The 57,084-nt window shown below is 39.2% G+C and overlaps 7 protein-coding genes and 2 long non-coding RNA genes across 22 annotated transcripts; 6 read left to right on the forward strand and 3 right to left on the reverse strand.

Annotated features, from left to right (window-relative positions):
• The first annotated feature begins 810 nt into the window (after window positions 1–810).
• Window positions 811–3,648, forward strand: LOC115726504 (5' exonuclease Apollo). The gene is made up of 4 exons (XM_030656407.2): window positions 811–1,081; window positions 1,169–1,274; window positions 1,649–1,860; window positions 2,342–3,648. Exons 1-4 carry the CDS (start codon window positions 893–895, stop codon window positions 3,500–3,502), a joined length of 1,668 nt encoding a protein of 555 aa, XP_030512267.1. The 5' UTR covers window positions 811–892; the 3' UTR covers window positions 3,503–3,648.
• A 1,063-nt stretch (window positions 3,649–4,711) lies between these two features.
• Window positions 4,712–7,373, forward strand: LOC115726503 (ABC transporter I family member 10). The gene is made up of 6 exons (XM_030656406.2): window positions 4,712–4,893; window positions 5,065–5,236; window positions 5,315–5,401; window positions 6,364–6,489; window positions 6,562–6,684; window positions 6,935–7,373. The coding sequence occupies exons 1-6, from the start codon at window positions 4,823–4,825 to the stop codon at window positions 7,142–7,144; spliced, it is 789 nt and encodes a 262-aa protein (XP_030512266.1). The 5' UTR covers window positions 4,712–4,822; the 3' UTR covers window positions 7,145–7,373.
• A 1,296-nt stretch (window positions 7,374–8,669) lies between these two features.
• On the forward strand, window positions 8,670–16,975 carry LOC115726501 (GDP-mannose transporter GONST1). Of its 11 annotated transcripts, none has more exons than XM_048282136.1 (11): window positions 9,627–9,755; window positions 9,897–9,966; window positions 10,120–10,279; window positions 10,684–10,915; window positions 11,034–11,173; window positions 12,044–12,173; window positions 12,639–12,737; window positions 13,282–13,436; window positions 14,713–14,829; window positions 16,275–16,372; window positions 16,451–16,975. In XM_048282136.1, exons 4-11 carry the CDS (start codon window positions 10,697–10,699, stop codon window positions 16,501–16,503), a joined length of 1,011 nt encoding a protein of 336 aa, XP_048138093.1. In that variant the 5' UTR covers window positions 9,627–9,755; window positions 9,897–9,966; window positions 10,120–10,279; window positions 10,684–10,696; the 3' UTR covers window positions 16,504–16,975. The 11 variants fall into 11 exon arrangements, with proteins under 11 accessions (XP_030512265.1, XP_048138093.1, XP_048138077.1 ...); XM_048282130.1 differs by having other exon boundaries at window positions 9,634–9,772; window positions 9,882–9,966; XM_048282126.1 differs by having other exon boundaries at window positions 9,634–9,772; window positions 10,120–10,302.
• Window positions 16,976–17,578: 603 nt separating this feature from the next.
• On the reverse strand, window positions 17,579–23,212 carry LOC115726500 (protein DA1-related 1-like). Of its 4 annotated transcripts, none has more exons than XM_030656397.2 (12): window positions 23,080–23,212; window positions 22,552–22,707; window positions 22,225–22,330; window positions 21,084–21,279; window positions 20,215–20,335; window positions 20,024–20,107; window positions 19,260–19,376; window positions 18,920–19,132; window positions 18,758–18,820; window positions 18,523–18,641; window positions 18,384–18,442; window positions 17,579–18,209 (listed from the first exon to the last, which is right to left on the reverse strand). In XM_030656397.2, exons 2-12 carry the CDS (start codon window positions 22,651–22,653, stop codon window positions 17,887–17,889), a joined length of 1,503 nt encoding a protein of 500 aa, XP_030512257.1. In that variant the 5' UTR covers window positions 22,654–22,707; window positions 23,080–23,212; the 3' UTR covers window positions 17,579–17,886. The 4 variants fall into 4 exon arrangements, with proteins under 4 accessions (XP_030512257.1, XP_030512259.2, XP_048136378.1 ...); XM_030656399.2 differs by lacking the exon at window positions 23,080–23,212 and adding an exon at window positions 22,958–23,077 and having other exon boundaries at window positions 22,240–22,330; XM_048280421.1 differs by lacking the exon at window positions 23,080–23,212 and adding an exon at window positions 22,866–23,072.
• Window positions 23,213–29,172: 5,960 nt separating this feature from the next.
• LOC115757331 lies at window positions 29,173–30,015 on the forward strand. The gene has a single exon (XM_030697517.2). It carries the CDS (start codon window positions 29,173–29,175, stop codon window positions 30,013–30,015), a length of 843 nt encoding a protein of 280 aa, XP_030553377.2.
• A 3,521-nt stretch (window positions 30,016–33,536) lies between these two features.
• LOC115729240 lies at window positions 33,537–35,389 on the reverse strand. The gene is made up of 3 exons (XR_007198701.1): window positions 35,184–35,389; window positions 34,187–34,342; window positions 33,537–33,589 (listed from the first exon to the last, which is right to left on the reverse strand). It is a non-coding gene; the product is annotated as an uncharacterized LOC115729240 (long non-coding RNA).
• Window positions 35,390–35,404: 15 nt separating this feature from the next.
• Window positions 35,405–37,537, reverse strand: LOC125315438. Its single transcript, XR_007198702.1, has 3 exons — window positions 37,473–37,537; window positions 35,947–36,384; window positions 35,405–35,686 (listed from the first exon to the last, which is right to left on the reverse strand). It is a non-coding gene; the product is annotated as an uncharacterized LOC125315438 (long non-coding RNA).
• Window positions 37,538–47,335: 9,798 nt separating this feature from the next.
• LOC115733547 lies at window positions 47,336–48,310 on the forward strand. Its single transcript, XM_030664199.2, has one exon. It carries the CDS (start codon window positions 47,336–47,338, stop codon window positions 48,308–48,310), a length of 975 nt encoding a protein of 324 aa, XP_030520059.2.
• Window positions 48,311–53,560: 5,250 nt separating this feature from the next.
• Window positions 53,561–54,535, forward strand: LOC115733600. The gene has a single exon (XM_030664242.2). It carries the CDS (start codon window positions 53,561–53,563, stop codon window positions 54,533–54,535), a length of 975 nt encoding a protein of 324 aa, XP_030520102.2.
• Window positions 54,536–57,084: the final 2,549 nt, after the last annotated feature.

The raw sequence follows: 57,084 nt of genomic DNA on the forward strand, positions 1-57,084 counted from the left end.
TCGGAAGTAAAATGCCCGTCGGACGCAGGATAGAGTCGAAACTCGAATACAGAATTTGGGGCTGATTGCATTCGGACTGCAAATGGCTAGAAATTTTAGATGACCTCGTTGGAGTTTTGGGTTTGCATTAGAAGTTGGAACTGGGGCAAAGAATTCAACCCAGGTCTCAGCAGATTTTTTTTAAGCTTTGGTGAATTGTACAGCAGCGGAATGCAATGTCCACTCTGCTCAGCTGAGTTTCGTACAGTTTCATCTTCTTTGCATGGCTTCGCCATGACATCTACGTCGGTCTAATCATCGGCCTGACCGCAGACTGTTTTCCCAGGCCCGCTTGAGCGTCAAGCACCTGAAGTTAAATGTTGGTGGGCTTGGACGGAGGCGATTGTATGTGAAGCCCCTCCAACTTGGTTGGGCTCGAGTCAAGCTCGTCCAGCTTGAAAATCTTACATAATTATATTATTCATGGGCGTGCCTGAATGACATTACCTGTTAAGAACCGCCTTGCATGGTCCTGTCCATTGATCACTTCTTTTGTCTATGTTCATTCCCTTTCGACACGTTGCGCGTGTGCCTCCTGTACTATAGTAACCCACGAAGCATGAATAAGATAAATATCTTTACACCTTGAGAAAATTCGATCGGTAAATGAATGTTTATAAACTCGATTTATCGATTTATTTGATAATTCATCCTATATCGCGATAAAAGAAATAGTTATTAAATAGCTCAATTATTAATTGAGTGGAAATTGAAAAAAGAAGATATTCCTATTTCAACTTTCCCACCAATTTTCCTGGAGCTTTCCCTCGCTATCTCTCGGCGGGCAATCTCATTCAAATAGGAAGACGATCGGCAGAATCTCCATTACAGAATCGAAACTTGAAGCGAGAGAATGCCGGTGGAGATGCCCAAGGGCTTGCCGTTCTCGGTGGACACATGGACTCCCTCTTCCCTGTGGAAGCGTCACCGTTTCCTCACCCACGCTCACCGTGACCATTCCGTCGGGATCGCCTCCCCCTCCTCTCGCCCCATCTACTCCACCCGCCTCACCAAAGCCCTCGTCCTCCATCACTTCCCCCAGGTTCGTTCCCGAAATCCCTCGTGTAATCGATGTCGGTTGATTGCTGATTAGGGTTTTGTTGTCCCCGGGGGGTGTTTTCTGGTGCAGCTTGACGGTTCCTTGTTCGTCGAAATCGAGGCGGGGCAGTCCTTGGTGGTCGACGATCCGGATGGGCCTTTTGCCGTTACTGCTTTCGATGCCAATCACTGCCCCGGTACGTAATTCAGTTGCGGTTATGTTGTTGTTTATAATTTAGAACTGGGCCGCGAGTGCATGATCTTATGGCGGCGGAGGGGATTTTATGTGAACAATTTTATGAATCTCATTTTTCTGTCGATTGCCTTAGTTTTCTAGAGAAAGATGCGATAATCGCTTCCTTTATTTCATGTGTACCAGGTCAAAAGAATTGTCACGCAGAAATATTGCTTATTTCACCTCGTCTCGATGTTTTGACTTTCATCCATAATCTTTTCGTGTTCATCATTGCGTAGGACTAGGAAAGAGCTTTTTCGTTTTTCTGGTTTGGTGGATTTTAGGGATGCTATTGACATATGATCCATAGCCTGGTATTGGTCTTTTGAATGCCAGGAGCTGTAATGTTCTTGTTTGAGGGCGCCTTTGGTAACATTTTGCACACGGGAGATTGCAGATTGACTCCCAAATGCGTACTGAACTTACCGGACAAGTACATTGGGGGAAAAGGCAAGGAGCCGCAGCGTCCACTTGATTTTCTTTACTTGGATTGCACATTCGGAAAATACCGCCAAAGCATGCCAAGCAAGCATTCAGCGATACGACAGGTACAAATCAAATTAGCTGCAGTGTAGCCTCTCAGCCTCATTCCCTTGATTGAATTGCATAGCATAGTCACATCTCCATCCACATGTTTTGTGTTCATAGGGCTGGCATAGGGTCGTGAGGACGGCTTCATTTGTAGCAATAAAGATTGCTCAATTTGAGTGGGCTGCTGAGGCTTATTTATTCAAGCTAGATGGTTGGTCTACATCCTCTCATGCCAAAGCTTCAGTCAACCAACAAGCATTCTACTTTTCGACCTGCTGTACTATCATATTCTCATTATCATTGGCATAGTGATCTTCATTGCCCTGAACTCCAGTTTTGCTCATGTGTTGGCTTTTTGGATTTATCTTGATATGGGCTGCTACTTAGTAACTCACTTTGTCTTTGTGAAGTTTTGTTTGTCAAAAATGGGGAGGGATTTGAATCTCTTGGTTTAAAGTCGTGGAAAAATAACAGAAAGTATGTACATTGTTTATGCAGGTGATTGATTGTATATGGAAGCACCCTGATGCTCCAGTTGTCTACCTGACCTGCGATCTACTCGGCCAGGAGGAGATACTGGCTGAGGTATCACGGATTTTTGGGTCCAAGATCTATGTTGATAAAGCTGCCCATCCAGACTGTTTTCGTTCTCTGGCACTCACATTCCCAGAAATCCTCTCAGAAGACCCATCTTCTCGTTTCCATTTATTTGATGCCTTCCCTAGATTGTCCGAAAGGGCTAAAGCAAAACTTGACGAGGCTCGAATTAGTTTGCAGCCCGAACCCCTAATAATTCGGCCTTCATCACAATGGTATGCATGTGAAGAGGAGTATTCGCTGGCATCAATTAGACTAAGACAAAGATTCGATGAAGCAGTTAGGGACGAGTTTGGTGTTTGGCATGTCTGTTATTCTATGCACTCATCAAGGGATGAATTGGAGTGGGCCTTGCAGACTCTTGCCCCTAAGAGGGTGGTGTCAACAACACCAAACTGTTGGGCTATGGAACTGGATTATGTCAGGAGAAATTGTTTTGGCACTAATATAGCCTCAGAGGACCCTATCTGGAATCTTCTAGGCATCAACGCCAAAATTCCCAGCGACATTGACATCCCTTCTGAGTGCATGAAGTTGCCACCTTCATTATCTGAGCAAGCTCATAGTTTTGTGGACTGTGGAGGAAAATCAGCAAAACCATCCACAAATGGGAGTGAAGTTTCAGATTTATCTCCTCCGAGTAAACGGCCTTCGCTGACACTATTTGGTAGGGCCAGAATTGGTTTTGAAGGCTCTGTCCATATGCAGGAAGAGAAGAAAATTGCTTCCAGAAATGACGAGCCATTGCACATTATTTGCACCACTATTCAGCAAACTCAGCCTGAACTGTCATGCCGAGAAGATAGATATACTTTGGAGCATTGTGAGGAATCAAATGAAGATAAAGTCGAGGAAGATTTTGCTGAAGCAGTGCAGACTGATTGCAAGACTGATTCTTTTTCGTCTCTTGGGTCATCAAACAATTTCAATGAGAGTATGAGGAAGTTGTACAGATCAAAGAATGTTTCGGTGCCTCGACCTCTACCCTCCTTGATGAAATTAAATGCCAGTAGACGTGCTATTAGGAGCCTTAAAGATAAGCCGGCTTGCGTTGGCCTCTAACATGTTGGGGAGTTTTGATGAGACGGCGAATGTCTAAATGTGGACAAGAGAGCAAATGTCAGAAGAGATGCTCTGAAAGTTTGATCGTCAGTGAAGATTACAGGAATACTAGGCGTATTGAGAAAGAAATGGGCAACTTTTCCTTCAGGCACGGTTTGATATTCAATTATTTTGATCCGGTTTCTCAAACTTTCAGCTATCAAGCATTTCATTGTCAAGGGGGCAAACCATTTTTTTTTACATTCCATTCTTTCATTTAAGTGCAGATGATTGATTGTAGGATCATTGCCACAGTGGCGAGTACAGAGATGCATATTCATTTGTAATTCTTTTATAGGACATCCACATCAATCCACTGCATGAGAATATGTAAATTGAAGGAACATTGCCAGAGTGGCAAATGCGGAGATACATATTCGTTTGTTATTCTTTTATAGGACATCCATGTAAATCCATTGCATTGGCATATGTAATTGGAACACAATATTGGTGCTTATCATAAATTTTACTCCTCCGAAGCTTCTGTGTTTGCAAATCGGCTCTGAAGGATAAGGGCAAGTGGAGATCATGTAGATCTTCTTGGAATGGCCCTTCCCCTTCGAATTGTAGTTTGTGCTTAATGCCATAGATGCTCGAAAAGGGTAAAGAAGTCGAAGATCATGTAGATGTCACGAGCAGGAAGAAGTAAAAAATTACCAGTAGAGGTCTTTTGAATTGCGAAATTTTCTTCAGAAGTCGAATTCTAAAACATGTAAACAAAGTGCATTCACACAGCGCAATGAGAAGGACAACAAAGTGAATTCTACTACTGAAGAAGAAAAAAGAACCGAAAAGTTACTATCCAATTGAGGAAAATTACTTTAGTATCACATTTCCGTGATTCGTATAGTGACGTGGGTCAGAGATGTGAGAGATGTAGGCTCGAGTTAGTTTGCAGAACACAAGTAATTTTACCGTATTCACTAATTTGGGAAGAAAATATTCTGGCAAGTCAAGTCGGGAACTATTTATTTTAAAATAATTCCTCATCAAATTTTCTAGTTACTTAAGTTGTGGATCACATTAAAGCAATCCATTTTTATTGAATGGGTATTTTACTGATGATTCGAAAAATTTTAACACAAAAATGAGTTGGGGGCGAAAAGCAGCGAGAGACTAGACTTGTAATAATACCTTCTACCAGCGATAATGGAATAGACGTTTTCCGACGCGGGAGACCGTGTATGATGACTTGAGGCCTAGCGTTTGCTCGTCGGAGCTGGAAGCAAACATTTTGGGTCCAGTTCATAGCGAGTAAAGGGACTCCGCCATCAAAATGCAATGAATCTCCTCGCTCCTCTTCACTCTTCGCCCACTCATTCTTCCCTTGTCCGCTCAAATCCACTCTCCAGGTTCACACTTCTCTCTCTCTCTCTCAATGCAAAAGGCACCCGCATCACATGGGTAAATTTCTCAGCTTGGCATTTCTTCAAACAAATCATGTGCTGCGGATTCTTTTGCTTTTAGTCAAGTGGGTGTCTGTCTCGCAAGTCATGTGTGTGTTTTTCTCCGTGTTCTTGAAGGGTCAATGCTTGTGACGACATCGCCATTGAAGCTCGGAACGTGAACTTCTCTATTCCGACGAGGCAGGGGGCGTCGGCGCCCATTCTCAAGGACTGCTCCATAAGCATTCCTTCGGGGCAACTCTGGATGCTTCTTGGTCCTAATGGTTGTGGAAAGTCAACTCTTTTGAAGGTGCTTTCACTCTTTTTTTGTCTAATTGTCTGATAGTGTTATTCTTCATGCACCTAATGGGTTTAATTGTTTGTTCAGATTCTTGCTGGTATTTTGACTCCAACTAAAGGGAAGGTGTATGTCAGACGGCCCAGAAGTTTTGTTCTCCAAAATCCTGACCATCAGGTTAGCTCTTTCATTCTCAACACGTTTAAAAACTCGACAGGGTTCCGTTTGTAGCTTTATCCCGCTTTTAGTTCTGGGCTGTTGGACGCTTTTGATTGGGGAATCTTGTGTATATATGCTGGTTCTTGTAACTGTAGGGATGCTTTGTTCTTTCATATATATGGACATCGTAAGACCGGATGCCTAGCATTATTTTCTGGTTGTTGACAAGTGGACGCTGGCTAATGTATGAGAGAATTTCGGTTGGTTAGGGGTAATTCGAAGGTCGTGTTGAAGAGTTGTTTTGCATGATATCTGAGCAGGGGTGATTTGCGAATTTTGGTTGTAGACAGACTTATATGTTGGCATGGAAATGACATGAAAGTTCTGATGTGTATCTCAGGCTTAAAGGCTTGCCTCTGTAAACTATTGGCTTTGTGCACAAGTAAATGTTAAATTTGAAGTCAGAGTTGCCAACCATGTTGGTCAGTTTGTACTGAGTTTAGAGAGCACATATGTACTTCACTTCAATACTTATGTTACTAGTCGTAGTATTTTCTACCTGCCTGCTTTATATTAGTCATGATTGGCCGTCTGTGGTACTTCTGGATGAGATCTACTGGACCAAGCCAAAACCTCAAGGACCCTTAACTCTTGAAGTAAATTTTCCTTCTGAAGCTGGTAGAAATGTAGCAACTCCTTGCAGTAATTGTATGGCATGGCCTACATTCCTAGGGATGGAGCAGGTTGTGTTAAATTGGGTTCACTGCAAATTGTAAATGGTATCGATCTTGGCTAGCACCTGTTATATTGTGAACATACGTTGAGAATGCATGTGTTGCGTGCATATATGCATAGTAAGGAGGGATGAGGGTTTCATCTTAGGTTATCTTCGGGATCATCTGCTAGTCCAAAATATGCTCTGTCTGATGATACCAATAACATATGAAATACTCTGATTACCAGTGTTTTGCATGTTTCAGGTTATAATGCCGACTGTGGAAGCAGATGTTGCATTTGGCCTTGGCAAGTCCAACCTTACCCAAGAGGAAATAAGGTCCAAGGTGTTTCAAGCTTTGGATGCTGTGGGCATGTCTGACTACATGCAAGTAGGTGATAGACACTTTAAGTATATTCTGATGTTTAAGTCATAGTAGAGTTTCATGATGCTCACCTTGCAGAGACCAATTCAAACCCTCAGTGGTGGTCAAAAACAGAGGATAGCCATTGCGGGGGCCTTGGCTGAAGCATGTAAAGTTCTGTTATTAGATGAGCTCACGACATTCTTAGATGAAATGGATCAGGTATTATCCCATAGGCTTGAGTAATTGCAAAATCGAATTCTTTTTAACTAAGAAGTATGTTCTAAAATAGATCTTTTTTTCTTTTTGGTTTGGTTTAGGCTTGTTATTACATCGGGCCAAAAAGAAAAAAATTGTATTCAGTTTTATGTGTTTGAATGGGATATGTGAACTTCTTAACAGTTTTTGTCTAAATTAACTTAATATTCAGATAGGTTTGAGCCTGAACCCTTTGCTTTCCTTATCTCACTAGATTGGTGTGATCAAAGCAGTAAAAAATTCTCTAGACAAATCGGAAGAAGTTACTGCATTATGGGTGACTCATCGGCTGGAGGAGCTAGAGTATGCAGATGGTGCCATTTATATGGAAGATGGGAAAGTTGTTTCTTATGGAGATCCGGTCAGAATTACAGATTTCATCAAAGCTAAGCAAGCAGCCTATATCAATGACATAAATTGTTGACACTGCTGTTGTATGTTGATTGTTTGCATGATATCTAGAGAGGAAAGGCAACAAGAAGGATTAATGCCATCCCCTTTCTTAATGCGGGGATGTGTCTTGCTTATGTTCTAGAGTTTTATTATTATGGCCACCGTGATTGAGTTGAAAGTTTGTTTCCATGAGCAGTGCTCACAAAGCAACGAGCATAAATGCAAATTATATTTAGATCCGATACTATTTCTATGATTGATATCTATGTGCATGTACACGGTGTGTTGGAATTTCTACGACACCACTTGAGAGACTTGGGAGTTGATTGTTTCTGTTGGTATTTTACAGAAGAAAAATCCGACATGATATCCATGTTTGGTAAAAATCAGCTTCTCAGTTTTGGTTTTAAGTTGCAACTCACCCATTCATTGACCTTGCTTCCCTCCCACGCTTGGAGTGCAAATGGGTGGCCGTGGAAAGCATTCTACCATTGAACACAGATGCGACTGACAGGTCCGTTTGAGCAAGTCTTATAAGATTGCCGATGCAATCCAATGATGCTCATTTCTATGGCAGAAAGAGGTCCTTTTGGTTTCTTCTTGCTGTGGCTTTGCCTTTGGCCAGGTTTTGCAAAGTTCCCAAGTAGTCACTAGTGTTCAAATAGGCATGGAAAGGTTATACCCTACCTTCGAGTCCATCAGGATGATTCTCTCTCTCTAAACTATACAAGATAGCTGCGAGAACCAGCAGAACGTAAAGAAATTATGGAAGTAAAATCAATGAATATGAACTCTAAAACTAGCTTCTAGTTCTCAGTCCAGAAACTTGAAGGGTGCTTATGTTCCAATTACTATGCCCACAATTTCGACCCGATTCGCTCCTGGAGGTCAAACAAATTGTACTTCTCACACGGAATCATAGAACGGGTTTCTACGATATATCTTTTCGGGTGTTGCGGAAGGAAAAGTTCCCAGGAGAAAGCAAGAAGAAAGAGTTTCCATTCCATGTGCGTGCCAAAATGCTTGACACTGATCAACAATGGACGCTTAACTACCACGGTTGGTTGCTTGGCCCCAACGACATGTTCCCCATACATCTCTTACGCAAAGGTCAATGGCCCGTATCTTTCCTAGCTGATGAACTTTGACTCATTCTGCACTTTCGAGTTGGGCAAAACTGCACTAGACCTCTCAATTTGGTTCCCCCACATCTTGTGTCATTTGATTAAACAGTGGACATTGCCGAATCTAATAACAACAATCCAAAAATATTTAATATACTCAAATTTCAAATATTTCGATTTGCAAAGTGTTTTGATTACACGTTGCACGGAAAATATGACGCACGGAAGAAAATTACAAACTTCTTAATAATCGCGGGGGGCCAATTCTTTCGGCGAAATCTTGTCGGAAAAAATTGAAGAGCATTTCGAAATTTAGACGGAAAATCGCCAGCTAATTCTTTTTTTTTTAATCGCCAGACAATTCAACTTTGGCAAAAAAGAAAGAAGAAAGTGTGCTTGAGAGCTTCAAAAAGAGTTGACCAACGTGGGTCAAACATGGAGGATCTGCAAACTGTAGGGGAGCCTCCATTTTCACTCAATCAAAAAGCTTCACTCTTCCTCTTCCCCCTTCTTTATTTTCTTTTGAATGGTCAACGCGCCAAGTTGTTTGGACTCTCTTCTCTCTCTCTCTCTCTCTCTCCCCCCACAAGGTCGTCTGTTTTAATACATCGCAGGCTCGACGAATCGGAAAGGGAAAAGCTCTAGTTTTTTGCAGTCTCTTTTCTTCGGATTCTGCGGAATTCGTTTAGCTCGAGGAAGACACCGCGATTTCCAGCTCGTCTTCAACCCCGATCTTCCATTCGGGAGAGCGCAATCTGTCTCATTGACGGGGACAATTACGAATCGGAAGGTTTTGTTCGGTTTTTTTTTTTCGCGTTCTTCGTTTTTGTGTTTTCTTCGGGCAATAGGGTTGATCAGTGGGCAATGAGTTTGCTTTCTCTGTCTGTCTCTCCCTCTGTCGTGATTATTTGCTTCGTTAATCTATGAGGTTAATCACCTGCTCCGACTACTTCCCCGACTATTAAGTACGCGAGTTGCTGGCGCTTTTTTTTTTTTTTTTTTTTGGGGGGGGTTGGTGAGTTGATGAAGTCGGCAATTTTGATTTAACTTGTTAATTTGGAAGGATTTGCATAAGCTGCGGGATTTGCTCTTTTTGTATCGGTAGCTGATTTTCATGTTGTGGCTCATATTAGTAGTATGGTCAGTTCAATCTTCTTGGGTTAGAGGAACCTCGATCATGCTCGGAAGCACTTCTTCAATTATAGATTGATGAAAGTTAGTAATTGGAACGATATTGGGATGTCTTATGTTCTGAATTCCAGTTAAAACTATCTTATTGTGAGAGAATGGCACTAGTGATTTCGGTTCGAATGTTTTTTTGTGCAAAAATTAGTCACTTCATGAGTAATTTTTGAATGCTGTAGACACCTTATGACTTGAACCTTCATCTTTTGGTGCTCCAGCAGATTCTTTGATCATACATGTGAGAGGGAATCATCAGAGGATATTGGTGCCAAAAAGGGGTTTTGCGCTGCAAATTCCCTGACTCCAACAGAGATCTAGGTTAGGACAGTTCCGGTGAGACTTGGTGACGGGTGCGCTATCGGTACTGCAATACCTGAACTTCCACGTCACATTATTTGCTTTTCTTATTTACAATACCTTTATTGAGCCACAGTTTACAGTTGATACTTGACTTTTAAGAATTTAGTTCTTCAGACATTGATAGAAGAAGGCACTTGGTTTTACTTGTAAGAAGAGGTGACCACTCGAAGTCACTGCTGTTGTGGTCATTTATCAGCTTATTGTTTCTTGTCCTTGTCTGTTCTCCTTTTGATTTGTTCCTTGATTGTGTAAATTAGAGTGTATCCTTTCATGTTTTCCTTTTTTCGCGCTCATGCCTGAAACACTAAGGTGTATTAGTTTGTGGTTATGCTTCCAGACCGTTGGTGGTGTGTAAGTGAAAATGAGCAATTAGCCAACTTGAGTGATGCAACTGCAGTGCGTAATGTGCACTGTGGAAGGAGAAAAACACCACAAATGAAGAAAAACAGAATCAGGTGAAACCCATGAACCAAATTGGATGTGAACAGGTTTAATTGGTCAGTAGCATCCTTTTCTCAATGTCGGTTCCCGCTTTCAGAATTTATAATTCCCTACCCAAAAGATTTGGTTCGATGTGGTTCACAATGTAGAGTTGGATTGAACCAGACAATCCACACCCCCAGGTGTGACCCCATGCCTCAAACTTATTTTTCACCTTTAGGTTCTCCAGTTTTTGGCCTCTATCCACCTGGGGTTCCTAACCATCTTGGAACTTATTTAATTATGCGGGAGTCATAGGCTTCCCTGCTCCTTCCTAATCTGATTTCTCCCATCGCGTTGAAGTGTCAATGTATTGCGACTGTAATGTGTATCTTACCTTTTCCTTCCTCTCTTCTAAGTTTTATCTTCCTGGCTATTACTCCTTATTATGCATCGACACCCTGTATGTTGTTTACTGCAGATTATCACATACAATGAAACCTTTGGAAAATGGAGAATCTGATTTGGAAGGTGGAAGGTTTGGAAAAGACAGAGAAAGGGCGACGAGAACTGGAAGGACATTTAAAGTGCACAACCAGGCCTTGTTATCTGGGCTTGCATATTGCATATCATCCTGCAGCATGATCCTGGTCAACAAGTTTGTACTTTCCAGCTATGATTTCAATGCAGGCATATCCTTGATGCTATACCAGGTGGTTTTCTTGCTGTATTAGTTTTGTTTACAATACTGTCCCATGTTAGGATATGTGCTGAATAGCTAATGGCTTTATATTATTTCTGACGTAGCACATGACTCTCTTTGGATTGCAGAATCTTATCTCAGTTATCATTGTGTCTACATTGAGCATTTTCGGTGTGATATCAACAGAACCGCTGACGGTCAAATTGATTAAGGTCTGGTTGCCTGTGAACGTCATATTTGTTGGAATGCTCATTACAAGCATGTTTAGGTATGTTGATTTTTTTTTCCAGGAAATTATAATCTTTCACTGCTTGGCATTGGCCTACTTTTTGATGTTCTTGTCTTTTCTGAATTTGGAAGTCTCCTCGCATGCATATATTTCGTAGTCATTCAACCGGTTAAGATTACATTTCTTGCCTAGAATTAATTGGATACAGCTTTGTAGGAAGTTGGAATAATCTTCTGCATACCTGTGGAAGCATAGCAAATTGGTTGTGGTCTGTCTGTTTTTACTGTTCTACAGGCAGGGCCAAATTAAATTGCTGTTCATGGTTGAAATTTTCCTTTCACCATCTTTGTCTCTGATGTTTTCCATCACCATCCTTATCAAGAGGTGTAATAATTAGTTAAATCTCCAATGTCTACATCTCTTATGACGTTTTTCAATGTAATAAACTTGAAAGTGCGAAATTACTTAATCCGATGCCCATATGAGCTTTTCAATAGTCTCTACTCAGTATTCTATTCTCTGGGTTAAACGCTGCTATCAGTATTCTCTAGATGTACCTTGTGTCCACCTCGTGTGGTCCACCACCTAATCTTTGATAAAAATATGTCAATATACATTAAACTTGTTTGTAATTTGAAAAAGATTGGCGTTATATTTCATTTCAAGGCACGGAACAGATGTCCTTCTTGGGGCTTGACGAATTTATGTATTTTTCTCGTGAGTGTCCCTTTTATTTCCTGTCTTTCGCCCCCAAATTGCTGTCACATGGTTGTGATTCAAAACCATCTTTTTACTGCCAAATGTCTTCATTAACTTTCCCTCTCTATGACCACAAAATTTCATCCATAAGATTCTATCAATTTTTTTCAATGAGTCAATTAAATTGACTTATCTTTGTTGTTTCTGCAGCTTGAAGTACATTAATGTTGCCATGGTTACTGTCCTGAAGAATGTTACGAATGTGATTACAGCTATTGGGGAGATGTACCTTTTTAATAAGCATCACGATAATAGAGTTTGGGCTGCCTTGTTCTTGATGGTATGTTTCTGACTTTTCATTTCATTGCATGAGGACCAAGATCTGGATTGACAATTTCCAGTTAAATAGAAAGTTTATAGTTGCATAACAAATGTATAGAAGCTAAAAATTGGTTCACCTGATGGAAGCATTGACCCATGTTGCCGAGTTGTTGTTTACAAATGTAGCAAGCATTATTCTGGTGTATTGAATCTTCTGTTAAGTCCATGGGAGAATGTGGATGTCCATGCATCTTCTATTGGCAAACTGATCTGTGAGGCGCTTAATTATTAATTGCATTGTTATGGCTGCATACCCTTACTGCTGGTTCTTCTGCACTTTAAATTTCCATCGGTAGTCTTTGCAGAAAGGTTAGCTCTCCTGCATGATTATGCTTCATTTTCCTCTTTCTGATGGATTACTACTTTAGGAATTTTCTTGAATTCGGAAATGAATGACTACTGAAAGTTTTGATTGATTTGGTAGATCATTTCAGCAATTTCTGGGGGGATTACCGATTTATCTTTCCATGCAATTGGCTATGCATGGCAGATTGCTAATTGTTTCTTAACAGCGTCATATTCGGTGAGTATGCTCAAGGTTCCTTATTGTCATGTGGAAGTTTCAATTACCTATTTTTAGAAGTTAGACATAGAGTGTAGAATTTCCATTGATAATATAATGAGAACTATTGAGACTCAGATAAACTTTGCAAGTTTCAAATGCAATCTGCAAATGTACTTCTCCCCAGTTATTCCAAATCAGAACTGCTATGGGTGTCCCTTCTAGTACTCTTAAAGATTTGCCAAATACTTACACAAACTGCTTAAGCAACCCTCCCAAACAGGTGGGCCGTCTCTAGATGAACAGATGAAATTGCATATTTTGCACATAAATTAGCCAGATGATAATTTGGTCTTAAGTTGGCTGCAAGTGCAATGAAGTGTGCATACTGCCACTTTTCTATTATTGTTCCCAGTGGTTGTTAAAACTACACAAGCTTATCCTGAATGGGTTATGGGATCTGTCATCCTTTTCCCTCACCAAGCTCTTCTACTCATTTAAGTTGCCAATTGAAATTGAACTGGTGTGCATCCATTTATCTATGAACTTGTTTTTTCTAATGCAGCTAACCCTACGTAGAGTCATGGATACGGCAAAGCAAGTCACAAAATCTGGAAATTTGAATGAGTTCTCTATGGTCCTTCTAAACAATACCCTCTCTTTGCCCCTTGGAGTTATTCTTATATGTGTTTTCAATGAGGTGGACTACCTGATTAAAACGTGAGTTTTCTCTTTCTTCATTTCATGATTATTTATTTGCCCCATGATCTTGTTAAAATTATTATACATTGTTTTATATATTGTTGATATGTTTGTTAAATCTTCTGCTGATTGGTGACGGACTTTAAGCTTATACCTTGGTTCTCCTTTAGTTTATTTGGCGCCTTCAACCTGTTGGCAATTTATTTATCCTTGACCATTAGCTGGAATCTCATGTGGCCATGAGTTGTTTTTTTTTTTTTGTCCTAATTTTTCTCTTTGACGGCTGAATATGTTCTTTTGACAATGTGTAATGTTGACATTCATATTAACCCAGTGAATTCCTGTCACTTGTGATTGTAAGTAAGATGAGGATGTCTTGTCTAACTAGGAAGTATGGACACTCTCCGGGGGCCTCCGCGTTGGTGTCGGATGTGTGTAAGACACCGGCACACGTCCGACATGCGACCAGCATATAGTCAACAGGTGTCGGACATCCGACAAGTGGCTAACGTTTCGGGCACGTTAGTGACATGCGAGTTCAGCATCCCGACATGCCATTCCGAGACGACGGAGTCAATTTTAAACATTTTCAATAACTTAGGGGTCAAAATGTAAATCTATCATAAATATATATACTTAAATTATATGCCCAGTCACTCCAAAATTAATATATCTAGTTAGCCCCAAAAAAATCTAATTGTGACTCCCTAACATAAAAAGGGAAGGAGAAGAAGAATTAAGAAAAAATGTGGATTTTTTTTTTCAACTTATTGTTAAATGTTAAATTTAATGGTGGAGTGTTAATTGCTTTTTTTTTTTTGCCCCCTCCAAGTTTTATGGATTATTGGAATGACACGTACTTGAATTTGTCAATTCGAAACAATGAACGATATTAACAAATGGTTGATTAATGTTTTTGGTTTAAATTCATTCTAAGCTCTTTTTTGTTAATGGATTTGAATCAAATTAATTTGATTGAAATAATCATAAAAGTGATAATTTATCATGTATATATAAACATTTTTATAGAACGTGTCCCAACGTTCTCTAGTTTTTGAGAAATGACGTGACATGTCACGTCGCTTGTCGCGTGTCGGTGTTGGTGCTACTTTGCTGTCTAATATGAAGAAACAATGTTTTCATGATCTTGCTGTTTGTATTGATTACAACATGTTATTAAGCTTCTAATTCTTTTCTTGTCAAGAATACGTGCTTGCGTGATAGGTGCAATATGTAGTTTTAAAACGGATATAGTTAAGCTTACGATATTTTCTCTGTATATTTGTAATTGCAGGCCTCTTTTAAGGTTACCAACCTTTTGGTTGGTGATGACATTTAGTGGGATTCTTGGGTTGGCTATAAGCTTTACTTCTATGTGGTTTCTTCATCAAACTGGGGCCACCACGTACAGGTTTGAACATCAAGTTTGCTCTGTCTGATATCAATACAATATTCAATCTTAGAGTTTTTTGGACAGTGATTACTGCTTGTTGTGGTTTACTAAAGAAATCCTGTTTTTGGCCAATAAATAGACTTTAAAAAGCTAGTGGTCGACCTTAAAGAAAAAAAAACAGCTAGTGGTCAAACTGTGGTTTTTTGACCACAGGACTGTGGGTGTGACTTCCTGTTAGTTGAGCCCTAATTGCGCCCCGAAGGGTGACTAAGAAAATTTCTACTCCATGGCTTTGGGAAGAAATTAAAAAAGAAGATGAACCCTAAGTACATGTTGACTATAGGAATTTTTGCTCTTATGTTAACATTTTTAATTATTTTTTCGAAGTCATTTTTAGTTTAAAACCCGAGTCCTAGTTGGCAAATTTTACAGCTAAAGAGTATCTTGCAACTCAAGTCTGTGTGAATTCTCATGTCAGTAAAAGTCTGCTGCTTCTTGCATCTTTTGTTTCACGTGTACTTCTATCAGGTTTAGTTCTTCTTGGAACATTATACTATGTGGAACATTATACTAGTGTCACTTGGCTTGTATGTTGTGTTTCTAATTAAATGCCCTTACTATCTTGTGGGCTTGGAAGCTGAACAAAACAATATTTCCAAATATATTGATCTGAATTTAATTCTCTGGATGCTTACATCTTGTTGCATGTAATTATGTTAGGTTGATGTTGGAGATATTTTGCTCTCTTACACTTTTAGTTATGCTTGATATTTATAGGTTAAATTTTTTTGCCAACTTGAACGTACCTTCTATACTTGATGATTATCTAAAATCATTTACAGTGCCAAAATATCATAAGTTCTTTTGTCGATTTCAGGTTTTTCTTCTTAAAAGGTTGTGTATTTCCCAAGTTGCATGATCAAATAATATCAAACACTAACACCTATAACTAAGTTTGGAATACTTGGATGATGGCCTAAGTTTCTATTTTTCATTGAGTTGTGCAGTCCTCATTGCTGTTTAGCACCAAAAAATGATTTGGTTTTAGCAATTTATACAGAGGCAAGCTTTGGTGCATTTTTATGTACATGGAATAAAAGAGAGGGAAGATGTAGGATTTGTGAATTACCAACATCATACTTTTGTTACTGGCCAACTATTTAACTGAAGATTTGCGAAGTCTAATAGGAAATGGTCCTATCTTTTATTTGCTTTTTCTCTACTCAAACGATCCCCCTCTCTCCCTTCTTGATCGTAATTATCAAAAGATCCGAAACCTAAAAATTGTCCTTCTTGGTCTTGACCCATGAAAGAGTTGAATATGTGAGTAGAAGATAGTTAATTTTTTGCAATATGACTTTCGAAGGGGCATATTAATGTGATAAGATGGACTTCAAGGTAAAACGGATTTTGTTCATGTAAACGATATGTGGATGATCTCTCATACCAGATGCCATATGCAGCCTTGTAGGTTCATTGAATAAGATCCCATTGTCTATTGCTGGCATCTTCCTATTCAAAGTACCGACTAGTTTGGAAAACTCTGCAAGCATCCTCTTTGGTAAATTTTCTTCCTCTAGTTTTCACTATACCAGGCACAGCCTCAGAATAGCATGTCACGTGGTATTATGACTCGCAGGTCTTTTGGCTGGAGTAATTTTTGCCAGAGCCAAAATTCGAGAGAGATCATAATTCCAAGTTGTTAATCAAGCATTTGTTGCGTGGCTATTCTACGTTTTGCGCACATCCAAGATCATCATCACGGCTTTACATTTTGGTGAGAGGGAAATCAACGACGCTGCACTGCTCATCAGCTCGATATCTTCCTGTGCTGGGGCTTTGTGCTCTACTTCTCTTTGATTGAAAGAGGAGTTTTGTGGGCTTGGTCAGTCGGGATCTTCTCTGTTGTATTCTGAAAGAGGTTACTCACTAATTGTAACATAGATCTCTATTGTGTTGCTTGGGAATGACTTTCATCTTGGCTGTATTGATGAAAGAGAGTGACTTGGCTAGCAATAGCTCTGTAGCGCGAAGCAGACTCCGCTTTGTACATCTTTGGAACAATTCTTTCTGCTGTTTAGTGGAACTTATTTGTAGAAACCGCTCAACAGAGAGAAATGGAAGTATGACATGATTGATATTAATTTCTTTAGCTTGTTCTGCAGATTTAATGTCTTGTGTCGATAATTATGGATGCCATGACATTTACAGCGAGCATTATGATTGGAGGTGTAGTGTATTTTGTATGCAAACTAGAAGGCCCGAACAAACTGCTGGTTCCATTAGAGTTCATACGGCAAATGATCACCTGAAATTTTGATCCTTAGTCCTGTTGTACTCCCAACGCAAACGAAGCTTTGATGTTTGTTGTTTGGGCAATCTACTACATCTGCAGATTACCATATGCCTACTTACAAGAGTATGAAGGCTGAGGCCAACTGGCCATCAGCTCAGCTTAGGATGAAAATATTATGCAGACGGTAGTTTTGGCTTGGTCTTATCAGTTTGTGGTAGTAGAAGAAGCAGTGATGCTCTCTGGTCACCGGTTATTTGTTAAGGTTAGCAGTTATTGGTTGAAGCGTGCGGATGCGGAAGTTTAGCTGCCCGTAATCCTTAAATCTCTTAATCGTGGGTAGGTACTGAAGCTTGATTTTTCACTCCTTCAGTGCCAACATTGGCAGAACAGACATTGCAATGGCATAGTGATTCATCATAAACTGATTTATGCCAACCGAACTGCTTGAACAGAAGCTAATTCCTGATGAGCTGATGCAGCAACTCTGCAAGATTGAGATACACTGGCATCGCAATCAGTTTCTCATGATGAACCCAACATTACACTTAGCTGAAAAATCGTACAAAGCATGTACATACGCACTTCTCCGACACCTTTACTGTTACTCGAGAAAATAAAACACAATATCTTGTTATACCTCTGGGTCTGACATATGCTATATAAACGTCAAGTGAATTTGATGGCTAATGCATTCATAAGTTCTACTTATGCTCTTGCTCATGCCATATCAAGTCACTAACCACTGAAAATTGAAGTTCCACAGACGGCCACTTCTTAGATCACAGTGGATAGGTCCCCGTTAGACGAATGTGATCAAGAGTTTTCCTAAGGCCATGCCTCTCCATTGCCTCGTTTCCTAACCTAAATCCCTCTCCATAGGCCTTTGAAACATCAGTCCTTATTTGATGCTTAAAAAACTTGCCAAGTTCTATCTCCAAGTCTGACCATTTTCCCTTCTTTGATGTTGATGAAGATGATGATGATGGCGATGAGGATGACGAAATATCATTTGCAGAGCTTGATTCGATCTCAGAATTCAACCACATATGAGCCAGAACTTGACAAATGCCTTCTTCAACCTCTGGACTAAGGTTAGGATAACCTGAAAATTATTGACGTTAGTTCTGTCCCTCTAAAATTCCCACAGGAAAAGGAAAAGCAAATGCAATATTGACTTGTCTTGAGTTATGCTTAAATCTCTGTACATCCTTATCAGATATGCTGTTCCTATTAAACTAAAAAACATAGAAGATATCACAGGCCAAAAAAGAAGAACCTTCAAGTCGAAGCCAAGCATGCATCATCTCATGAGCAAGGATTGACCCTGTCAACAGCCTGTTTTCCCGAGAATAATCAGCATGGTGCAATGTTCATACAGAAGAAAAACTGAGATTGGCTGCAAAACTTCACATTACCTAGGGAGACCATACAAAATGAGGATTGCAGTCACGTCGCATGAACGAACCAGCTTGTAAGGTTCAGTTATCATATCAATAAATTGGTTGCCTGCTCCAATTCTTGCCCTTCTCATAACCTGGTGAATTATTGAAAAGCGACTCTGAAATCTTTTTGTTTTTCGTCAAATAAAGTCACAACGTACATATTTGATGATAGCCCAATCTAGCAACTATGAGCAAGAGCTTTTCTTACAGTGGGAACACTCCGTCCTTCGGATAAGCATAGTCCTCGAGTTTCAGACGAGTGATGATGTCCCTTAACAAGTTTCAAATGAGTATAAAACCAAAAAAGACGAAATAAAATGTTGATAGTTGGGACCATATTGACCTAGCTAAGACTTGCAGAAGTACTTACATTGGTTCCTCCTTCCATAGCTTCGTTCAGCGCTTGTCTTTCAACCAAGAGTAGAGGAATCTGTTGGTCCACTTTCATATTCATGCTTTTATAGAATCCTTGTATTTCGAGATAAAGAGGTTGACACTCATCGGTATCCATAATCGCAGATTCTAGACACTCTAGACATAGCTTTCGACCATCATCAAGCGACAAGTACCTCGTGTCTCTTGGCTACACAGAAATAACGTTCTTTCATCAGCAATGATGCGGGGAAAATGAGAACAGCGCTATAGTCACGAGTAAATGTCCTACAGTTCTACCAGCAAGCAAAGCAGGATGTTTATGAGCGGGAACTCACTTCCATCCTCTCACAGCTAGAACATCTTGGAGTCCCATCTCGCTCGTGTGCTTGGCAAAAAATTTGCATCCAGAAAGGATGAGCTGCGTACTCGATTCCGTTTGCGTTTATTGGCAGCTATGTGCAGCAAAAGAAGCAGGCCATATAAAGGACAGACAACATTTCATTCTAGAAGTAGCAATTTTATGACAGAAAGAAAGTTTCATCGTAGATTTGCCAGTATAGCATTTGTATTACGTGAATATTGAAAGAATCTGACTTATCAACTAGATCATCAACCAAACAGAAGATGGCTTTCAGTCTGCTTGATGTTTGGCGTTTCTTTAACTTTTGGTACGGTAATGGGGTGTTTCCTTTGCCCTGCAGCGTCGTTAACTAAGTATTGCAATCTCGGGTGTAAATCAATTTATTCTGGAGTGAATATGAGTTTCCCCACATGACTTTTACTCAGGATTATTAGTTGAGGTAAACATCCGCATAGAAAAGCTACATCGAGGAAAGCTCCAAGAATACCCTGCACTGCTTCTTGAATTAGTTTTAACTGTTATGGTTTTCACTTCTTTTCCTTCTTACGTCTTGCAAAACAGGAAAGACTTCCAAAAAGTATTCTCAAGCACCCTTTAAGTCGATTTCCTTTTATCTTTTTATCAAAGTCAAAACCTGTCAGACTGTCTTACACTTTTCGTAGCTCGGGATTTTCACTTGATAATCCTTTCTAAACAACCTTTTGATACGGCACCCAAGTTCAATGAGAAAGCACTTACGTAATTCTTGCAAACTTCACATCTCAGATAATGGTGGTCTCTGAAGCATGTTTCATGGTAGGGGTGTTCCCCGGACACTGAAAACTACAAGATCAATCTTTCGTTATATGTTATGTACTGTGGAAACTAATGTAGTTGAAAAACTCATAGGCCAAACCTCAATCAGAAGTTAAGTGAACACAAAAGTTTACCTCAAGCTCAGCAATTGCAAGACCACATGCGTGGCAGCAAAAGCATTTCTGATGCCAATCAGCACCCATGCAAGTCAGGAAATCTCCAAGACCAATCTGACTCTTGCAGCCTGCACAGATTCTGAATGATTGATGTTGTAAGTTAACTCGATTGCGAAATAAGTCCATCTAACAAAAGAGTAGTGTTACACCAATCATGCATTCTCTGCCAGCAGAGCTGCTGAGAACTTGCGGTAACGGCAAGTTGATATGCAGATAATTTCTCAAAGAAATTGCTTCAGTATGAAAGTAGAACTGACATAGGATCAGATAGCCATATTTTGTCTTGAGATTCAACATATCTCAACACCTATTCCAGCAACTTGTGCTTCACGTTACTATATTTGAAATTAACAAACAGATTCTTCAGCCCCATAAATAGGAACTGGATTTATCAGCCACATTTTTATTGCCTCCGTACCGATTGGAAAACTCAGCACCTTGACATACACAAGTTAATGTCATAATCTCTCTACTCTATGCCTGACCTTTTACATCTACATAAAATATCAGCTTCATCACATTTCCATTCATTATCAAAACTTATCTCCAACTACACATTAAATCAAAGGAAAAGAGAGGTTACAGAGGAATCCTACATCTTCAAGTCAGTATCAAAGCTAAAGCCACTCTATTTCACAAACTTCTACCTTCCATCTCAAGACTTGAACATTGCATTATCTCATATCCTTTTTGATATCTCAGGAATAAGATAAGCATTTTAAGCGTTGAAAAAATTAGATGGTAGAAACCTCTCAAAATGAAAGATGGAAATTGGATTGACATGTCAGAGATAACCTGAGACGAGAAAGCTCAACAGCTGAATATACCTTGAGCCTGAAGATGAAGCTGGATGAAGTTGAAGTGAATTTCCATTGCCGTTTTTAGATCGATCTTCTACATATAAACTGTTTTGGACAGCTATGGCCAGTAGTTCATCCTCCACCAACTGAGCTTTAGCACGAAGTTTTTCTATTTCCAGCAGGGCATTAGAAGCTTGTGTGTATTTGGATTGATATTCATCATCTAGAAAAAGGTTTTACAGACAAATTATGGAATCACTCAATTATCTATGTAAACTTTCTTTACTGATAAGTAAGAAATTAATCTTGCAACAAACACAATAGAAGGGGGACTAATGCAGCATACAAGCCCTCACAGAAAACTACTAGCAAGGAATCCCCCAATAACAAAGAGATTTGTGAGTGCTAAAACAAACGGCAAGTTCACTTTCTGTTGACAATCTAAATCTCACGTCACGTTTGGTAGCATGAGTAATCTCACAGACTGAATAGCTATGTGATATATGGATCCTATGATCCCTAGCTTTCAGTGTATGATAGTGACAGATCTTGCAAGCTGGCTTAGGCAATGTACAACCAGGGGTTTTGCCTTTAAAAAGAGCTGACGACCACTCCAATTCCTCTTCCCACCAGTCAGGCATTCTCGAAAAAATGCATGTAACCGTAGGAGATGCCCATAGAGCTTTAGAGAAAGAGCATTCGATAAGTAGATGGTCCCTTGTCACTGTATAAATTGCTTAACTGAAGCATTGATGCCCATAAAAGACAAATCATGGGAACCACTCAATTATTTATGTAGACTTTAAACATGTAATTTCTACACACATAATGAAGTACAATGGAAGCAGAAAAGAGAAGCATGAATTGGTTATGGTGCAAAAAGGAGAACAGATTCAACGATCTGCAATTCCAACGCCAGAAACACTAATAGCCTAAAAGTGCTCTTGATGAGTGGAAGTCTCTTCAACATAGAAGATACTAAGAAGAAATGAAATGGAGAGTAGGAACAAGGCTTGAAGACATTCTTTTGCGTATGCTTCAGTACTTTTGCTCCTAAGTCATCTCACTCTTGACAGATCAATGACACAGCCATCACACATTCACCACATTATTGAAGAGATTACAACCTGTGTGATCATTCCATTGAATGGTCATTGTAAATGCTTACAGTTTGGTGATGTACCAATGAAATTTCCTCCTTTCTGATCTTCTTCTGAAAGTGAAAGGGCAGTTGCATAATCTATATCCTCCCTCTCATAGTCTGTTAACTCATCCTGCATACCAGTTCTCAACGAAGTAAATGTGACGAGAAGGTACCTTCAAGTAGAATTAAGGACAAAATCCACAAGCTAATGAGAGTTTTGCGATATTCCCTCTCTTTGGAAAAACCGCTTCCAATCAATAATATGACTGAATCATTTCCCATGGGTTATTGAAATTGACGATTTCCAACTAGAGTTAAAATACAAGAAAAATCTAGAACAACCATTTATACCGCAGAAATTTGTTGACTTTCCGAGAATCCGTCAGCATCAATGTTCTGCTGATATCGTCCCCCATGGCCGCGACCTTCAAGTGTCCGGGAGAACCTCTCCATGAAGCAAAACGTTGCTAGCCAATAACAGCAGGCACTTAAAGTAAAGGCCAGCAGCTGAGAAGACAAAATCTTCAAGTGTTTTGGGTGAACCGGAGCACAAACATGTTACAGTAACAGAGGAATGTTAAAGCAGCCTCAATGTCCCAAAATAACTCATAATGCAGCGGATCATGTGCTAGACAGAAAGAACAGAGTGTATCTCAGAAACCCACCACCGATCAAACATGAAACCTTCAGAAACAGAGGAATCTGAAAAAAGGAAGTGGAGAAAAACAGAAGCAAAGACAATAATAAAGTCACGAGCCTGAGATGCAATAACTATTAAACTCAGCGTGAATCCAAACCAAACGTGCTGACATTCATAGAAATGATCAAAGATCAATAAGCTGGTGACCCTGTATGTCAGTATGTTATGTACGTACATAACTTGATCAGTCAACAGAAGAAGTGAAGCTCGTTTGGGAGGAAAGCTAAGAGCAACTTGACTTGAGCGTGGACTCCTCAGTGTCCTCACGCTTTCTTCTTTTGTGAAAAAGCAGGTCTTCACCTTCTAACCTGTTTCCCCCATGTAACCACAGAATACCGGTCAAAAGCTAATGAGTTTGTCGTTTCCGAACTCACTAACATTACTTGCTAAGCATTTGCACTTATATCTCTCTATTTGTTCATCTCTTTACTCAAGATATTACATGATAAAAGCAAATTTATTGAAGATTTCAACTTCAAAATTTTACCGATAAATTCCGTTAAAAGTCCCCCCCTTCTTTTTCTTTTTTTGTAATTACTAAGCGAGTCATAATCGGGTCATATTAAAAGGGTGTGAAAAATTCTACTCGCAAGGAAGTGGCATCCGAATCATGATTTCTTATCTTTCTTTAACAAGTTAAAAACTCTTCCTCTTTTACATGAACTTTAGTTTCCATAGATACAACAAATCTTCAGAATTTTATTTCTTTAAGACAATTGAAAACTAATTTTGTGAATATCTCACAATCTAAATTCAAAATGGGAATGTACTTGTGTGCAAAGGAATTCCTCCTTGGAAGGGAAGGAGCTCGACTGTGGGGAAATTTCGTGAAGGTTCTAGAATACTGAGTCGGGTCGTCACATCAGGAATATGTTGGGACGGTGGTGGGTTTGATTTGTGATTTGATTATTTGGGGATTAACTTAGGCTTTTCGTCTTTCAGGCTGGCCTTGAAGTTTCCATGAAATGGGTCAAGTTCATTTGAGTGGGCTTGATGTAAGAGCCTATTGATGTCCAGACCTTAAGGCCGAAACCCATGAAACCAGAGATGTGGCCCATGTTGGAGCCGTGCTCAAGGGCCCAGCCCAAAGTCCCTTCTTTCCAAGACAAACAATTTTGAATTTTTTTAAAAAAGATAATTTCGAAAAATAGAAAAATTAAAAAAAAAAAACGGTTAGAAACTCAGACAATGCGATCATATTACAAATAAGATATGTGGAGAAAGGCTATCATCATATCCAATGTTTGGTATCCCATATTGAAACGAGAGAAAATTTTAAATAAAAGTCCGAAATACCTTCATTTTCTCGATATTTTCTTATTTCAAATAAAAATATGAAGTGAATTTTGTTTCCAATAAGAGCTTGAAGTGACTTTGTTTGAAGTCTCAAAAAAGGGACATGATTTCAAGGGCATTTTCATCATTTCATTTTTTGATTTGTTTCTTTTTTTTTATTTTTTCTATTTTTTTAAATTAAAAATTTTAAAATAAAAGAAAAAACACACACACAAGCGGGAGGCCAAGGTTGACTAGGAGCTAAGCGGGCAGACCCGACCGGCATTTTTTCCGTGTAGGCCAGCAAGAGCAAAGGCCCGTTTGAGTCTTTTCCTTTCCTTCCTTGCGAGCAGCCAGTATATTACTTCTCTCTTTTGCCTTCAGGGTGAGTCGGCCGAGCCCGAGCCTCCTCCTTTCCTTCTTCCTTGGCACACGCGAGAAGAGTCGAGCCAGCCAACGATCACCGGCGACCGTTACTGGCCGCGCATTCCTTCCGCGGTCGAGAGCCCTTCATAGCAGATATTTAAGGGGCCTATAAAGGACGAGGCAGAAGAGAGAGAATAGGACGGTTTGGAGTTGCTTAACCACCAAGGGAACCGAGAGCGAGGGAGAGAGAGAAGGTCGTGCGCGCAAGGGGAATTCGTTGCTGCTTTTTAGTGCTTTTGGAGCTTAATTAGTGTTTTTGATGTCCAATTCGGTCTAACAATGATATTAATTTCTTCTTAACTCAACTATATATTTACATTTAGTTAGGATTAATGCCTCGAAAAAATTTAAACCGGTATACATGTGACAAAATTTACCCTAAATTATTTTTTTTACCACAAAAAACCCCAAACTTAGTATACATTTGATAAATTTACCTCAAACTATTTTTTTTTACTATAATAAATCCTCAAATTGATATATCTGTGACATATTTATCCTCCGTTAATTTTCATTTAATTCTGTTAATACCATAAAAAATTTCAAATTGATACACCCGTGACATATAGAGGGTAAAAACCCCAAACGTGTACACCGGACAATTGTCACGTGTCATCCAACTCAATAATTTAACGATAAAATTCAACGAAAAATAATGGATGGTAAATTTTTTATAAGTGTACCAGTTTAGGGTAAATTTGTCAAAGGTGTAACAATTTGAGATTTTTGGTAGTTAAAAAAATAATTTGGGATAAATTTATCACATGTGTACCGGTTTGAGGCTTTTTATGGTAAAAAAAAATAGTTTGAGGTAAATTTGTCATAAATATACTAGTTTAGGGTTTTCGTGATATAACCCATTTAATTATTGAAAAATCTTTGGGCCCATTTGTTTACATTTCAAGGGAAAAGTCTTTGCTTTCCCATCAAATTTAGATATTATTGAGAAACCATATATTGAACAAAGTACAAACATTAGACAATTCTAAAAGTTTCGAGTGTTGTACATTTCGAAAAGGACGGTGTATGATTTGTAAGATGTAGATTAAGCAAAACGTAGAGAGTAAAAAGTCATGTGAGTTTATTTTTCAATTTTGTCTCCTCACTAATATGTTAGCGCATATTTTTATCTTTTTCTGCTAACAGTTCATTGAATTACGAGAGGAAAGTTAACATAGTTTCTCAAAATTGACATTGACATCTCAGTTCTATCATCTAAATTGTAGCTTGAAATAATCATTCGTTAAACAGCTATATAGATTAAGTTAGTCAAGAAATTACTTATATGTTCCATTCTTTTATACACTGGTTATATTGTCACAGCGATTACTTTTCATGAGTACAACTCATTATTTGTTCTCAAAATATAGAAGAGACTTACGTAAATTTAATGATGTGGTTAATTGCTATACTATGACGCGCCTGTTCATATGGCTGTCAACAATCTCGTCTTGATACATCTAAATGATGCTTGGATCTAGAACAAACTTCATGGAAAGGGTTAAGGGCACTAACCTTTGGACAATATTTGCTCCTTACTTTGTACAAACATTCCACCAACCATGCCTTTAATCGGTGAATTCAGTTATGAGCGTCACTCGTGTGTGTATATATATACAGTAAATTTATAGGTTGATCATGTCCACGGTTGGCTAAAACTCACGAGAAATAAAATGGATTTATTTATGTATTTTTTCAAAAAATAAAATGTTTTGTAAAACTTATTATTTAGCATATTCGAGAAAGAAAAATTAATAATTGTGATCCTTTAAGATCTTTGCTTTTCATAATACCATAGATTAGCTAAGCTAAATCACGGTCTTGTGTAATGCTTTTGTGTATTCCTATACCAACACTACGTCAAACCAGGTAGGCTAGAGGTCAAGCCCACTTTGTTTTGCACAAGCCTTTTCGGTAATTATGAAATGCTTCAGAAGCCTGGGAAACATATAAAAGAAAACTCAAACTTGTTTCAAATAAATTTGACCATTTAATGGTATTATTCACCACAAATTTCTCAATGACTAAGTTATAGTGCACTTCAAGCTTCGGAAATTAGACTAAGACATACTAAGGTGCCGAATCAAAATATAGGGCCCGTTGAAACATTTGTAGATAGTCTTCATGAAATTACTTGGACTTTTTAGACGGTGGAATTTCCATTAAGGCATCAACAAATTGAGCCTAAGTAACACTCCATTCTTCACAAAAAAAAAAAAGTTCTTTTATTTGGTATCGTAACTGCATGGCTTGATTCACGCAACCCAATCTTTCAGAAAGTACACATAAATACTTGTCACTTATTTCAAAGAGGTCACAATAGCCCCATATGAGTATAAATATTCGGATAGTATGAGAGCTTGAAGCTCTTTACAAAGAAGTAAACATGGTTATTCGAAAAATAAATAATGTTTGTGTCTAAGTCTGCAGTACCTAGACTGAATCTGAGCCCCAATGCCGTCCCCACATTCATAGTCCATATCAGGGCTCAACTTATTTAGACAATCTTCGCATTGGGAAGTAGAAATCGTTGCATCACATGTCGCATGGCCGTAACAAGCGTTTTCATCTAATCCTTCCATGCAATAATAATTGAAGTGCGAATGTGGAGTACTCTCAGCTAAACAGGCTAGAATTGCATCACGATTATCGCGGTAGTCACTGAATGGCCCATATTGTTCTCCGTTGCATAGTCTGGCCACAACAGTATAGTCTAATTTGGCCATCATCCAATGGCAAGCATCCTCTGCCTCTTGGCTACAACATTGGGTGCTTTTCCTCAGTAATGATTTGGCCATCATCCAATGGCAAGCATCCTCTGCCTCTTGGCTACAACATTGGGTGCTATTGGGTGCTTTTCCTCAGTAATGATTTGGCCATCATCCAATGGCAAGCATCCTCTGCCTCTTGGCTATAACATTGGGTGCTTTTCCTCAATAATGATGCCGGCAAATGGTGCTTTATGGAAACTAGTGAACAGTCTACAATTCAGCCAGCTAGCAGAAGAGGGTATTGATTGGTTGAAAATCACCTCCAGTCTTTCACAGCTACAACATCTCAGAGTCCCATCTCGCTCGTGGGATGGACAATAGTTTTGCATCCAGAAAGGATGCGCCCTATAGTCAGTGAGACCTGCTCTGTTTCTCGGGATTTGTGCAAGAAATGAGGCAGTGAGGTCATTTCATCCAGAAGCAGTAATTATGAAGCAAGAAATCTTAAAATTCTAGATTCCTACTAAGTGGGATAGGCTACATCCTACACCCCCTTATGCGCTCATGCTCTGTCCTAAACCAGATCCTCCTAATATCCAAGCACACCAGATCTTTCCTTTGAGTTTCACATTCATGTCATCCCCTGCCTCTGTCACGCCATATTTCCATAATAATTGTAGACATTCCATTGGAGCATCTAAGCATGTCCAAACCACCTTAAAAGGAAATTCCATTAACTACTAACCAGACCAAGTCTTCCACCAGTTCCACCACAGACAAACCCAGTCCAACGAGGGTTTGGACCACCAGCCACTTAAATGATACAACCAGAAGATATTAAGGGAATTTTCTGATAATCATCTTAATGGGATTTCCAGAAAACAAGGGCTAGTCCCCTAAGAATTTCAAACTTTCTTGGCATGATTCCCCATGAAAGAAATGCGTGAAGTGGTAGAATAGAAACATAATCTACCAAGGACTCCCAAGTAAGAGAGATTTTTTTTTTTTTTTGGGTCGGAACCAAAGAAGAGATCTCATCGCCATGAATTGTTGAACTAACAAATTTTACAACAAAAAAATCAATGTAGCAGTCAACTGACAAGTCTTTGTGTTTAATTATCAAAGTAAAAATAATATTAATCACCTTAACATGCTATTAAACCAGATGCTTCTGATTTAGTGGTTATTTTGATGATAAAATGTGCTAAAACCTAGTCTTTTGGGGGTGAAATTCTGACATAAGAAAAAACCATTATTGCTCCATAGAAAGTCCAAACCACCTCTGATGGCCGATAAAACCATGTGGTTGCTTGCAAAATGCCAAAACAAAAATAGAAAAAGAAGATCTGAACAACTTTTGATCAAGCACCTTCTACTACTTATTAGAAACCACTTACATGATTCTTGCATACTATTGATTGTATCACATCTTTGTATATCTTTTATTATAGGAATAGATCGATTAGTGGAGAAAATCTCTCCATCGATTAGGAGATCAATTAGCCTTAGTGGATTGATTAGTGGAGAAAATCTCTCCAATTAGGAGAAAATCTCTATAGCTCTTGTATATATATACCCATTCTGAAGTTTAATAAAATTATCCAATTACACTTCTTCACATGGTATCAGAGCATAAATTTTAAATCTTCATTTTTTTTTTCGTCTCCATCAATTTTTTCAACATGAGTTCTAGCTCTCCTGCTCTTACGTTCGATTCTTCAAGCTCTGTCGTTTCTACCGACAACCTTGCCAAACCCCGCTAACCCCTTTTTCCTACATCCCTCGGATAATCTAGGGACGAATCTTGCTAGCCATCCCCTTACTAGTGACAATTACACCACTTGGCGCCGCACCATGATCATGGCTCTCTCCGCCAAGAACAAAATGGGATTTGTCGATGGCACCATTTCCAGATCGGCCACCACCGATTCGAGTTACGAAGCTTGGAACCGTGTTAACAACATGGTTCTATCTTGGCTCCTCAACTCCATCCATTGTGATCTTGCTGCTTCTGTTCTTTATGCTGATTTCACTGTTGCTGTTTGGAAGGATCTTTATGACCGTTTCTCTCCATCAAACGGCCCACGCATTTTTGCACTTGAACGTGCCATGGCCACTTTGCAACAAAACAACGATTCAGTCACCAAATATTTTAATACCTTGAAGGCTTATTGGGATGAACTAGGTACCTTGGTACCCATACCCTCTTGTACTTGTGGCGCTTATAACACTTTTTCCACTCATTACCAAAATCGCCAATTAATGCAATTCTTAATGGGTTTGAATGATGTCTATGCACCAATACGAAGTCAGATTTTGCTTCAGGATCCTCTTCCCTCTTTGGGTCGTGCCTATTCCCTCATCCTTCAAGATGAATCACAGCGTCTTCTTCAATCATCCAATGCCATGGTTGAAGGATTTGCTTTACTCACCATGCCTACCTTGTGTGATACTTTTGCTAGATCTATTAATGCAGTCACCAAACCACGGTCCGCTGAGCAACGTCAACGTTCTAAAGAACGGTGCACTTATTGCCATATTGTGGGTCACACTTGGGATGTCTGTTATAAACTCAATGGATATCCTCCTCATTATCGAGCTGCTCGATGTTCTCAACCACGTCGGGACACCGTGGCCACGCCTATGTCCACCACGTCTTCGGCCACTCTTGCGGTGAACTTGTTCACTACCGAACAGTATTAGCAACTTCTTCGCTTGATCAAATGAGGTAACTATACAACCAGCAGCTAACCTCACATGTATTTCTCTCTGCCTTTCCTCTACTGTACCTGATTCCTCTATTTGGATCCTTGACACGGGAGCGACTAATCATGTCACTTATCTCCCTCATTTGCTTACCCATGTTCATGCCCCGCCTTCTACATCCATTAGCGTCCCGGATGGTCGCACCGTTCCTATCACCATGGCGGGTTCTGTCCTTCTTCATCCTCGTCTTACCCTCACTAATGTCTTATGTGCCCCCATCTTTTAAGCATAATTTACTTTCGGTTTAGCAACTTGCCCGTGAACTAAATGTGATTGTAACCTTTTATTCTTCTTATTGTATCCTTCAGGACCGCTTCACGGGGACGGAGATTGGACGGGGCCATGCTAGTGGTGGTCTTTACTATCTGCAAACAACATCCCATCCACAATCTTTTGCATCGTCATCCCCCACTTGTGAGTTATGGCAAAAACGGCTTGGCCACCCATCCTATACCACTATTGCGGCATTACGAGATACGTTGTCTTTCTCGTCCCATACCCCTGCCCCGTTTTGTGAGATTTGCCCACTTGCTAAACATCATCGATTGTCTTTTCCTCATAGTTCTATTACTAGCATTGAACCTTTTGAATTAATTCATTGCGATATTTGGGGACCTTATTCTCCGACTTTATCTGGTGCTCATTATTTTCTCACAATTGTTGACGATTTTTCTCGTTGTACCTGGACATGTCTTATGAAATTCAAAAGTGAGACATATAACATCCTTTGTTTTTTTCGGGCGTATGTTGCTACTCAATATACTCGTTCCATTAAAATTTTACGCACCGATAATGGTTCCAAATTTTTTTCACGACCCATGCAATCTTTTTTGGCCACTAATGGTGTTGTCCACCATCATAGCATGGTTGCCACCCCCCAACAAAATGGCGTCGTTGAACGCAAACATGGCCATATTCTTACCGTGGCTCGTGCTTTGCGTTTTCAAGTTTCCCTTCCTCTTCATTTTTGGGGCGATTGTATTCTCACAGCCACTTATTTAATTAACAAATTACCTACCGCTTTATTGGACGGTACCACTCCTTTTCAAAGGCTATTGAACACCCCACCAACATATGATAATATCGGAGTTTTCGATTGTCTTTGTTATGCTTCTTGTGGTCATTTACATCATGACAAGTTTGGTGCTCGCGCTATCCATTGTATTTTTCTTGGCTATCCAAGAGGATAAAAGCGTTATCGCCTTTTTGATCTCGACAATCGTAAATATTTTACGAGTCGTGATGTCGTTTTTCATGAAACCGTATTCCCGTATGCCACCACCCCTTCCTCCATTTATCTCGACCCTTCAAATGTGGTTCTCCCCATTCCCATTCTGAATCACACAATCAATGAAGATCCCAATTCACCGTCCATTGGGACTTCACCTTCACCCAATATGGAACCGCCAATTCCTTCTGCCACTCCATCCACCTCGGATCCATCCATTCCTACAACTACGGCTTCACATATCCCTACTTCCGACCCCAACCAACATTGGTGACACATCCAACTAGCCACGACATTCCACTAGGGATCGGCGTCCACCGCTTAAATTGCAAGATTACTACTATGGGCATGTCTTCCGTCCAACCCCCGAGCCGCGTATACGTGTTTCTCCAGGTTCGCCTTATTCCTTAAGCTCTTCTATTTCATATTCTCGTTTTAGCCCCGCCCATCGTATTTTTTTATCTACTCTAACCCATGATCAAGAGCCTACCACTTTCACAATGGCAAACAAGGATCCAAAATGGAAAGAAGCAATGGCTGCTAAGATAAAGGCTTTAGAATTCAATAACACCTGGTCCATTACCGATCTTCCTTTAGGGAAGGTCTCCATTGGCTGCAAATGGATTTATAAGATCAAGCGCAAGTCTGATGGTTCAATTGCACAGTACAAAGCTCGCCTCGTCGCTAAAGGTTACACCCAAACCGAAGGCATTGACTACAATGAAACATTTGCTCTTGTGGCCAAACCGGTAACCATACGATACCTTCTTGCTATTGCTGCTGTACGTGGGTGGCCCTTACATCAAATGGATGTTAACAATGCTTTTCTTCATGGGGATTTGGCCGAAGAGGTTTGCATGAAAATTCCACCCGAATTTGCTAAACAAGGGGAGCATCGGGTTTGTCGTCTTCGCAAATCACTTTATGGGTTGAAACAGGCTTCACGAAATTGGTTTTTTAAGCTATCCACTTCTCTAACAGCTGCTGGTTTCTCTCGGTCTAAAGTTGATTACTCCTTATTTATATCTCGTCGGCCCTCATCTTTCACGGCCGTACTTGTTTATGTCGACGATATTGTCATCACTGGAGACGACCCAACTGCTATATATCTTTTGAAGTGGTGCCTTAACTCACAATTTCAGATGAAGGATTTGGGATGCTTAAAATACTTCCTTGGCATTGAAGTGGCTCGTGCCAACGCAGGTATCTACCTTTCTCAACGAAAATATACATTGGACATCATCAAAGATGTGGGTCTTTTGGGTAGTCGTTCCATTGATTTTCCCATGGAAACCAATGTCAAACTTGTTGTAGATAGTGGTAAACCCCTCTCAAATCCGACGATCTATCGTCACTTAGTTGGACGTTTATTATATCTCACCATCACTCGACCCGATATTACTTTTGCCGTTAACATCTTGAGTCAACACATGAGCTCTCCCCATGAGCCTCATTGGTAGGCTGCTTTACGGGTCGTTCGCTACATCAAGAAGGCACCGGGAACTATAATTTTTTTATCTTCCTCTAGTGGATTGCAACTAAGGGCTTATTGTGATGCCGATTGGGGTGCTTGTCCCACCACTCGACGTTCCATTACTGGTTATATTACGTTTCTTGGTGATAGCCCCCTCTCCTGGAAAACTAAGAAACAACACACGGTTTCTCGCTCTTCCGCCGAAGCTGAATACCGTGCTATGGCGTCCGCCACTTGTGAAGTAACTTGGTTACAAGCATTACTAAAAGATCTTCGAGTACCCGCACATCCGGCCACTCTTTACTGTGATAATCAAGCAGCGCTTCACATTGCCTCCAATCCAGTATTTCACGAACACACCAAACATATAGAAATTGATTGTTATCTCATCCGGGACAAAATTCAAATGGGTACATTGAAGACACCTTTCGTTCCCTCTAAGCTCCAATTAGCCGATGTTCTGACAAAAGCCTTGGGTAAAGAAAATTTTCATCATTTGATTTGCAAGCTCGTCCATGATCTCCACGCTCCTTCTTGAGGGGGATTATTGATTGTATCACATCTTTGTATATCTTTTATTATAGGAATAGATCGATTAGTGGAGAAAATCTCTCCATCGATTAGGAGATCAATTAGCCTTAGTGGATTGATTAGTGGAGAAAATCTCTCCATCAATTAGGAGAAAATCTCTATAGCTCTTGTAAATATATACCCATTCTGAAGTTTAATAAAATCATCCGATTACACTTCTTCACACATACATTACATCTAGGATGATGATGCTCCCAGTAGCATTGATTTGTGACAAGCTAGGAAGCACCAACACTATCTGGAAGCGTTCATGTCGTGTTCGACACTTCGACATTCTCCCAATACACTTCAACATGCAGTCCACACGTGATTAGCGCTCCAAACACACGAGTTCAGCATCCCTACATGCTATTTCAGCAAGCACGGGATCAATTTCAAGCATTTTCAATAAATTATGGGTCAAAATGTAGATTTATAAAAAAAATATATACTTAGGTCATATATCCAATCTCCTCAAAATTAATATACCTAGTCGGGCACAAAACAATCCCTAATCATAAATTTCTAACAAAAGAAGAAGAAGAAAAACTCATATATATTTTTATATAATCATGTATACATAAAAATATACAACATATCTTAATATTTCAAAATTCTCTATTTTTTTTAGAAATGATATGTTGGAGCGCCGTGTCGTGTCTGTCGTGATGTGTTGCATGTCATATGTCGGTATCAATATCGATGTTACTTAGGTGACAATGACGTTTTTATGAGAGCGACACATAGCAAAAGATGGTGACCTATCAATCTTTGACCATTTAGCACGAAACCCAATGCATAAGTACAAAAAAATTAGCAGACCAAACCTCCACCACAGCTTTTAATGAACGCAAGATTATGCCTCGGCCTTGGTAATTGGAAGACCACATGCATGACAACGAAAGCGTTCTGGATGCCGAACAGCACCCATGCAACTCAGGAATCGCCCCAAACCAATCCTACTGTTGCAACCTGCGCATATTCCGAAACATCTAATCTGGTAAATCTAGCTGATTAACGCATGAATTCACATCTTACAAAGGAAATCATTTTCAAGCCAAAGTGTAAGGTAAAATATTACAGATAATATGTAACTGCAATAAAAATGCATTTTCTGGCGGCACAACTGTTGAGAAGTTAAGGTATTGCCAGTATAATCTCTAAGACGAGGTGCTTTATCTATTATGGTGACATTTTCTCTCGCAAAGGCTACCCACATTTTCTTCTTCAGGTTTGACAACTCGATACCTATTCCTGCAACTCTTGGTTCATGCGTCGAAATAACAGCAACCGACCGTAGGTCACAAAACATGACAATCAACCCCAAAATTAGAACTGGATTCCCCGAACGAATCACACATGTGATTATTTTCTCCATGCGGATTGGAAACTCAGCTAGTCTCAGTGAACCACACAGCAGAGTCCTGCAGTTGCCAGTCAATATCAAAGCCCGAGATACTCGTTTTGTGACAAGCCTCCATGGAAAAGATTCTTCATTTCTTGATAATTCATCAATATGTGAAGCACAAAGTGTAGATGAGAAATGTTTGTCAAAAACTGTAGATGTGAATCTAACAAGCGAACATATGCTGATCAGTTGATCTGTCAGGGAAAAAATGTAGAAGTAGTGGAGGAACAAGGGGCTATGTGCATCCAGGAATTATGATAATGCAAGCTAATAAATTACAAAAGTAAGCACCTACTCCACGAATAAAGTCTCAGCATCATATGCTGAAGAATTTATCCTCACAAGAATCGTTTCAACTGAGCCATTCGAACCGTAGCTGATGTGTCGATGATAAACAAGATATAACAACAAAGGAAAATATATACCTTAAGCCAGAAGAAGGGAAAATTGGGTAAGGTAGGTTTCCACCATGTCCAATAGGAGATTCCACATTCAAACTTTCTTGAAGAGCTTTGGCAAGTAGTTCATCTTCCTCCAACTGAGCACGCTTTCTATCTTCCTCCAATTGAGCTTTAGCACACTCTTCATCGTTCTCCAATTGAGCTTTAGAAGTTTGTTATCTTTCTTTTGCATGATCCAAAGAAGGAATAGATTGTTCAGAAAAGTTGACCAAAAATGGGAGTGGCTTGTACTATATTAAACTTCAGTTCTACTGAAGCAACAGAGCAGAAAAGGGTCACATGATTATGGCTGGTTTAAAAGTGAACATAGTGTCCTTCTCCATTTCTCTTCTTTAAATTTTTCTTTTTCGGGACTGCTAACTAACTACTACAAGTAGTATGACTTAATCATGGTCAGTCATTGAAAGCATCAACAGACTGATTGCAGAATCTAACTCTAGCTGCATCAGTTCTTTCAACTACAATTCCTGAAAGTGATATAAAAGAGGATAAAATAAATTCATGCCGACATCAATCCCAGGGAAGAGGCTACGACCAAACCAAATAAAGAGTATCAACAAAGCTTAAAGACGTTAGTTCGCATTTGCTTCAGTACTTCTGTTCCTAGGACGTGCAATCCCCCACTAATCAATTACAGATCCATCAGCGCATCAACAAGACATTAGAATCTCTGTTTCTCCATTTCTAATGAAGGTTCAGGATAAATGCATACAGCTCGGTGAAATACCAATAACATTTTTCCCTCTCCAATCTTCTTGCGAAAGGGAAAGGGCAATTGCATAATCTATTTCTTCTCTCTCGTGATCTGTTAACTCATCCTGCATCCAATTTCTCAACTATTGGACTATGATGAGAAGTTTGAAACAGAGTTGAGGACACAATCCACTGGTTACTGTTAAGAGTTCACAGCATTTTATCTCTATGGATGATAACTTCTTCTGTAAAGTACTTCATTGGACCATCCACCACTTTTACACAACAAATTGATAGAAAAGAAATTCGTCAGAGCAAGAACACAACAAACGGGAGAAAATTGGTAATACCCCCGGAAGTATGTACGTGGTTCAAGTACCTATCATCCTCATTATCTCCATGATATTGTCCACCATGGCTAGGACCTTCAAATATGCATGTTAACCACTCCATGAAGCAGATTTCGTTTTTCCTGTAGCAGTAAACCACATACATTGACCTGGAGCTGCCAATTCGAAACTTTAGCTTTATTTGATAAATCTTGCCCTCTGGACCAAAAAATGAAAGCCCATAACAAGAATTTAGCAAATTAGAAGAGGAGTGAATCTGTTTAGTTCCATATATGATACAGGAGCTTGCATCACATCAGCAAAAGGGTGCTCAAAATTCAGTGCAGATACGAGACTCGTCCATTCTCAAAGAGAGGAGCTCTCACATGGGTCTTAAAGATGTTTCAGAATTCAATCTTGTTAAAGGTAAAGATACGTTACCAAAAGTTAAATTGCAACCAATCCGATCACCCAAGACTTTGATCACTGAAAAACTGTAGACACTTTAGGGTGTGCATGAAAACACTTCAGAAATTGCATTTTTCTGTGAAAAACCCATCCGACAGAGAAATGTGTTTGATAAAAACCTGATCGAAGTAAAAATCCGTTTGGTAAAAAAATTGACTTATGGTAGGATTTTTCACTTCTGATGGGATTTTTGACCAATTTTGAGAAGTAAAAAATTTTAACTTTTTGGCTCCAGAATCACTTCTTGGACCACACCCGCCTCCGCCGACCACCGTTGTTGTGACCGCCGGCCGCCGACCATAGCCGCTGCGGTTGCCGCCGACCACCGCCGACCTCCGCTTGTGACTACCGGCCACCAACCACAACCGCTGCGGTCGCCGCCGACCGCCGCCGACAACCGCTAGCCGCCGACCACCGCCGACGGCCGCCGCCGACCGCCGCCGCCGCCGACCACCGCTAATCACCTTCACCGTCGACCATCGCCGCCAAAGATTTTGTTAATAATATTTTAAAAGTAGAAATTTTCAACCGTTATCAAACGAATTTCTCTCGATCGAAGTCAATCTGGAGCAAAAGTAGAAAAATCAACTTCTACTTTTGAGAAGAAGTAGATAAATCAACTTCTGATCGGAAATTGATTTCTCGTGGAGAAGTGTTTTCACGCGCACCCTAAACAACCACACCCTTCTGCTTCTACCAGAAACGGTGTTTCAGAGAGGAATCATTAGAAGAAGACTTTATAGCTCAGCACTCAGAAACTCACCGTGTAGATACACCACGAATCCACAGGATCAGAGGAATTTGAGAAAACAAAGACCAAATATCAGTAGAGGAGGGATATTCATAAAAAAGGCAGATTTCACAGCGGTGAAGAATTAAAGCCGAATTATATGTGGTTGTAAATGGGTTTGTCTTTCAACCCATTTATAACCCATTTAGCCAAAAAAAAAACCCAAAACCTTTACAATTGACCTAGCTTGTAAAACTTATTAATTTATATATATATTTTATATTTGTATATGTAAAATAAAGAAATAAAGATAGATAGATAAAAAATATATAAAAATTGTTCAAAGAAGGAGAATGTCGTTGGATGCCACCTTCTGCCGCAGCCTGCCGCTAGTCGCCATCTCCGGCCACCAGATTTCGGAGGGAAAAATAGGAAAATAAAATAGAAAAAAAAAATAATTTGAAAAAATTGTGAATATTTTAGCAATATCATTTTTTAACAAATTATCAGAAACAAGCATTACATGATTTGGTTAAATATAGAAGTGTTTTAGTAATACAGGTCGGGTCGGGTATGGGTTGTTAGATTTAAATTGCATAAAAATGGGTCAAAATAGATTAAATGGATCAATATGGGTAGGATCACTTTCGACTCGACCCGACCCACCAGCTTAACACCTCTAAGTAATGCTTTGATTAAGCATAACACCAGGACCATGGCATTGGTCTTCTTCGTGTTTGCTTATTTCTATATGTTGTCGTAGCTACCGATTCAACTCTTTGTTGTGCTCGGTTGTGTGAGAGAAAGAGTGCTTCAAATAGTAACTGGAGTGACTTGCTCCTTGTTGGTGTCGATGGTGATTCTCTTCAGATACGTCGCCAAGACGGCGATGTGCTTTGCTTGAAGTTCGATGTCGGCCTCCATGAGAATGTTGACAAATCTTTCTTGGCTGAGCATCTCTAGGCACATCTAAGAGTGTATGTTCCTTTGAAGATTAAGGATGACATAGAGATTGTATAAACCTTATAATTAATTGTACTTTGAGGGGAAAAATTTTTAGTGTGAGTTAGTCCAATCAAGTGTACAAAGACGATGCAGATACATTCCAGTTTCTGGACATATATAGATCCAATGTATTAACGGATAAATCGTCTCTTTAAGGTTAATATTCATGTGGAAGGTAAGTTTAGGCTCCGTTTGTTTCGCGAAAAATGAATAAGTTGAAAATCATTTTTTAAATATGATCGCTTGTGTCGCTTGAAATAATCAGTGAATGAAAATGTGTTTACATTATCGACAACAATTCATGTCTAAATAATTTCGTGGATGATGAAATTATTTTTCGTTCATTCGTTTTTAGAAGTGATACAATTCAACAGGAGTCCGCTACCCGCATCACTTAATATATTAGTTTTGCAAATTAGTCCTGGTGTACCTAGTATTATTCAAATGTTTTGAGGTGTACCCTGGTTTAATCAAGCAAATGGAAATGGAAGAGGTTGTCTGTTTTCAGTCACTATGCATTCTGATGATTATATGTGGAACAGAGATCAGTGGACCCTTAACGTCAAGGTACGACACAGAGGAAGCCAACAATTTCAATTTAATGATATCCTCGGGCGTTTTCTTTTGTGCCCCAAAATTGGTTTTGTATTAAACACTACAAGAAAACAAGTTATTCTGTATCGTTTGTTTATTTGTTGCTGGCTGAACATTCAAATATAGCAGAGATTTACAAAAATCTAATGATGTGGCAAATTGCTATAAGATATCGAATATGATATGCTTGTTCAGATGACCACTAACAATCTGGTCTTGATACATCTAAATAGTGCTTGACTACTAATGTCTAAAACAAACTTCATGGAAAGGTTTAGGGTGTTGACACCTAAATTTTGACTTTCCTTTTTTGTTATTTTTGCATGAAAATTAGAGCTAATCTTTTAGTTCTAGACAAAAATAATTAAGTCATTTTTCATTCATGCATTGCATTAGCATTTATCTGGATCAGCGATGCGAGACCGAGCTTACTTTGCCAGATGATTTGGACTTAAATTGATGAGCAAATTTGCTGGCAATTCATGGACATATGTGCTGAAAATTTAAAACTATTTTGGAGCTTACATTTTAAAAAAAAGGCTTTATCTAAATGCCAATTATTTGGAAAAGCCTAATTAAGCTCACAATTGACATGAAAATTGGACTAGCCCATCCATATGGCTAGGCCAAAATTTTCATCTCATTCAGGATCAATTTGTGCAATTACACCCTTCGACTTAATTCAAGTTATATTTTGAGCCCGGGTTTATTTTGAAAATTAAGAAACTTTAGGCACTTGATTTGTGACACTTTTATCTATAAATACAAGTGTTATGCCTAGGGTTTAAGGGGGCCAATTCATTGCAATACACGGCCACACTTGAGAGGGAGGTCAGCAATTTCTCTGCTCTAAAGTTCACGTGAAATTTTGAGAGAAAAGAGAGAGAGAACGGGAGGAGTTGGGGGTCGAAGCTTTTCTCAATAGCGAAGGATCATCTGACGCGATGCTACCCCTCTCACCCATTCGAGCCTGACGTTTACAATTTGCGATTGTCTCTCTCCGCTGATCAACCTCGCTGCTGTTCGGTAGTTCATGCGCTGCAGCTGTATCATCCCGAAGTAGCTGTGCCGGAAGTAGAAGCACAAAAAATTATTGCTATTCAGTATTGATCGGTGCTGCTAGTGCCTTGTTGTCCTTGCTTTTATCACTGCTTGTTGCCGCATCTATTTCAGTAGGTCCTTTGGTGAATTTCCAGCAGTCCCAGTAAAGTTTTAAAGTATTTTTGGAGTTGGCGTTCGTCTCGATATTTCATGACTTCGGCAACTGCAATGGCTAGATGGACTCAGCATCCGTGCACACTACCATCTGGATATGGACTTCACAAGGGGAGGGATCATCCACGCAAAAAGAAGAAAAGAAGTCAGAAGGGGCTTTCTGTCATCATCATCCTTTTTTGTCTTTTATTTCTTCTAATCTCACGTGCAGGATAGAATTTAGAGAGATTTAGTTAAAGGCGTGTCCTCCAACAAGGAAGAAACTTAACAAAAACGTGAGAAAAGGAGATAGTCCACCACCCCACCGAGCTACACCGCTCATCAAGCGCATCGATCCAACTTTACCGCGAAGTTGCCAATGTCTATGCTGTGAAGCTATCCGAAGCCAGTCATCCATCGGCAAAGCTTGATCCAAGGGCCCGATCCAAGATCAAGCCGATTCGATATTGGTTCAAAATTTGGAAATTGATCTACAAACTAGGTAATTTATAATAATTTGGATATTACATTGCCTAGTTTAAATCAATTACTATCTGCAGGTATACTTCCCTAATCTGAATCTTTTGCATATCTAACATATTTATTCTTGCAGATATTATTACCTATTTTTGAAAGGATGTAATTCCTTTTTGATAGGGTAATATTGCGTTAGAGATAATGCAATATTATCCTATTGTTAAATTTGGCACATTATCTGTAGTTATTCTATTTATTGCATCATATCATATCTTTCTCTTGATTACTTGATTTGTTTTATCGTAATATAATTTGCACATTATTAAACAAACATGCCCATAATATATGCTCCTGTATGTGCCTAGACCCGTCGGAAAATAAATCACACGCCTTAGCCACGTTCTCGTGGAATGAGATAGTGATTTAGTATAGAAATTTGTATTCTACCTTTCGGCAAAAGGGATGTTGTTTTTCTATACACATATCCGCATACTGGTTTGAATCCTCAGATGTAGCGGATAAAATCTCACTCAGCCGGATCTTTGGGAATGGGATTTTCAAAATCAAAATTAAAGGTTTTATGGGCATTTTTGTTTATTTTTGTTTTTTATTGTTTTATTTTCTTTTTTACCAAATACAAAAATCATCCTCCGAGCGTTTAATATATGGTCCTCATGTAAAATTTTTCCAATTAATCATCAAATTCACATCGATCAATCGGCAAGGCTTTTTTATGAAATTGGTACCGAAAGGGCGTTAATTTTTCAATTACCGTAACCAAGTCCCCGGATTCATTCTCTCTGGTTCGTAGAGATGAAATAGTTCTCCCGCTATTTTATATAGGTTTCTAATCAACCTACCGTAATGATTAGTGGCGGCTTCGATTAAATATTTTCTCATGAATAAACCTAGTTGCATTCGGTAGGCTTGGATTGGTTAGTTGTTTATTAACCCGATAATCCGTTAGCCTAAATTTTAGGTCGCGACAAAGGGCACTAACCTTTGGGCCATATGTCCTCCAACCATAGTAGAAACATTCCACAAACCATGCCTTTAATTGGCGAATTCAGTTATGAACGTCATTCGTGTGTGTGTGTCTATAGTAAAGTTGCAGGTTGATGATGTCCATTATTAGTTAATCACGGGAAATAAAATGGACTTATTTACGTATTGGTCCATAAATTAAATGTTTGTAAAACATATTATTAAGCATATTCAATTCAGAAAAATAATAATTCCGATCCTTTAAGATCTTTGCTCTATATAAAAGCATAGATATAAGATATGGGTTCATTCGATTTCTTCTGATACAAAAAAAAAGTTGTTTTTGGTTAAAAAATGGAACTCGGAAAGGAAAGATGAAAACAAGGGAGTTGGCTGAAAAAAGATGAACAGTCAGGACTGCATTCTTCTTCTTCTTCATCCGCGAATTGAGCTTCTCCCAAACTGAAAGGTAAGATTTTCAACTTCATTATAAGCAAAATAGAAAGTTTAGCTAAGCAAGTTGGGAATAAGGGATATAAAGAATCTCTATCTAGCAGACAAGTTTGAAGGGGACAAAGCAAATTTTTATAATATAATGGAATGGTTAGACTAAACCCGAAAGGTTTTGGCAGTTTTCTGCATGTTAAATACCAAGACCGCAGCCTTGGGTGACGCTAGTGTGTATTGCTATAACTACGCTAAGCCAAACCGAGTAGGCTAGAGGTCAAGCCCACTTTGTCTTGGACAAGCCTTTCCGGTAATTATAAAGTACTTCAAAGGCTTGGAAATCATATAAAAGAAAGCTCATACTTCTTTGGAATAAGTTTGACTAGTCAACCGTATTATTCACCACAAATTTCTTAATGGCTAGATCATGGAGCGCTTTAAGCTTCAAAAATTAGACTAAGACATATTATTGTACCGAATCAAGATATAGGGCCCGTCGAAACATTTGAAGAAAGTCTTCACGAAATTACTTGGACTTCTTAGATGGTGAAACTTCCATTAAGGCATCAACTAATTCAGCCTAAGTAACCCTTCATTCTCCGCGAAAAAAAAAAATTCATTTATTTGGTATTATAACTATTTGGCTCGATTCACGTGACCCAATCTTTCATAAAATAAACATAAATGCTTATCACTTATTTCAAAAGGGACTTATTTCAAAAGGGAGACAGCAGTCCCCACGTGATTGTAAATATTCGCATAGGAGGAAAGCCTGAAGCTCATTATAAAAAAAAGAAGAAGAAGTAAACATGGCTATTCGGTAAATGGATAATTCTCATTTCTAATTCTGCAGTGTCTGACCTGAATCTTACCCCCAATGCTATACACACATCCATCATTCAAACTGGTGACCACATCCGATAGGTACTCTCCGCATAGGGAAGGCGAAATCGCCGCATCACATGTCGCATGGCCGAAACAAGGATCATTATCTTCATTGGCCTCACTGTGATAATCGAAGTACGAACGTGGACTATTATCAACTAAATTGATCACAACTGCCTGATGATTTCCATCGTAGGGAGTGAATGGCCCACATTTTCTAGGGTTGCATATCATGCTCAATACAGTATTGTCTAAATCACTCTCGCACCACCGAGAATGAGAAAAAGTGTAGTTAGGACTACTGCTGCAATCCTTTGAAAATTGGCATTTTGCCGACTTTGAATTTTGCGTCTATTGCTTTTCAACTAGGGTTTGTCTTGAAATTATCTCCACAAACTACAAAATTACTTTAATAAGCGGTTACGAGAAATGCTTCCTTGACTTTTATCGAAGATTAACTCCTTATGTTTAACTTTTTGTTGATCATTCGGCTGAAAATTTAGTTGCTTAACTAGCGGTGCACAGTTATCGTGTAGGAAAAATTAGCAAAAAAGTCTTACACTTATCGCAATTGTGTTAATTCTTTTTTTTTTTTTGGGTCAATTGAGTCCTAAATCTTTTATATTTTTGCTAGTTCGGTGCATTGATTAGAAATTGCTAACAAGGGCGCTAGGCACTCTATGTAGCGTGGTCGGAGTTAACATGGATAATTTTTAATCATATTTTCATATTTTTTCAAATTATTTTTTCTTTTTCCTTTTTGGCCTTTTCTTTTTGTTTCTTTCCCTTCTTTCACTATCCAATCATCGGACCTTGATGACCAGCCAAATGTGAGGCCCAACACAGTCAACCTCGCCAAGGGCTGGGACGGGGCAAGCCTTGCCGGTGGCTGGCCAAGGCAACAATTGCCATCGCCAGGCTGGTGAAGCTTGCCCTTGCTAGCCCTTGCGTCTGGCCAATCGTCGAGGTCTAGTGTCCAGCTAGTAGGGGGCGAGAAAATTGAAGCGATCGGATCGAGAAATGCTTAGATCGGACTAAACCGGCGATCCCGATGAGTGCCAAGGGCTAGGATAGGGCAAACCTCGCCGGTGGTTGGCCAGGGCGACGATAACCAGCATTAGCTAGGTCGGCAAAGCTTGCCCTAGTTAGCTCTCACCTCCGGCCAATCGTTGAGGTCTAGTGTCTAGCTAGTAGGGGTGGGAAAATTGAATTGATCGGATCGAGAAACGCCTAGATCGGACTGAACCGGCGATTTCGATGAACTCGTTCCTTACTTATGGCCGGTTGCCGATCGTCGTCGTGGTCGACGACCGGCCAAAGAAGAAGGGAAAAAAGGAAAGGAAAAAAACAAAGAAATAGAAAAGAGAAAAATAAGAATAAGAATAAAAATAAAAAATAATTAAAAATTCTGTTTTAAAAAAAATGAAAATAATTAAAAAAAGAGTGCATGAAGAAAAACTTGCTTGGCCTCGGTGAAAGAAAGAAAAAAGAGAAATTCATTTTCTCCACTTTTGAAAGTATTTTTTTTATGAAAAATATTTTCCTTGACTCATTTATTTTCCGTGAACCGAACGTATGAAAATCTAAAAAACATTTTTCTTGAAGTTGTTTTCCGTGAAGTTGATGGAGCCAAATAATATGATTATACAAGTTATGAGTTTAAGCACTTGACTGAAAAAAGTGTATATATGCAATGTTGAAAAGTGAATTTTGGGGAATTTACCAAAAAAGTCCAAATCCTATGGCACTTGTCCCAACTTAATCTATACCTTTCAATTTGATCAATTCAGTCTTAAGCTTTCAAACGCCAATTTAGTCCTACCTTTTGACGATTTGCCAATTTAATCCTTCCGAAAAATTTTTCGAAAATTGTTGGCGTAATGATCTAGTCGGTCTTGGTCACCCTACATGGTTTGGTTGACGTTGATGTGGACAATATTTTAATTTTGAGTTTTTATGAATTTATTTTTCTTTTTTCTTTTTTTTTCCTTCTATTTCCTCACTTGATCTTGGCGAAGGCTAGGACACCCTCGCTTGGACCCGGCAAGGGCTATGTACTCGCCGACCAATAGGAAAGGGTCACGACCATCGCTTGGATCTAGGAGAGGGCCCATAGTCCCTTGCCCATGGCCGGTGAGAGTTAGTAGAAGAAAATAGGAAAAAAGAAAAAATAATTAAAAAAGCCATAAAATTTTAAAAACATTATCCATGTTAGCGCCGGTCGCACCACGTAAGATTGTCGATATTGACTAGATCGCCACGTTAGCGACTTCATGTCAAAACTGGTAGGAAGAACTAAATTAACAAATCATCAAGATGTATAATACTAAATTGAAAGGTTGTCAAAAGGTTTGTGATTAGATTGGCTAAATTAAAATGATTAGCAACTAAATCGGCATAAAAATAATAGGTTTATGACTTTTTGGGTTTGGAAATATGGGCTTTAGTGGTAGAAAAAAAATTGAACACAATCACATTATTGTTAAATCAATGGGAGGAGTGACACATAAGTATATGTACTATTTGCAAAATAGGACAAGGAATATGTCATGTTCGCATTTATGTCAATCACATATGTTTGCTAGTTCATATTTTGATTTGGCACGCAACACAAGCTAATCTTCACCGAACTCATCAATACATTTAGTTTGACCCACCTTCACTTAAAAGCTTGAGCTAATGAGTTATGGGCCACAGCAATTCTCCGATGTGAGGCTTTTCTAACATAGCTTACACATGGATACTAACAATCTTCCCCTCACGTGTGAGCTTCATTGTTATATTTGCTCATCTTTAATTCGGGTATCCTTCTGTACTAAGATATCTCAACTTAAATTTTCATCAACGCCCATCGAGCCGGCCAATGAGTTATGAACCAACTTGGATATATTAATTGCTTAACAAACACTAATTATTCGATGCGGGGCTTATCTAACATAACTTACATGTGCATCTTAACATCTTCTTCATGAGAAAAGCCTATCATCCCTAGATATCCACCCCAGCTTTTCCAAACACCATCCTCAACTCTCTCTGTGAAAGAGAAGAAAAAGATTGACCATGGAAACTATAGAGCTACATGATCTAAGGACCCTCGATTTCTTTTGGCTGTTCTATTGATCTTGTCAATGCTAGGGTTTGTGTTTGTAATTACATGTTTTCGTGCTCCAAGAGCTTTTTATGGGAATAAAGCCATAACAAAGTGTAATGTTTTGATTAAGCATAACACCGGGACCATGGCAACGGTCTTCTTCGTCGTGTTTGTGTATTTCAATGTGGTTCTGCGGCTACCAATCCAACTCTTTGTTGTGCTCGGTAGTGCGAGAGAAAGAGTGCCTCAAGTAGCAATTAGAATGACAGGCTTCTTGTTGATGTCAATGCTTATTCTCTTCGAATATGTCGCCGTGACGGTGATGTGCTTCGACTGCGAGTTTGACATCAACCTCCATGAGAATGTTGACAAATCTTTCTTGGCTGAGCATCGCCAAGGCATATCTAGGAGAGTATGTCCCTTTGAAGATTAAGGGTAACAAAAGGAATTGCATAGACTTTGTATTTAATTGTACTTTTTGGAAACATTCAGTGTGTGTTAGTCCAATTAAGTGTATTCTTCATTGGTGATCTGCATCGAATGCTACAAGTATAACCAAGTATAATTTGTAGAACAATATGGTGAAGAATTTTCCTAGACACATAGGCATCCATTTGATTGGTCTCTGTATCTTTCATGAACCAATGGCTGCGTTTTATTGCAATCGTACTTACCGAACCATATTGATATGCCTAATTAACTAATTTCTCGCTAATCAAGGTCATTTGTAAGAGGAAATTGACCGGATATTCAATCTAGACAAACACTTGTTTCTTTATAAACAAACGAGGCAGATGTTAACTTGGTTGCATGCAATAAGTCAACTGAAGGAGATTGTGTTGCTGTTCACTACATTGGTACCTTCGCTTGCTGGATTTGTCGTTTGTCTCCCCAAAAAGAAATCCATAGCCAACTTTGTCTTCCCCTCAAAATCGCACCCTTGAAGAGTACGCAGCTACATTCCAATTTATGGACGTATATAGATCGAATGAACTAGACGACAAATCGTCTCGTCTAAGAGGGTTAACATTCAATTGAAAGATAAAGTGCTAAACTGCTAATCTTCCAAATATCATAACACGACACACAAATAGATATGAATAGGATTGAGATTCAAGTCAATTTATTCCTTATATCGGGAGGATATTTGGGTGCATCAACTATGTTCTATCTATAAAACCCTCGGTCTTGAAGCTCCACGTATTCAAGACATTAGAGGATGGATCGAGAGCAAGAGGAGAGGCGATCTCTTGGTTTCTTTGGCGTCGTCAAGGAATCCATCAAGATCATCTTCACATGGCGGAAGATCTTCAGCCAAATCACACCGGCCTTCATCCTCCCTCTTGGCCTCATCTTCTTAGCTCACATGGAGATTTCCGCCATCCTCCTCGCAAAGATCCACCATGATGGGCGTCCGCTCGGCCACTCCGAAGCCGACACTCCCCGGTACAACAAGCTCTCCGATTTTGCAACCTCGAACACAATCGAGCTTTTGCTGTTCACGGTCATCGCCTTCGTCCTGGTTGGAGCCTTTTCTCTTCTTTCCACGTCCGCGGTGGTGTGCACGACCACGTGCGTGTACACCTCGAAATCCATCGCTTTCGGGGGAGTGATGAGGGTCCTCCCGAAGGTGTGGAAGAGGCTCTTGATCACGAACTTATGGAGTTTTCTTGCTTTCTCCGTCTACATCGTCGTGGCTACAGCGATCTTCTATCTCTTTGCTCTTATTCCCTCTCCCGCCACTGTACTCGGCCCTAGCTTTCATCTTCCTCATCTTATACCTCTCCGGGCTGGTGTATATCAGCGTCATTTCGGGCTTGGCAGGTGTGATTTCAGTGGTAGAGGACATCTATGGGATCCAGGCCATGTTCAAGAGCAAAAACCTGATCAAGGGGAAACCGGGGGTTTCGCTAGCCATCAACCTCTTGTTATCGATTTTGTCCATGGCAATCCAAAAAGTGTTCTACGTCTTTGTGGCCCTCGGACATGGATCGGGGTTCCTAAGGTTTGGGGTTGCAATTCTCTGTTTCTTTTTCTGCTCAATTTGCTCCTCTTCGCCCCCGTTGTGCAAACCGTGATCTACTTCGTGTGCAAGTCATATCACCACGAGAACATCGACAAGTCGCCGCTGGTGGATCATCTCGAGGTCCATCTTTTGGCCGATTACCTTCCTCCTAAAGCCGATGACGTATAAGTGGAACAAGTCGACGTACAAGCTGGCGTTCGTATATTCTAATAATGTAAGAACCTGGGGCTGCTTCTCGTCTTGTTTGCCCATATTTAAAAGGGTCCTTCACCTTAATGTACTATGAGAGTGATTATTACCTTCTCGGGCTACTTGCAACTCGCGAGTCCTCTTCTCGCTACTAATATTTCACTTAATTTTGCCATGCGCCACAATGTTGGCTAGTGTTCGTTCGCTGCCATTTGAGATAGTTATACCTTTTCACACTTACTTTTTATGATTGCCGACTAATAACCCCTCAAGCAAACTCAATTACATTTACAACGGGATAATTCTTAGCCAAAAGAACTACATTGCCAAACCATTAAAGGTGTAGGACTAAATTGGTCAAATTGAAAAAGTTTATAATTGAATTTACGACCATATAATAGGCTTAGAATTTTTTTGACAATATTCTCTCTCCTGAAATTATGGAAACAACCGTAACCTTTTCACTATATTGATAATTTTAATTGGCCGTGGAACTTTGATTCACTAATTTGTTGTTCGCAAATTTTATCTCTTATGGAATTTAATTCATAAAACCTATAAAGGGGATATTTTGAAAAACAAAATACGGAGAGCAACCTTCAAGAAATCAATTAGTTCAAAATTAAATTGAAATTTGAAAATTAATAGACTAGTATTACGTGTTAACAATAACTAAATAAAAGTGACTGTTCTTACTTAGAAATTACTCATCTTTTCACGTGCTTATCAGCTTTTCTATAGCAAAGTTTTTTTTTTCTTTTCACGGCAAATAAAAATTATATCCGTAATTGAACAAGTACACAAATGGTACATATATATAATTTTTGTTGTCAATTATCTCCAAATTCGTCACATCATAGAACTTCCTCGGATTAGATGAGATAAGTTCCTAACTGAAAGTAACATCGTGTTAATAATCTAGGTGAAGACCAAGATTAAAGAACTGAAAAGTCAAACTCTCTTCTTCAAGGGAAATGTCCATCATTCCTACCCACACGTGATAATTTGTGATTGAATTACAAGAAGAAAAAATATGCATGCCATCTATGACGGGGTAAATTGTAACCGTTTAATACTTTCTCCCTCTTGAACTCTCACTGTGTAAGGGACGACCAAAATTGACCATTGAGACTAGAGAACTAGATGATATAAAGACAATCAAATTTCTTCTTCCGTGAGTCCTTCGAAATCACAACTGTTCACCACCGGATTATTCTTACCCTCATTCCCTCCAATGATTGTCCAAAAAGTCCTAAACTTATTATACGACGGCCAATTCAATCATAAACCTTTAAACTATGTCAATTAAGTCATAAACCTTTTAGTGATTTGCCAATTTAGTCATAAAACTTTTCAATTCTCAATTTAGTTCTAAACCTTTTGAAATTTTTATAAATTAGATAATCGGTCAAAATAGACTATATTGACAAATTGGGACCGTGGAATCGATCTTCTGAAATAATAACCGGAGCGACATGCTTCTTGTTGACATCAATGGTGATTCTCTTCGGATAAGTCGCGAGAGACGGTTGATATACTTTGTCTGCAAGCTCGATGTCGGCCTCCATGAATGTTGACAAATCTTTCTTGTCTGAGCATCTCCGAGGCACATATCTAGGAGTGTATGTGCCTTTGAAGATTAAGGATGACATGGAGATTGTATAGACAAACACTTGTTTCATTAGATTGCCTTTGGTACCTCCGCTTGCGGGATTTGCCGTCAGCATGATAATTAGGTGATATTAAAGTATGATTGATTTGTTTTGTATGCATATATTCATTTCTTTATTGATACAGCGCTGTCATGCATATATAAGTTCACTTAAGACAATTTAATCAATGCCTATAAACTGTGTTCTATTATAACACCCTCTGTCTTGAAGCTCCACAAATTTCAGAAATTAGAAGATGGATCGAGAGCAAGAGGAGATGCAATTTATGGGTTTCTTTGGCATCATCAAGGGCTCTATCAAGATCATCTTCACATGGAGGAAGATCTTCGGCCAAATCATGCTTGCCCTCGTCCTCCGTCTTTCCTTCATCTTCTTAACAATAATTGGAGTACTCGTATGCAATTTTATCTGTTGGGTCAAGATCTGTGGGATATCGTTAGCGGTGACTACACCACACCATCCACGAACAATAGCGACTTAAGAGATGAATTATTGCAGCACATAAAGAGCATGCAAAGGCATGTGATAACTTGGTGGCACTGCTCGCGAGGTCGAATGATGCCAAATTGCAAAGGTTGAAGAACAAGCTATTGTCAGTGTTGCAACAAAATATGATGCTGAGTCAATTCTTCTCCAAAGTCAAATCTATTTGTGAAGAAATTTCAAAGTTAGATCGTCCTAATGTCAACTCTAAGACTAGGATGAAAAGAACTATCATTCATAGATTAAGGCTGAATTATAACGGTATTGTTACGACCACCTGTGGATGGGCAAATGAGCCTATTTTGACCGAGTTGGAGAATATATTGGCCAACTAAGAGGTTTTAGATAGAAAAAGGTCTACGGTCTCGATTGAGGAAGACTAAAGTGCCCTCTTCGGTAATAAAAGAGGGTTCAATGGTCAAAGGAGAATTGGTGCAAGCATTGCAGATGGCAAATAGAGAAAAAAAAGTCATGGAGAATGGCAAAAGCAACTAGAAGCGTTCTGCTAGTGGGAGCTTATCGAGATTGTGAGAAGTGACAATGAAGATAAGAGTAATAGAAGGCGTAACGGACGATGTTACATCTGCGGCAAAGAGACTGTCAAGTCAAAAGAGCTAAAGGAAACTTTGCAACATCTAAGGAGAATGATAGCGAAGAGGAATGAGATTTCTAAGTGTCCATTGTAGTGGAGGAACAAGGAGCACTTACATCCTCTTCTATCATCAAGTAAGAACAAGTGATGGCTCTCATCACGATAAGTAATAAATTGATCAATTATTATTTTCATTGGATAGTTAATTCAGGTTGCTCAAATCATATGTCCGGAGATCAAGGCAAGCTATCAAACATGTCCGAGTACCCTAGTGGATGAGTAGTTGTCATCAAACACAAATCAAGGCTGCCGATTACTCATGTCAGCCAAACAATGATAATGCTCCAATTTAGTTCACATTAGGTTGAACTGAAAAATGTGTATCACGCGCCAAGAATGAAGAAAAATGTTTTGTCCATCAACATCTTGGAAATCTGAAAGGGAAGTAGGATGAATTACGATAATATCAACCACCAGTTCATACTATTGAGACCCAATGGGAAGAACTGGACAAGATTTTTCAATTTATGGCCAATCTTGGGCTTGAATAGGAAGACCTTAAGAGGCAAACCCTAATGAGTTCTACTAGTCCCAATTTCACCACTGTTTCTTCAAATGGAGAAACTCGTCATCATATGATGACTTACGATTCCAGGAAAGGGGGATGCCAATATTGCAGCTCAAATTCAAGGCTCCACATCCGACTTTCACGCCCGTCCGAGTAAACTTGCTCCTTAATTACAACATCTTATCCAATCTGGTAGCATAAAACCTTCCATTTCGGATTTTACCATTTTGGCTCAATCCAGTAATTCCCTGGCTGTTAGGATTTCATCTCTAAAAAGTTCTTTTATTGTTGATTTGGGCGCTACCGGTCATATGTGCAGAGTATGTCTTGTTGACTATTTGATTTTCATATCATTTCCGAGGGTTCTCATGGTCTCATTACTATGGCCAATGATAATTAGGTTCCAATCAAAGGACATTGCACTGTTAATTTATTTTCAACTTTTTGTGATGTGTTATTTGTATCAGCTTTATCTTCAAATATGTTATCTATCAGTAAACTTAGTAACGAATAGGGCTACATTGTTCTTTTTTCCCATGAAAAGGTAGTGGTTTAAGATAGACTCACAAGGTGGACAATTGGTGAAGGACAATTTCAGTTGGTCTCTATGTGGTTGATTTTCCGAGTGAGGCCATTTCACAACTCTAGTATTTACGCATGGGCCACCCGTCGGATAATGTGTTGTATAATTTGAGTTTCAATTTTTATCTTAATTCGAGTCATTGTGAAACTTGTCGTTATTCGAAGCAGCATAAATCGCCTTTCACCTCTAGCACACATGTTTCATAAGAACAGTTTGAATTAATACCCTATGATGTATAAGGTGCTGCTCTTGTTGACTCTCGTGATGGCTTTAGATATTTTATTACATTTAATGATGATAAGTCTGACACCACTTGGCTTTATTTGTTGACCTCTAAGAGTAAAGTGTTGAAAGTATTCTAAGAATTTTGTAATATGGTTCACACTTAGTATTGCCGTCATATCAAGATTCTCTAAATTGATAATGTGATTGAATATACAAACCATCTCTTTGAGTCCTTTCTTAAGTCTTTGGGAGAGTATGTGCCTCCGAAGATTAAGGGTAACAAAAGGAATTGCATAGACCTTGTATTTAATTGTACTTTGTCGGAAACATTCAGTGTGTGTTACGTACTCCAATTAAGCGTATTCTTCATTGGTGATCTGCATCGAATGCTACGAGCATAACCAAGTATAATTTGTAGAACAATATGGTGAAGAATTTTCCTAGACACATAGGCATCCATTTGATTGGTCTCTGTATCTTTCATGAACCAATGGCTGCGTTTTATTGCAATCGTACTTACCGAACCATATTGATATGCCTAATTAACTAATTTCTCGCTAATCAAGGTCATTTGTAAGAGGAAATTGACCGGATATTCAATCTAGACAAACACTTGTTTCTTTATAAACAAACGAGACAGATATTAACTTGGTTGCATGCAATAAGTCAACTGAAGGAGATTGTGTTGCTGTTCACTACATTGGTACCTTCGCTTGCCGGATTTGTCGTTTGTCTCCCCAAAAAGAAATCCATAGCCAACTTTGTCTTCCCCTCAAAATCGCACCCTTGAAGAGTACGCAGCTACATTCCAATTTATGGACGTATATAGATCGAATGAACTAGACGATAAATCGTCTCGTCTAAGAGGGTTAACATTCAATTGAAAGATAAAGTGCTAAACTACTAGTCTTCCAAATATTATAACACGACACACAAATAGATATGAATTGGATTGAGATTCAAGTCAATTTATTCCTTATATCGGGAGGATAATAATGATAGTTTCATGATATTAACATGTAATTTGTTCGTTTTGGGTGCATCAACTATGTTCTATCTATAAAACCCCCAGTCTTGAAGCTGCACGTATTCAAGACATTAGAGGATGGATCGAGAGCAAGAGGAGAGGCGATCTCTTGGTTTCTTTGTCGTCGTCAAGGAATCCATCAAGATCATCTTCACATGGCGGAAGATCTTCAGCCAAATCACACTGTCCTTCATCCTCCCTCTTGCCCTCATCTTCTTAGCTCACATGGAGATTTCCGCCATCCTCCTTGCTAAGATCCACCACAACAAGCGTCCACTCAGCCACTCCAAAGCCAACACTCCCCGATACAACAAGCTCCCCGATTTCGCAACCTTGAACACAATCGACCTCTTGCTGTTCACGGTCGTCGACTTCGTCCCGGTTGGAGCCTTTTCTCTTCTTTCCACGTCCGCGGTAGTGTGCACAACCACATGCGTGTACACCTCGAAATCCATCACTTTCGGGGGAGTGATGAGGGTCCTCCCGAAGGTGTGGAAGAGGCTCTTGATCACGTACTTATGGAGTTTTCTTGGTTTCTTCGTCTACATCGTCGTGTCTACAGCGAGCTCCTATTTCTTTGCTATTATTCCCTCTCCCATCATTGTACCGGCCCAAGCTTTCGTCTTCCTCATGTTATACCCGTCTGGGCTGGTGTATATCAATGTCATTTCGGGCTTGGCAGATGTGATTTCAGTGGTAGAGGACATCTATGGGATCCAGGCCATGTTCAAGAGCAAAAACCTGATCAAGGGTAAACTGGGGGTTTCGCTAGCCATCAACCTCTTGCTATTGATTGTGTCCATGGCAATCCAAATAGTGTTCTACGTCTTTGTGGCCCTGGGACATGGATCGGGGTTCCTAAGGTTAGGGGTTGCAATTCTCTGTTTCTTGTTTCTGCTCAATTTGCTCCTCTTCGCCCCCGTGGTGCAAACCGTGATCTACTTCGTGTGCAAGTCGTATCACCACGAGAACATCGACAAGTCGCCGCTGGTGGATCATCTTGAGGTCCATCTTTTGGCCGATTACCTTCCTCCTCAAGCCGACAACGTATAAGTGGAACAAGTCGACGTACAAGCTAGCGTTCATATATTCTAATAATGTAGGAACCTGGGCTGCATCTCGTCTTGTTTGCCCATATGTAAAAGGTTCCTTCACCTTAATGTACTATGAGAGTGATTATTACCTTCTTGGGCTACTTGCAACTCGCGAGTCCTCTTCTTGCTACTAATATTTCACTTAATTTTCCATGCGCCACATTGTTGGCTGGTGTTCGTTCGCTTCCATTTGAGATAGTTATACCTTTTCACACTTACTTTTTATGATTGCCGACTAATAACCCCTCAAGCGAATGCAATTACATTTACAACGGGATAATTCTCAGCCCAAAGAACTACATTGCCAAACCATTAAAGGTGTAGGACTAAATTGGTCAAATTGAAAAAGTTTATAATTGAATTTACAACCATATAATAGGCTTAGAATTTTTTTGACAATATGCTCTCTCCTGAAATTATGGAAACAACTGTAACCTTTTCACTATATTGATAATTTTAATCGGCCGTGGAACTTTGATTCACTAATTTGTTGTTCCCAAATTTTATCTCTTATGGAATTTAATTCATAAAACCTACAAAGGGGATATTTTGAAAAATAAAATACAGAGAGTAACCTTCAAGAAATCAATTAGTTCAAAATTAAATTAAAATTTGAAAATTAACGGACTAGTATTACGTGTTAACAATAACTAAATAAAAGTGACTGTTCTTACTTAGAAATTACTCATCTTTCCACGTGGTTATTAGCTTTTCTATAGCAAAGTTTTTTTTCTTGTCACGGCAAATAAAAATTATATCCGTAATTGAACAAGTACACAAATGGTACAGATACAGGAGGGAAAGGGTCTTGAAACATAACAGAAACAGCATTAATTAAGCGTAAGAGACACAAATTCACAACCTAATAGAAGCTAAAGGCCATGGAGGCACCAAACAAAGTACGACCGATGCTTAGCAAACATTTTCATCCACAATTTAGTCCTATTATGTAGGCCATAACTAATTCGTCAGGAAAATTACCAAAATAAATCTATTATACGTGTGCCAATTCAATGATAAATCTCTCAAATTAACCAATTTAGCTGTAAATTTTTTGATTATTTGCTAATATAGTCATTTGGGCTAGCTTTAGTGGGCAACTGCCGACGTGGACACCAGCCGTCCTACATGGTACAGCCGATGTTGACTTCTTCCCTTTTTTTTTTCTTTTCATTATTTTTTCCCCTTCTTCCTTTAACGGTCACCACGCCTCGGCGATCGGCTACAAGCAAGGGTGGGCGAGACTCAATCTCATCGGATGACCTCGCTCTTAGCCGGTTGCCGACCATGGTGATTGGTGGAGGAAGAAGGGGAAAAAAGGATGAAAGAGAAAATATCATGTAAAACAAAAATCTTCCACAACAACGTCGACCATATCATGTATGACGGTCAACGTCAAATCGGTGATTGCCAACCAAAATTGAGGAGAATGACTACATTAACAAATCGTCAAAAGGTTTAGGACTTAATTGCTCAAATTAAAAGGTTTAAATTAAATTGGCATCCGTGAAATAAATATTTAATTTTTGTTGTCAATTATCTCCAAATTCGTCACATCATAGAACTTCCTCGGATTAGATGAGATAAGTTCCTAATTGAAAGTAACACCGTGTTGATAATCTAGGTGAAGACCAAGATTAAAGAACTGAAAAGTCAAACTCTCTTCTTCAAGGGAAATGTTCATCATTCCTATCCACACGTGATAATTTGTGATTGAATTACAAGAAGAAAAAAATATGCATGCCATCTATGACGGGGTAAATTGTGACCGCTTAATACTTTCTCCCTCTTGAACTCTCACCGTGTAAGAGACGACCAAAATTGACCATTGAGACTAGAGAACTAGATGATATAAAGACAATCAAATTTCTCCGTCTTCTTCTGTGAATCCTTCGAAATCACAACTGTTCACCACCAGGTCATTCTTACCCTCATTCCCCCCGATGATTGTCCAAAAAGTCCTAAACTTATTACACAACGGCAAATTCAATCATAAACCTTTAAACTATGTCAATTTAGTCATAAACCTTTTAGTGATTTACCAATTTAGTCATAAAACTTTTCAATTATCTCAATTTAGTTCTAAATCTTTTGAAATTTTGACAATTTAGTTCTAAACGTATAAATTAGATAATTGGTCAAAATAGACTATATTGACAAATTGCGACCGTGGAATCGGTCTTCTAAAATAATAACCGGAGTGACATGCTTCTTGTTGATGTCAATGGCGATTCTCTTCGGATAAGTCGCGGAGATGGTTGATATACTTTGTCCGCAAGCTCGATGTCGGCCTCCATGAATGTTGACAAATCTTTCTTGTCTGAGCATCTCCGAGGCACATATCTAGGAGTGTATGTGCCTTTGAAGATTAAGGATGACATGGAGATTGTATAGACAAACACTTGTTTCATTAGATTGCCTTTGGTACCTCCGCTTGCGGGATTTGCCGCCAGCATGATAATTAGGTGATATTAAAGTATGATTGATTTGTTTTGTATGCATATATTC

Source organism: Rhodamnia argentea, chromosome 1, assembly GCF_020921035.1.
Source record: "Rhodamnia argentea isolate NSW1041297 chromosome 1, ASM2092103v1, whole genome shotgun sequence".
In the NCBI taxonomy this organism is placed as follows: Eukaryota; Viridiplantae; Streptophyta; class Magnoliopsida; order Myrtales; family Myrtaceae; genus Rhodamnia; species Rhodamnia argentea.

What these genes read in the sequence shown, in the direction of transcription:
- LOC115726504 (XM_030656407.2), top strand. Translation starts at nt 893, where the DNA reads ATGCCGGTGGAGATGCCCAAGGGCTTGCCGTTCTCGGTGGACACATGG. An exon ending in TCCTCCATCACTTCCCCCAG is followed by an intron (nt 1,082 to 1,168) that starts GTTCGTTCCCGA and finishes TTTCTGGTGCAG; the next exon opens with CTTGACGGTTCCTTGTTCGT. An exon ending in AGCATTCAGCGATACGACAG is followed by an intron (nt 1,861 to 2,341) that starts GTACAAATCAAA and finishes TTGTTTATGCAG; the next exon opens with GTGATTGATTGTATATGGAA.
- LOC115726503 (XM_030656406.2), top strand. Translation starts at nt 4,823, where the DNA reads ATGAATCTCCTCGCTCCTCTTCACTCTTCGCCCACTCATTCTTCCCTT. An exon ending in TCCAAAATCCTGACCATCAG is followed by an intron (nt 5,402 to 6,363) that starts GTTAGCTCTTTC and finishes TGCATGTTTCAG; the next exon opens with GTTATAATGCCGACTGTGGA. An exon ending in GCATGTCTGACTACATGCAA is followed by an intron (nt 6,490 to 6,561) that starts GTAGGTGATAGA and finishes CTCACCTTGCAG; the next exon opens with AGACCAATTCAAACCCTCAG.
- LOC115726501 (XM_030656405.2), top strand. Translation starts at nt 10,697, where the DNA reads ATGAAACCTTTGGAAAATGGAGAATCTGATTTGGAAGGTGGAAGGTTT. An exon ending in TATCCTTGATGCTATACCAG is followed by an intron (nt 10,916 to 11,033) that starts GTGGTTTTCTTG and finishes TTTGGATTGCAG; the next exon opens with AATCTTATCTCAGTTATCAT. An exon ending in TCTTAACAGCGTCATATTCG is followed by an intron (nt 12,738 to 13,281) that starts GTGAGTATGCTC and finishes TTTCTAATGCAG; the next exon opens with CTAACCCTACGTAGAGTCAT.
- LOC115726500 (XM_030656399.2), bottom strand. Translation starts at nt 23,077, where the DNA reads ATGTACGTACATAACATACTGACATACAGGGTCACCAGCTTATTGATC. An exon ending in TAATAGTTATTGCATCTCAG is followed by an intron (nt 22,708 to 22,957) that starts GCTCGTGACTTT and finishes TTGTCTTCTCAG; the next exon opens with CTGCTGGCCTTTACTTTAAG. An exon ending in CTATGGAAGGAGGAACCAAT is followed by an intron (nt 18,821 to 18,919) that starts GTAAGTACTTCT and finishes AAACTTGTTAAG; the next exon opens with GGACATCATCACTCGTCTGA.
- LOC115757331 (XM_030697517.2), top strand. Translation starts at nt 29,173, where the DNA reads ATGGCTCTCTCCGCCAAGAACAAAATGGGATTTGTCGATGGCACCATT.
- LOC115733547 (XM_030664199.2), top strand. Translation starts at nt 47,336, where the DNA reads ATGGATCGAGAGCAAGAGGAGAGGCGATCTCTTGGTTTCTTTGGCGTC.
- LOC115733600 (XM_030664242.2), top strand. Translation starts at nt 53,561, where the DNA reads ATGGATCGAGAGCAAGAGGAGAGGCGATCTCTTGGTTTCTTTGTCGTC.